The sequence below is a fragment of the Schistocerca gregaria genome, chromosome 3, assembly GCF_023897955.1.
Source record: "Schistocerca gregaria isolate iqSchGreg1 chromosome 3, iqSchGreg1.2, whole genome shotgun sequence".
Lineage (NCBI taxonomy): Eukaryota > Metazoa > Arthropoda > Insecta > Orthoptera > Acrididae > Schistocerca > Schistocerca gregaria.
The window spans coordinates 949,969,709-950,041,797 of record NC_064922.1 but is presented as its reverse complement, the minus strand read 5'-3'; positions in this window follow the sequence as shown (position 1 = coordinate 950,041,797).

Here is a 72,089-nt window from a genome sequence, read left to right as displayed (position 1 = left end):
TAGAGATTTTTACTCAACAGAACGTTATTCAACATGATCAAAGACATGATGTACTATTATTATTCATAAGTGCGAAAATTGTTTATGAACAAAAGATGCATGTTTTATACAAACTCTATGAAGTATTGAAGCGGTATCTGACACTTTTTTCATTGCTTTCATTTTCTATTCTATTTTTACTGATTTGTTTTCTAGAAAATTGCAATTTCTAACACTATACGATACATCCACATTGTTTTTTTCTTGAGTTTAAATATTTATTATTTCAGTTTGGCAATAAATACTGTTCATTTTTAAGTTTACACAAGAGGGTTACTATGTAGAGCAAAAATTTTCTGAAAGGCTGTGTGTCCATTTAAATATCCTCATTTATTTTCGTAAGTAGGCTGTCTTGGTTCTTATATTGGTAACGCCACCGCCACGTAGCGCTCTGTATGAAAATCAATGGCTGTGGTGTGTGCAGTCTGTGGTTAGTTTGCATTGTTGTTGGCTATTCTAGTGTTGGGCAGCTGGATGTGAACAGCACGTAGCGTTGCACAGTTGGAGGTGAGCCGCCATCAGTGGTCGATGTGGGGAGAGAGATGGCGGAGGTTTGAGAGCGAATGATCTGGACGTATGTCCATCAGAGAGAGTAGATGTGTAAGGCTGGATGTCATGAACTGACATATATATTATGAATTTTGAACGCTATTAAGGTAAATACATTGTATGTTCTCTCACAAAATCTTTCATTTGCTGACTATGCCTATCAGTAGTTAGTGCCTTCAGTAGTTTGAATCTTTTATTTAGCTGGCAGTAGTGGCGCTCGCTGTATTGCAGTAGTTCGAGTAATGGAGATTTTTGTGAGGTAAGTGATTTGTGCAACGTATAGGTTAATGATAGTCAGGGCCATTCTTTTGTAGTGATTATTGAAAGTCAGATTGCGTTGCGCTGATAATATTGTGTTTCAGTTTAGTGTTGATCAGAATAGGTAAAGAGCGAAATGTCTGAGTACGTTCAGTTCTGCTCAGCTGTTTGAAAATCAAATAATGTAAGAGCTTTATCTGCACAGTAATTCAATAATTTTTCTAAGGGGACGTTTCAGTTTATAGACGGTTCACCGCTGCCGGTTTCTAGGGGAATCTAGTAAGGTGGTGATATTATACGCAAGCAAAGCGATCGAAATGAGGTAACGCCCGATAATATGCAACACGCCTAACGTACATGTAATGTGGTTAAATCACAACTGACCAAAGTTAATAGTAATTTACAGTAGCCTACGCTTTTTTGTTAGCTTTAGCAAAACATTCTGAACATGTGTCCTTTTTTTACCTAAGAAATTATTTTAGAATGCCATCCGATCAGGGTATCGTAAAAATATTCAATAGTACAGGATCCTTACATTGCGCAGCGGGGAGAAATGGTGGCCTGAAGGATGTAAGATTACAATTACTTCTCTAAGTTTCATAACCTGATCGAGTCAACGTATAATTGTTCTTCCTCGCAGGTGGTCCAACTACTATGAGGATGTAAGCCCGAGTCCCAGAACCTTACACCTGTCCAGCCAAGAACATGAAGCATAATAATTAGTTCGAATGTAATGACTTAGCAGTGACGACGAAGATCAGACCTCTACACGTGTATTTTCCACCCTCTACTACGGTGTTGAAACGTGGACTCTACAGAATCGCTGGGTAAGCGGCTGGAGGCTCTTGAGGTGTGGCTGTACAGGAGAATGTTAAGAATACCGTGGACAGCGGACGCCACAGACGTCGAGGTTCTACGAAGTACGAAGAAAGAGAAAGAAGTACTGGTCACTGAGAAAGCAAGAAACATCCAGCACCTGGGACACTTCATGCGCAACAGATGCCATCTCCTGCAGACCTGCTGCAGGGGAAAATGCCAGGGAAGACAAGCGTTGGCCGGAGAAGAATATCCTGGCTTCAGAATATCAGAAAGTGGACCTGTATAACATCTACGGAGCTATTTAGAGCTGCAACTGACAGGAAAAGCACTGCCAAGATGGTTGCCAACATCCGGAACGGATAGGAACCAGCAGAAGGAGAAGAGTGTAGCATTATCGCAGACATATACTATGTGGTCAAAAGCATCCGCACCCCCAAAAAATGTTTTTCATATTAGGTGCATTGTGCTGCGACCTACTGCCATATCAGCGACCTTAGTAGTCATTAGACATCGTGAGGGAGCAGAATAGGGCGCTCCGCAGAACTCACGGACTTCGAGAGCGCTCAGGTGATAGGGCGTCACTTGTGTCATACGTCTATACGCCAGATTTCCACACTGCTAAACATCCCTAGATCCAACCGTTCCGACGTGACAGTGAAGTGGAAACGTCAAGGGACACGTACAGCACAAAAGCGTACCGGCTGACTTCGTCTGTTGAGTGATAGAGACCGCCGACAGTTGAAGAGCGAGACATCTATACAGACCATCGCACAGGAATTCCAAACTGCATCAGAATCCACTGTAAGTAATATGACAGTTAGGCGGGAGGGGAGAGAACTTGGATTTCATTTTTGAGCGGCTGCTCATAATCCACGCAGCACGCCGGTAAATATCAAACGACGCCTCGCTTGATGTAAGGATCGTAAACAATGGATGATTGAACAGTGGAAAAACATGTGTGGAGTGACGAATGACGGTACACAATGTGGCGATCCGATGGCAGGGTGTCGCTATTGCGTATGCCCGGTGTACATCATCTGCCAGCGTGTGTAGTGCCAATTCGGGGTCAGCGGTGTTATGGTGTGGTCGTGTTTTTCATGGAGGGGGCTTGCAACGCTTCTTGTTTTGTGTGACATTATCACACCACAGGCCTACATTGATGTTTTAAGCACCTTCTTGCTTCCCACTGTTGATGAGCAATTCGGGGATGGCCATTGCATCTTTCAACACTAACGAGCACCTGTTTATGATGTACGACCTGTGGCGGAGTGGTTACACGGCAGTAACATCCCAGGCCTGCACAGAGTCCTGACCTGAATCTTATAGAACATCTTTGGGATGTTGTGGAATGCCGACTTCGTGCCAGGCCTCACCGACCGACATCGATACCTCTCCTCGGTGCAGCACTCCGCGAAGAATGGGCTGCCATTTCCCAAGAAACCTTCCAGCACCTGATGGAATGCATGCCTGCGAGAGTGGAATCTGTCATCAAGTATAAGGGTGGGCTGAGACCATACTGAATTCCAACATTACCGATGGACGGCGCCACGAACTTGTAAGCCATTTTCAGCCAGCTGTCTGGATATTTTTGATCACATAGTGTACCTTTTGATTTGTAAAGGGATGCAGATCATAGACAAACGTTTCTTGTGACTGTAGTTTAATTTCGCATTGATGTATACTTCTGCTGAAGGCAGTTTACCCAATTAATTTGGAATTCAAATTAAATACAGATTCTAAAGCGAATATGTAAGCACATGTGTAGTTGTGGCATTAGATTTCATAACTAACTGGAAAAGGAAAATAACTCGTACATATTTTATTAAATTCCTGAGCACTGAGAATTAATTTAGAAGTAGTAACAAATGAAAGGCCAAACTTGTCCTGTCATGAACCACGTGGTACACAGGGCCACCGTATGTGAAAAAAAAGAACAAAGAAACCTTCTAGATACAGCAGCAACCGGAAATGTGACGTAGCCAGTATACATACCATGCGAATGAAATAGTGAAAAACTGATACTGCACCACATGCATGGACCACGAACTACAAAAGCCGCAATATATATATATATATATATATATATATATATATATATATATATATATATATATATATATATATATACCCAGCTGCTAGCGCAAGCCGCAGCCTCGCCGTAATTCTCGTACATCACTGCGTCAGTATGGGCATCAGGAAGTAATCTCAGTGCAAATACCTATCACCCACGAGCAAGCTGTCATATCAGTCGTGCATAGTAAGCGGTAACTGTGAGACAAGCAAAGAGCGAAAAAGATGAAGTTTTGTCCACCATTCGACGGGATTCAGAAACACGCCTGCTTTTACTTATTGCTTCTGAGCGACTCTTTCATCACAATAAAAACTAAACATAGACAGTGTCACAAGAAATCATTAAACAGTAATTTAGTTTCTGCTGTTCGGTAGAACGGTTTGGCTGCTTGCCCCTGTTTATCATGGCGGCTGTGACTTTTCGCGTCGCGGCTTGGCTTGGCGGCTCAGCTCACTGGGACTGGCTGACACGAGTTCGCTCGACTTGCCAAAGACTGTAACAACTTCGTACAGAATGTCTTCGCAACGAACTTCCGAGTCAGAACCCGCGTAAGAACGAATAACTTGAATGTTGACATTCTAGCGAACGAGTTTGAAGTTGTGCACGCGCGAGCAACTCAACATCAATTACATAAGTAACGCTGTCCATCCCCCAGAAATCTTCGCTGTAGTCCCCTGCAGCATTTCGCCGCTGACGCTTTCAAGTTGACCGTAGGAGGTGCACGTCTCAAAACTCCTGGTCTTCAGTACAAAGCAATATTTCCTTACAGGACGCACAAAATTGTCATAGATATCGCAGACGTCTTCTTCTTTCTTGAGTGCCGTATCCTTATAGGAGATTGGCGATCAACATTGGGTATTATTCCTAATTCTCAGCTTATTAAGGTGTCATCTTCCGAGACGTTGAGCCACTCTCAAACATTCCGTGACCACCGACCCATCTCCGACCACGCCCTCGTTTCCTTTCTACATCTACATCTACTTCCATACTTTGGATTCCATTGTGAAGTGAATGGCAGAGGGTACTGACCATTGTAGCACGTGATATCGCTTCCTCCCATTCCATCTGCCTACGGATGGTGGACAGATTGATCGTCTACATACTTTTGTGCGAGCTGCAGTCGGTCCAAACATCACAATGAATTTTTCACTCTAGCGGGCGAGAGCTCTACCGTGGAAACTCTTTGACGTCGGTTCGTGAGTCATGCTCCTGGAGCTCAGGCGGCAGTGCTCTTGCACGCGAAAGGCAAAGATCCTGAGCTCGATTTTCGCTCCAGCAAATAGTCTAAGTTTACCAGTCGGAATAAATATGTAGGTATTTGCAGTATATTCCTGGATTCACCACTTGATAACTTCTGCAGGATGTGAGACTTCTGTCACATATGGCCAAACAAACCCGTGACGATTCGCGCTGCCCTTCTTAAAACAAGTTGCATATCCCCTCTTAGACCTGTTTGGACCCGGAAACCACACTCTTGAGCACTATTCTAGAATGGATCGCACAAGTGTTTTGTAAACAACCTATGTACGCTGATTACATGTTCCCAGTAACCTACCAATAGCCAACGGCCTTGCCGCTGTGGTAAAACCGGTTCCCGTCAGATCAACGAAGTTAAGAGCTGCCGAGCTGGGCTAGCACTTGGATGTGTGACCATCCGGTCTGCCGAGCGCTGTTGGTAAGCAGGGTGCACTCAGCGCTTGTGAGGCAAACTGAGGAGCTACTTGATTGAGAAGTAGCTGCTCCGCTCTCGGAAACTGACACACGGTCGGGAGAGCGGTGTGCTGACCGCATACCCATCCATATCCGCATCCAGTGACGCCTGTGGGCTGAGGATGACACGGCGGCCGGTCGGTACGGTTCGGCCTTCATGGCTTGTTCGGGAGGAGCTTAGCTTTAGTTTTGCTGACCTACCAATGACCTGCATTCTACCACCTGCTTTAACTACGATTAATCTTATGTAATCATTTCATAACACTACAAAGTGTTAAGCTACACACAAGAATTTGTACGATTTCCATGTTTCCAGATGTGGCTCATTAACACTGTAGTTACAGGATACTGCGTACTTTCCGTTTAATCCACTGCAAAATTCTACATTTCTGAACGTTTGGAGATAGTTTCCGATCTTGGCAGCACTTTCCTATCTCATGAAGATCTGACTGAACCAGCGCAGTCACTTTAAGAAAGTAGTTTATTATGCAAGGGGCGTTCAGTAAGTAATTTTTACCCGGAAAGCAAGTTGGCTTTATTCTTCATTTCAATACACCGTATTATTTGCCGCTCTTTTAGCTACAAAAACCTGTTTTCCTACATAATCTCCGTTCAACGCCACCCTCTTGGTGCACCTTCCTGTGAGAGCCTGTACGCCCCCATTGTATCACTCTACTGGTCGACTTCGGGGCCAGCGTCTCGCTGCATCAACAGCCTGCCCGTCAGTCAAGCACCACATCTTCCGGAATGCACCCTTCATTGGGTAAAACAGATGGAAGTCGGAAGGTGCGAGATCCGGGCTGTAGGGTGGATGAGGAAGACGCCATTTTGAGAGCTACGTAAAGCGCCGCCATCTAGCGAAACATGATGAAACTACAGGCACTGAAGCGGGAATATTTCTCGGTGTCCCACAAAAAAGTTCCGCCTTATCCGGGAAAAGAATGTGTTACGCTACTTGTGGAGTGCCCCTCCTAGTTGAGGCACAGGCGATATTTACGCGCACCCCTTTCAACGCTGCTGTACTCCTCAGTCCGAAGCATCGCTCGTGTCAGCTCTCCACGCGGGGCTGTCCTGTGCAAGCCTCCTCTTCGCAGGGCTGATGCTATATCGCCACTGCATAGACTGCCGTTTTTCTCCGGTTCGGAATGATGATCGCATTTTTCATCGCCTCTGACGATGGTCGACAACAAATTGTAACTCTAAGCCTCGTAACGCGCAAGTAGTTTTGCACAGATAGTCCTTAATGGTCTCCTGTTAGGTGGTGAGCAACACAGTGGCAAACACTTTTGAGTATCATAAATGGTGGATGAGCACAACCAGCAGAGACGTCCAGCTGGGCATCGAGTTGTCTGATTGTGATCTGTCGATCACCTCGTATGAGAATGTCCGCACGTTCTAGCATTGTAACAGTCACAGCTGTGTGTGGCCGGCAGGCAAGCGGGAGAGCAGCCAGTCAATAACAGACGCCTCGCCCAACGACTCAACATGCATTTGTTCACTGCAACATCTCCGTAGACACTGTGCAGGCCCCTGTCAGTATCCGAGACGCTTTGGTTTTCCGCCGAAAGAACTCTCTCCTTGGAACGCACCATCGTTACAGATGCCATTTTGAAGGGTACGTATGGCACGAACACCTATCGGAACTTCATGGAACTTTAAGTATTGAAGCGGGAATGTTCTACGACGTCCCACAACAAATACCGCATTTTTTCATTGAAATCTGGCTGAGAAAAAGAAATGTGTTCCATTACTCATTAAACGGCCCCGTAGATATCTGCATTGGTCTGCAAAAAATATGAGGTTACTGTTATCTGCTTGGTCAGTAACGTACTACGTGCAGAGCTAGGTTGTCAGTATGCTTCCTTCGGTAACCACCGTAGTTCCTTCTCCCACCGGACGAGGAGTCTCGATCCAAGATACGACGATGTGTCCTGTCTAGCAACAAACCCTGAATCCAGTAACAAATTTCACATTACACTCCTACAGTCCTAATTTCAGTTCTGGTGCAGTATACACTTTTAATATGCCTGGGAGTTTCAAAAACGTTTCTGACAGCTGAGCCAGCCGTTGTGGCCGAGCGGTTCAAGGCGCTTCAGTCCGGAACCGCGCGGCCGCTACGGTCGCAGGTTCGAATCCTGCGTCGGGCATGGATGTGTGTGATGTCCTTAGATTAGTTAGATTTAAGTTGTTCTAAATCAACAGGGCTGATGATCTCAGATGTTAAATCCCATAGTGCTTAGAGCCATTTGAACCATTTTTTGTGACAGCTGAAATACACTCAAAGGCAAAAGAAACGACGGACCACGTCAAATCATTCGTATGTGATCCATATCGGTAGATGTGTTGTACTTGTACAGACAAAGAAATGATTACAATTTCAGAGAATTTGGATTATTTATTCGAGGAAAAGGGCCTCATAAATTGAGCACGTCAATAACACTGTAAGTAGGCTGTTTAGGTTTTCTTATTGTTAACGCCGTTTAGCGCTCGGTATGAAAAATCACTGGCTGTGCTGTGCGCAGTCTGTGTTTAGTTTGCATTGTTGTCTGCCATTGTAGTGTTGAGCAGCGGCAGCTGGATGCTAACAGCGCGTAGCGTTGGACAGTTGGAGGTGAGCCGCCAGTAATGGTGGACGTGGGGAGAGAGATGGCGGAGTTTTGAAATTTGTAAGAATTGGTCTCATGAACTGATGTATATATATATTATGACTATAAAGTTAGCTGGCAGTAGTGGCGCTCGCTGTATTGCAGTAGTTCGAGTAACGAAGATTTTTGTGAGGTAAGTGATTTGTGAAACGTATAGGTTAATTTAGTTAGGGCCATTCTCTGTTTAGGTTTTCTTATTGGTAACGCCGCTTAGCGCTCGGTATGAAAAATCACTGGCTGTGCTGTGCGCAGTCTGTGTTTAGTTTGCATTGTTGTCTGCAATTGTAGTGTTGAGCAGCGGCAGCTGGATGCTAACAGCGCGTAGCGTTGCGCAGTTGGAGGTGAGCCGCCAGCAGTGGTGGACGTGGGTAGAGAGATGGCGGAGTTTTGAAATTTGTAAGAATTGGTGTCATGAACTGATATATATATATATATATATATATATATATATATATATATATATATATATATATATATATATATATATATTATTACTATTAAGGTAAATACATTGTTTGTACTCTATTAAAATCTTTCATTCGCTAACTATGCCTATCAGTAGTTAGTGCCTTCAGTAGTTTGAATCTTTTATTTAGCTGGCAGTAGTGGTGCTCGCTGTTTTGCAGTAGTTCGAGTAACGAAGATTTTTTTTGTGAGGTAAGTGATTTGTGAAAGGTATAGGTTATTGTTAGTCAGATTGCGTTGCGCTAAAAATATTGTGTGTCAGTTTAAACACAGTCTTGTACAATTTTTCCAAGGGGACGTTTCAACACGTTGGTCCACCTCTGGGCCTTAAGCGAGCAGTTATTCGGCTTGCCACTCGTTGATACAATTTTTGGATGTTCTCCTGAGAGATATCGTATAAAAAACCTGTCCAGTTGGCGCCTTGCATCATCAAACTCCCGATATGGTTGGAGAGCCCTGTCCATAATACTTCAAACTCGTCAACTGAGGAGACAAGCAGTCGAAACTCTCACTGTGTGCATGGAGCATTGTCTTGCTGAAATGAAGGCCCAAGATGCCTTGCAGTGCTGGGCAACATAACGGGGTGCAGAATATCTTCGACGTGCTGCCGAGCTGTAAGGATGCAGTGGATGACAATCAAAGGTGGCCTTCTACGAAAAAAATGGCATCCCAGATGATCACTCGTGGTTGTTGAGCGGTATGGCGGGCGACAGTTAGGTTGGTAACCCACCGTAGTCTGGGACGCCACCAGACACTTCTCGGCTGCTTATCGAGGGTCATTTCACAACGGCACTCATCAGCGAAGACAATACTACTTCACTAAACGATATTCCAGGCCGAAGACGCGTCTGGAGATGCCTCGAATAGTCGAGAGATACAAGCGCAACTGATGTTCTCCATACAGCACAACCGCCAGGAGTGATGGTGTGGGGTACCATTACATTTCATAGCGGTATCCCTTTCGTTGCCATACGCGGACGCTTACAGCACAGCTGTAAGACGTCAAAATTTCTATTGTCTTTTATCAAACCACAGTTTATGAAAGATGTTTATATTTTATTAATAGGATTAAGTAGGAATGATTAATATTTGTCTTATTGGAAATAATTGTGGTTGCAGGGAATGTCTGCACCAAAGTATTGTTGGCAGGAGAGACCGCACTTTAGCGTAAGAGCATATGGACTATCAGACCAATTGTGTGATTGGATTGAAGAGTTCCTAGATAACAGAACGCACCATGTCATTCTCAATGGAGAGAAGTCTTCCGAAGTAAGACTGATTTCAATTGTGCCGCAGAGGGAAGTGTCATAGGACAGTTCCTATTCACAATATACATAAATGGCCAGGTGGATGACATCGGAACTTCACTGAGGCTTTTTGCAGATGATGCTGTGGTGTATCGAGAGGTTGTAACAATGGAAACTTGTACTGAAATGCAGGAGCATCTGCAGCGAATCGACGCATGGTGCATGGAATGGCAATTGAATCTGAATGTAGACACGTGTAATGTGCTGCGAATACATAGAAAGATAGTTCCCTTATCATTTAGCTACAAAATAGCAGGTCAGCAACTGGAAGCAGTTAATTCCATAAATTATTTGGGAGTACGCATTAGGAGTGATTTAAAATGGAATTCTCATATAAAATTAATCGTCGGTAAAACAGATCCCAGACTGAGATTCATTGGAAGAATCCTAAGGAAATGCAATCCGAAAACAAAGGAAAGAGGTTACAGTACGCTTGTTTGCCACTGCTTGAATACTGCGCTACAGAGTGGGATCCCTACCAGATAGTGTTGATAGAAGAGATAGAGAAGATCCAACGGAGAGCAGCGCGCTTCGTTATAGGATCATTTAGTAATCGCGAAAGCGTTACGGAGATGTGGAAGACTCTGCAGCAGAGACGCTCCGTAGCTCGGTACGGGCATTTGTTAAAGTTTCGAGAACATACCTTCACCGAAGAGTCAAGCAGTATAATGCCCCCTCCTACGTATATGTCGCGAAGAGACCATCAGGATAAAATCAGAGAGATTGGAGCCCACACAGAAGCATACCGACAATCCTTCTTTCCACAAACAATACGAGACAGGAATAGAAGGGAGAACCGATAGAGGTACCCTCCGCCACACACCGTCAGGTGGCTTGCGGAGAATGGATGTAGTAGTAGGAAGTCAGTAGTAATCGTGATGTGAAGCGAGTCGGTAGCAGGTCTGAAGCGAGAGGTTGAGAGGAGCGGTGTGCCTGCCAGCCACCAGCTATGATTTACAAGAGATTTTAAACGGATGTACAGAGACATCAGCTAACTAGTACCATAAGAGGAACTAATATTATTGAATAAATTTTTTTGAGAAACTCAAGACTACTGGAGCTATGTTTGCGCAATGCCAGTTGTAAGATCATCGTAAAAAGTAAGTCCCATTTGAACGTTTGTAAAATCATTTCATTACCAGCAGTAAATATTTGAAGAAATGTTTTCAGAATATAATTGATTTTAGCAAAAATTTTATTGTTCTCAAGAAAAAGTGTAACTATGAATTACCTAACTTCAGTCAAATTAATTAAAGAATAACGTCAGCTTTGATATTAAAGAATAACGCCAGCTTTAGTAATAAATATAACCACTTATTATGACAGCGCACCAGCAGTTAACAGACTATAGTAAACCAGAGTAAGTATATTCATGTCGCAGTTCGATGTAGCAGTCAGATGGCGATCCAGTAACAGTAAAAAAGGTAAGGAACAGTTTCGGGTTATTGCACGTAACGACTGAGGGCCGCGACGACGACACATTCTATGTTTCGTCGAAATAATCAGAAAATCACTTTTAAAAAGCAGCAATTAAATTTGTATGCGATGATTGAGAAAAAGAAAACATTTCAAAGGGAATATTTCATTTGTTATTATTAAGCAAGAGATAGAAATCCTAAAGAAAGGTTTGATAGGTTATTGTAGAAAATGGTTCAAATGGCTCTGAGCACTATGGGACTTGACATCTATGGTCAGCAGTCCCCTAGAACTTAGAACTACTTGTACCTAACTAACCTAAGGACAGCACACAACATCCAGTCATCACGAGGCAGAGAAAAACCCTGACCCGGGCGGGAATCGAACCCGGGAACCCGGGCGCGAGAAGCGAGAACGCTACCGAACGACCACGAGCTGCGGACGTTATTGTAGAAGGGAAGGTTGAATAACGAAAGAGATATAGAGAAGAGAGTTAATGAGTAACAAAAGAGATATAGAGGAGACGGGAAGGTTTCACAGTGGTACGTCGACGATATTCTACGTCCTGTTTGTTGACCTTCATGGTCAGCCCTCCTGAGTACACATTTCAGCAAGATAATGCCCGTCCGCACTCGGCGAGAGTTTCTACTGGTTTTCTTCGTGCTTTCCGAACCTCACCTTGGCCAGCAAGGTCGTTCGGAACATTAGGGGCAGGGCGATCCAAGTATCTCGGAATTTCGACACCCCCACTGGACAGAATTGGCGTATCTCTCAGGAGAACATGCAACAACTCCATCAATGAAGAGCCAAATAACTGCTTGCATAAACACAAGAGTTGGACCAACCCAATACTGACTTTATCAATCTGTGAATGTCTTTCTCTTGAATAAATAATCCAGTATTTTTGCAGTTTTAATCATTTGTCCGTCTGTTCACGTAAATCACATCTCCATTCTCATTCCTTAGAGCGTATTATTTACGACGCTGTTAGATGATGGTGCGCTACGGTCATTAGCGAACGAATCAGTGCTGAGATTGCTTCAGGAAATGAGAAGGCTGGCGCCAGCACTGCATCAGAATGAGTGTTTCTGCCTCCCGAGAAACGAGCTGCGAGATGCGCGGGCTGCATCCCCCCCCTGGCTCCTTAGCCGCCGGCGTGAGTTAACGACTGACAACCCGCGGCCCTGCTTTGCTTTGATGTCTGCGGCTGATACACGACGCCCTGCAACAAACGGGGGCCGGCGTCCGTCCTTTTAACCCGTATACGGGCAGCCGGCTGGCGGTCTCTTCCCCTCTGAACAAGTGTCAGCACACGCACATCGCCAGCTGGGAAACGCTGCTCCATTCAGTCCACTTTCCACATTAATAACACGCCTGTCCGGATTTTCGGAGAAGAAGTAACTGAAAGCGTCTGAAAGTGGCGCTGTCGAAGAATATTAAAAATGAAATGTTTAAAATGTCATTCCCCAGGACTTTTGGCCTTCAGAAATAGCACCAACATCCCTCACTGAACTTAAGGGAATTACACTACTGGCCATTAAAATTGCTACACACGAAGATGACGTGCTACAAACTTCAAATTTAACCGACAGGAAGAAGATGCTACGATATGCAAATGATTAGCTTTTCAGAGCATTCACACAAGGTTGGCGCCGGTGGCGAGACCTAGAACGTGCTGACATGAGGAAAGTTTCCAACCGATTTCTCATACACAAACAGCTGTTGACCGGCGTTGCCTGGTGAAAGGTTGTTGTGATGCCTCGTGTAAGGAGGAGAAATGCGTACCATCACGCTTCCAACTTTGATGAAGGTCGGATTGCAGCCTATCGCGATTGCGGTTTATCGTATCGCGACATTGCTGCTCGCGTTGGTCGAGGTCCAATGACTGTTAGCAGTATATGGAATCGGTGGGTTCAGGAGGGTAATACGGAACGCCGTGCTGGATCCCAACGGCCTCGTATCTCTATCAGTAGAGATGACAGGCGTCTTATCCGCATGGCTATAACGGATCGTGCAGCCACGTCTCGATCCCTGAGTTAACAAATGGGGACGTTTCCAAGACAACAAACATCTGCACGAACAGTTCGACGACGTTTGCAGCAGCACGGACTATCATATCAGCTCGCAACCACGGCTGCGATTACCCTTGACGCCTCATCACAGACAGGAGCGCCTGCGATGGTGTACTCGACGACGAACCAGGGTGCACGAATGGCAAAACGTAATTTTTTCGGATGAATCCAGGTTCTGTTTACAGCGTCACGATGGTCACATCCGTGTTTGGCGACATCACGGTGAACGCACATTGGAAGCGTGTATTCGTCATCGCCATACTGGCGTATCACCCGGCGTGACGGTATGGGGTGCCATTGGTTACAAGACTCAGTCACCTCTTGTTTGCATTGACGGCACTCTGAACAGTGGACGTTACATTTCAGATGTGTTACGACCCGTGGCTCTAACCCTGCGAAACCCTACATTTCGGCACGATAATGCACTACTGCATGTTGTATGTCCTGTACTGACCTTTCTGGATACAGAAAATGTTGGACTGCTGCCCTGGCCAGCACATTCTCGACATCTCTCACCAACTGGAAACGTCCGGTCAATGGTAGCCGAGCAACTGGGTCGTCACAATACGCCAGCCACCTCTTGATGAACTGTGGTATCGTGTTGAAGCTGCATGGGCAGCTGTACCTGTCCACGTCATCCGAGCTCTGATTGACTCAATGCCCAGACGTATCAAGGCCGTTATTGCGACCAGAGGTGGTTCTTCTGATTTCTCAGGATCTATGCACCCAAATTGTGTCAAAATGTAATCACATGTCAGTTCTAGTGTAATATATTTGTCCAATGAATACCTGTTTATCATCTGCATGTATTCTTGGTGTAGCAATTTTAATGGCCAGTAGTGTATAAATATACTGAAAAAAATGGAGTCTGTAACAGAATTTTGAAGTGTTGTTCTAATTTAGTAAGTGGAGTTCTTAGCGATATATGTAATGCTTCGCTGGCACAGGAATTTTTCCAGGCAGATTGAAATAAGCAATTGTCAAACCTCTTCATAAGAAAAGGGACAAGAGTGACTTAAATAATTATAGACCAATCTCATTGCTGATGTTTTCTAAAATATTCGCAAAAGTTATATATTCAAGAGTAGTCTCACATTTAAGTGAAAATAATTTACTCAGCATGTCACAGTTTGGATTCCAGAAGGGTTTAGGCTATCTACACATTCACCCCTCAAATAGTACAACCCCTGAATAACAAATTATCGCCAGCTGGTATGTTTTTGTGATCTCTCCAAGGCATTTAACTGTGTGGATCATGTCACACTGTTAGAAAAACTCAGGGTTCATGGGATTCAAGGCTATACACAGAGAGGGTTTGAATCATACTTGTTGAACAGAAAGCAAATCGTTATGCTGAATAGCACAAATAATGTTGGGAGGGTGGTACGTTCTAGTGAATGGGGAGTTATCACAAAGGGAGTCCCACAGGGTTCCATTTTAGGTCCTCTGCTATTCCTTATTCCTTATTCATGTGAATGACCTCCCACTTAACGTTAAGCAAGCGGAACTGGCACTTTTTGCAGACGACACGAGTATTATAATAATTCCCATTCCAGAAAAAGCAGCTGAAGATATTGTTAAGGGTGTCTTTCAAAGATTTATTAAGTGGTCCTCAGAAAACGGACTCTCCCTCAATTTTTAAAAAACTCACTACATCCAGTTCTGTACACCGAATGGAGTCATACCGACAACTGAAGTAGCGTATGTGTAGGGCTCAGTTAACAGGGTAGATTTCTCCAAATTTTCACTCAATAATGTAGTATGTAATAGTTTTCTGGGGTAACTCACAACCTAAGACATAAAGTATTGTTTGCACAAAAGAGAGCAGTGAGAATAATTTGACGTGTTCACCCAAGGACGTCATATAGGCACCTTTTCAAGGAGTTAGGTATTTCAATTGCTCCATCAGAGTACATTTATTCACTAATGAAATTCGTTACAAATAATCCATCTCAATTTGCGAAGAACAGTGATGTTCATATGTACAACACTAGAGGCAAAAATGACCTTCCCTAACCGTTATTGAAGCTGTCAGTTGCTCAAAAAGGAGTACATTATTCAGCAACAAAAATCTTTGATTTCTATTCCATGGACGAGTTTCTGTTTCAGAACTCGTACCAAAAATTGTACCTCTAAATGTAGTTGCATGTGTAGAAGTGAAAATTTCAGTAATATTAATATTAGCACTATATATATATATATATATATATATATATATATATATATATATATATATATAGGGTGATTCAAAAAGAATACCACAACTTTAAAAATGTGTATTTAATGAAAGAAACATAATATAACCTTCTGTTACACATCATTACAAAGAGTATTTAAAAAGTTTTTTTTTCACTCAAAAACAAGTTCAGAGATGTTCAATATGGCCCCCTCCAGACACTCGAGCAATATCAACCCGATACTCCAACTCGTTGCACACTCTCTGTAGCATATCAGGCGTAACAGTTTGGATAGCTGCTGTTATTTCTCGTTTCAAATCATCAATGGTGGCTGGGAGAGGTGGCCGAAACACCATATCCTTAACATACCCCCATAAGAAAAAATCGCAGGGGGTAAGATCAGGGCTTCTTGGAGGCCAGTGATGAAGTGCTCTGTCACGGGCTGCCTGGCGGCCGATCCATCGCCTCGGGTAGTTGACGTTCAGGTAGTTATGGACAGATAAGTGCCAATGTGGTGGCGCTCCATCCTGCTGAAATATGAATTGTTGTGCTTCTTGTTCGAGCTGAGGGAACAGCCAATTCTCTAACATCTCCAGATACTGTAGTCCACTTACAGTAGCACCTGCGAAGAAAAAGGGACCAAAAACTTTATTGGCTGAAATGACACAGAAAACGTTCACTTTAGGCGAGTCACGTTCATACTGAGTTGTTTCCCGCGGATTCTCAGGGCCCCATATACAGACATTGTGACGGTTGACTTTCCCATTAGTGTGGAAAGTTGCTTCATCACTAAACACAATCTTTGAAACGAAAAATTCATCTGTTTCCATTTGAGCAAGGATAAAACCACAGAAATAGATTCTTTTAATCTTATCAGCTGCATACAGTGCTTGAACCAATTTCAGACGATAAGGTTTCATAACTAACCTTTTTCGTAGGACTCTGCATACAGTTGATTGTGGAATTTGCAGCTCTCTGCTAGCTCTGCGAGTCGATTTTCCTGGGCTGCGAACAAATGCTTGCTGGATGCGTGCTACATTTTCATCACTCGTTCTCGGCCGTCCAGAACTTTTCCCTTTGCACAAACACCCATTCTCTGTAAACTGTTTATACCAACGTTTAATACACCACCTATCAGGAGGTTTAACACCACACTTCGTTCGAAATGCACGCTGAACAACTGTCGTCGATTCACTTCTGCCGTACTCAATAACACAAAAAGCTTTCTGTTGAGCGGTCGCCATCTTAGCATCAACTGACGCTCACGCCTAGTCAACAGCGCCTCAAGCGAACAAATGTACAACTAAATGAAACTTTATAGCTCCCTTAATTCGCCGACAGATAGTGCTTAGCTCTGCATTTTGTCGTTGCAGAGTTTTAAATTCCTAAAGTTGTGGTATTCTGTTTTAATCACCCTGTATATATATATATATATATATATATATATATATATATATATTGTATTCTGACTTTTTCCACATCATATCGATAGAATAACCGGGAAAATGATCTACAGAACATGACACAACTAAAACTAAAACTAAATTAAACTAAACAGATGACATACGAAGTGAAGCAGTACTAACAAGATTTTTTTAATTTACTGGCTTTCCGAACGTACCCACACAGCCATGACAATGAACTAACAAAAGTCAGGGGATAGCGATACGCACATACATAGATGGCGGTACACCGGGTACACAAGGTGTGAAAGGGCAGCGCATCGGCGGAATTATCATTTGAAGACCAGTGATTCATGTGGGAAGGTGACCGACGTCATTATGGCCACACGACAGGAATTAAAAGACTTTAAACACGGAATGGTAGTTGGAGCTACACGCATGGGACATTCCATTTCAGAAATTTTTAGGGAATTCAATACTCTGAGACCTACAGTGTGACGAGAACACCAAATTTCAGGCATTATCTCTCAACATGGACAACGCAGTGGCCGACGGCCTTCACTTAACCTACGGAAGCTCCGACGTTTCCGTAGAGTTGTCAGTGCTAACAGACAAGCAACACTGCGTTAAATAATAGCGGAAATCAACGTGGGACGTACGACGAACGCGGCAAAATGGGCCTTAATGGACTATGGATGCAGACGATCGGCGTGAGTTCCTTTGCTAACACCACCACATCGCCCTCAACACCTCTCCTCGGCTCTTGACCATTTCAGGTGAAACCTAGACGACTGGAAAACCGTGGCCTGGTCAGATGAGACCCGATTAAAGTCGGTGACAACTGATGTTAAGGTTCGAGTGTGGTGCAGACTGCACGAAGTCGTGGACCCTGGTTGTCAACAAGGCACTATGTAAGGTGTCATGGCTCCATAAGTGTGGGCTGTGTTTGCACGGAATCGACTGCGTACTCTGATCCAACTGAAACGACACTTGACTGTAAATTGTTATGTTCGGTTACCTGGAGATCATTTACCGCCATTCATCCAAACAACGACGGAATCTTTATGGATGACAGTGCGACATGTGAGTGGGTACAGTTGTTGGAGATTGGTTTGAAGAACATTCAGAGCAATTGGAGCGAACGATTTGGCCACCCATATCGAGTCACATGAATTCCATCCGAATATTATGGAACATAATGGACAGGTTAGTTCTAGTACAAAATCGTGCACTTGCAACTCTTTCGCAATCATGGGACGGCTATAAGGGCACGTGAGTTAATGAGCATTGCCCTCTCGGTTAAATATGTGGCCGAAAGAGACAGACTAGAGGAATTATGAAACGAACCCTGTCGTCCGGGACCGTGTGCTAGACAAAGGGCGCAGATTACCACGAGGATGGGAAACTCACACGCGTCTACTGCCTACTGAGGCCTAAGTGCTGCAGTATGCGAGTGAGACAGAGAAGAACCTACGTCATAGGGAAACCCAGCTGAAGGCGTTTGTGGCCAGGGATATGTAGCAGTGTGAAATATGGCGGACCTAAGATCGGGGCATAAAGGGAAAAAATTACGAAAACTATTTAATTCTGTAGTAACGCACCGAATGAAGCCACAGTATTTTTAATCTCCCATCTTCCACACGTTTTCATGGTGATCCCAATAAAACTAGCATATTGAACTCGAATATCATATCTATAATAGTTAAGAATTTACTGTCAAAGTGAAATTAACAGGTTTTGTAACAAAGACCACAACGCTAAAACCTGAACTCTTTGGTCGATCTTAAAGATCCACATGTCATACATAAGCCAATCATTAAAATGACAAACGTTGTGAATATCAACTCTGTAACTTTGTTCGTTTAAAAGATAAAGTAAATTTAAATTATCAGTATTTTCAGTTAAGCATCAGATCATCATTTCCTTCACACAAAACACATTGAACGACGAGAGCAACGCCTTATTGAATCATTAGGTAACAGAATATTTGTTGTTAGGTTTAGTGCATAATAGTTGTTCCTTATTTATTTATCAGAAAGCACATTGGTGCAAGGCTACTGGCGGTGGCATTCAAAGTTAAGAAAGAAACTGTACTGGTTTTATGTAAAAGAATTTAACGTATATGATATAATGGATATAATTGTTTCTTTATTTAGAAAGTGAAAGTGGTCAGGCTTTGATTATTTAAATATGTTAATATGTAAAATAATGTAGAATAAGCTGTAGCCAATCAGATGGACAGCTTCAGGGAAGGTAACTCCACTAATCAGTCGAGCGAATATGTTCGGCGCGCGGGAAACGCAGCCGGGGACGGGCACAGAGAACACTTCGGACTGGGACGCGAAAGCGGACGGTCGGTTTTTAGGTAGCTAGGAAGTAAAACGACGTAGAAAATTTCGCGTTCTGTGGTATCGCAGGGCTTCGTCTCTGAGCGGTGAGAGGCCGCACGCCTCGTGTGAACTCTAACTTTTCGCGAAGATTAGATGGGTAGATCACATAAATAATGAGGTATTGAATAGACTTGGGGAGAAGAGGAGTTTGTGGCACAACTTGACTACAGGAAGGGATCGGTTGGTAGGACATGTTCTGAGGCATCAAGGGACCACCAATTTAGTACTGGAGGGTAAAAATCGTAGAGAAGGACCAAGAGATGAATTCACTAAGCAGATTCAGAAGGATATAGGCTGCAGCAGCTATTGGGAGATGAAGAAGCTTGCACACGATAGATTAGCATGGAGGGCTGCATCAAACCAGTCTCAGGACTGAAGACCACAACATCTTGCATTTCGCGATGAGACTGTTAATGATCGAACTGTGTCAAATGGATATGTGCTCGAGTGTAACAGTAACTGGAAATATGACAACTTTCGCTATTAGTTTGCTTTCTCAATAAACATTATTCTAACCAAATCGCAACTGTGTGACCCACATCATTTACGGATCGTCAATTTAGTTCCCGATATTATTCAAAAATGGTTCAAATGGCTCTGAACACTATGGGACTCAACATCTATGGTCGTAAGTCCACTAGAACTTAGAACTACTTAAACCTAACTAACCTAAGGACATCACACAACACCCAGTCATCACGAGACAGAGAAAAGCCGTTACCCCGCCGGGAATCGAACCCGGGAATCCGGAAGTGGGAAGCGAGAACGCTACCGCACGACCACGAGCTGCGGACCCCGATATTATTATCACTGTTCTTACATGTTATGTTAATTTTTTATTTCGTTAACATGCCGTCAACCAGACAATTCAATCAAAGGGTCACAAGTGACTAATTTAGGACGTTTAATGAGACGCGTGCGGTTCAACCCCTAGACGAGTTTGAGTCAAGTCATTTCGGCGAAGGGAAACCGCATGTGAGCCGGAACATCTATGGGATATTATCTCGCAGGCAGCATGGATCAATACTTCTGCAAGGAGCTTCCAACGACTTGTTGAGTCCATGCTACGTCGAGTTGATATACTACGCCGGACACAAGGAAGCCCGACGCTATATTAGAAGGTGTCCCCTGACTTCGGTCATCTCAGAGGATACTACAGTTTACAGTTTGTTTTCACAGTTCAGAGTTGACACACGCTTATGTCATATCTTGCTACGAATTTACACGGACCTAACAAAGGTCTGATTCTGACATAAAACAGGTTTTACAACCATAGTATACTGAAACGAGTATACTAGACGAAAATATAACACAGGATACACAGAGGTACTATGCTGTAAAAATCCTACTGATAATATAAAAGGAAATTGCTATACATTAGGGAACTCACAAGAATAGGTGATGGTAATCTATGGAAAATACTTGCTATAAGAATGGGCGGATTATTTGGTGTCTGTGAATATCTAACCTGGCGCTGGATGCAGCAGTAGAGGCAAATCAAGACTAGAATATGAGATGTAGTTGGTACGTACAGACAGGAAGATTAGCACGAGAATGGAAACGATGGAGGTCAGCGGCAGTTCAGTCGAGAGACTGACGAGGCGAAAAAGATGTCCGTTAAGGACGGAAGGTGAAGTAATGAATCAAAATTTCTGCTAAGGCTGGGGCGTGAACCCTGGCCTCCTCCAACGCACCCCTGATGGCGACTTCAATGCACACCTCAGCATATCTTGAAATCTCTGCAGATTTTTTAGAGAGAATGCCAAATGCTATATTTGATAGCACTCCTCCCTAGTAAGCACGAGACCCGGGTACGAATTTTAATTCTTTACCTCAGTCTCTATCCTTACCGAAGATAAGCTGACACTCAACATATCTCCAGAGAAGCGTAATTCCATCAGATCAATGGAAATAAAGCGTAGCACACTATTTAAATTTCAGAACTCAGGCTCAAAGGAAGTGTATTAATAAAACTTATGAACTGACAGGTACTGGAGTCGCCCAACAAAGCTTTAGTACTGCAATATTTGGAAGTTGGAACAGATATGTGCCGTATTCAGCTCCTGCACGAGGGTAACTCAAATGCAAACCTTAAGTTTGTAAAAACAAATCGAAATTTCGCGCCGTTATCCTGTAAGTTGGTAAGCGTGCTACAGACAGCGTGCAGAACGGCCTGTAGGTGGCAGCATAGTGCAGATACACACATACCGTCGCAGTATCGGTATAAAGATGGCCGCCCCACTTGCTACTTGCAACAGGGAAGAACAGCGTTCTGTTATTCTGTTTTTGCGTAGTGAAGGTGTAAAACCTATTGAAATTCAATTCAACGAATGAAGGTTCAGTACGGTGATGCATGTTTGCCAAAGTAGCAAGTCTACGAATGGAGTAGGAAGTTCGCAAATGGTATGACTTCAGTGGAAAACGCTCCTCGTCCAGGTCAGGCACAGCGAGTTCTGACTCCACAGAACATTGCAGCAGTTGATGCCATAGTGAAGGAAAACCGCCGAGTGACACTGAATGACACTGCAGCATGTTTACAGATTGGTCATGGGTCAGCACACCACATACTGCATGATGTGCTCCAGTTCACAAAGTGTCTGCAAGATGGGTCCACGGCAGCTGACTCCTGAAATGAGAGAACGACGTGTTGATGCTTGTGAAGAACTTCTTCGGCGCTTTGAATGAGAAGGTAATGACTTCCTCGCAAGAATCTTTACTAGGTACCAAACCTGGGTTCACTTCCACCAACCGGAAGCGAAGAGAGTGAGCGAGGAATGGCGCCACTCGTCATCGTCAAAACCAGAGAAGTTTCGAACAGAACCATCGGCAGCGAAGGGTATGCTGACAGTCGTTTGGGACGAAAAAGTCATTTTGGAGCATTACATGTCTAGAGCGGCCACAGTCACCATTGCATCATACACAGATCTGCTAAAACATCATCTGCGGCCTGCAATCATATCAAAGCGACGTGGATTGCTATCAATCACAGACCTGCATTTTGAGTGTCTTCCTCATTCACCATACTCACCAGACCTTGCCCCAAGTGATTTCCATATGATTGGACCACTCAGAGACGCAATGGGAGGAAAGAAGTTCCGTTCTGATGAAGAGGTACGCTACGCGGTGCATGAGTGGTTGCGCGGACTACCAAAAGAATTTTTTTCTAAAGGCATTTATGCACTTTGTAAGCGCTGGAGGACTTGCATTGTGCGTGTGGGAGATTATGTACAAAAGTGACACGGCTTTGTACCACTTCTGCACAATAAATAATGTTTTAAAAATATTTAAGGTTTTCATTTGACTCACCCTCGTAATTATGTTCGATTGTTTCGCATCAGCAATACTACCGAGAGACAAAAGTTACAAAACAACAATACCTAGCCTATAGTTTTGAGAAGCTGAACAGACAGTACTATTTTATTTTCAGCCAATAAGGACTTCTGTGGCCTCAGAGCGTAGACAAAGAATGATGGCACGAGGCATTGAGTTTTACTTAGATCTTCGTTCATCCATAGATCTTTTACAAAATCGTATCAAACATGACATCTTAACTGGAGAAAGAAAGCAAGAAAGGACCGGCCATTAGGGTTTAACGTCCCGTCGACAACATGTTAATTAGAGGCGGTGCGCAATCCCGGATTAGGGAAGGAGAAGGCAGGAAATCAGCAGTGCCCTTTCAAAGCAATCATCCCGGCATTTACGTTTGTAAATAGGCTGTTTAGGATTTTTTATTGGTAACGCCGCCGCCACGTAGCGCTCTGTATGAAAATCACTGGCTGTGCCGTGTGCAGTCTGTGGCTGGTTTGCATTGTTGTCTGCCATTGTAGTGTTGGGCAGCGGCAGCTGGATGTTAACAGCGCGTAGCGTTGCGCAGTTGGAGGTGAGCCGCCAGCAGTGGTGGACGTGGGGAGAGAGATGGCGGAGTTTTGTAATTGGGAAGACTGGATGTCATGAACTACCATATATATTATGACTATTAAGGTAAATACAGTGTTTGTTCTGTATTAAAATCTTTCATTTCCTAACTATACCTATCAGTAGTTAATGCCTTCCGTAGTTTGAATCTTTTATTTAGCTGGCAGTAGTGGCGCTCGCTGTATTGCAGTAGTTCGAGTAACGAAGATTTTTGTGAGGTAAGTGATTTGTGAAAGGTATAGGTTAATGTTAGTCAGGGCCATTCTTTCGTAGGGATTTTTGAAAGTCAGATAGCGTTGCGTTAAATATACTGTGTGTCAGTTTAAGCACAGTCCTGTACAATTGTTCTAAGGGGGCGTTTCACCTTAAGCGATTGAGGAAAATCACGTTGAACCTGACTTCACTCCATAAGTTTGGAAACACTGTGCCCCGTGTTACAGCGGAGCAAGATGTGACGGATCTACGTCAGTTTTTCCCTAGAATCCGGAATAGTGTACTCGAATAACGATTAAAAATTACACTTTTACAGATAACTATTGTACAAACACATACATAAAATAACATACACAGTTTTATATAGACAGACTTGATTTGTCAAAGCGGCACTGATGTGTAGAGGTAAGTTGTTCGCTACTGTGTTCAGTTGTACTTCCGTTTGCGTGAAGGTAGGACACGCCACGAAAGAAGGTAGTATATGCATCGAAAGGAATTGAAAGTGGGCCCAGAGTGCCATATTCCTTATGATTCACGGTTAATCTTAATCATTTTGCACCAAGACGGCAACAGTGTCCGACTAATATCAAGAAAATTGAAGATACCCATCAGCGCAGTTGTGAAGACCATACACCGGCATCGAGGTACACGATCATACGATGATCAATCAGGAGCACCAGCAAAGTATCAGAACGCCAGCCAAAGTATATGCTAGTGACCAGTAGACGCTTAGATTCGAAAGTGTCCTAGAATCGCTTGCTGAACTGAACACAGGTAGGAAGAATACAGTTGCAAGTAAGGCAACGGTAAGAAGGCGCCTGGCAGAAAACTATCTTCTTGGTTATGCACCAGCAAGGAAAACGAGGTCGCGCCCCGTTCACAACAAGAAAAGGCTTCAGTGGGCTGCGACACACGAACAATGGACAGCAGGTGACTGGGAAAGATCTCAGTCACTGGTGAATCCACGTTCGAAATATCTGACAGTAAACGCCCTCGATTCCCTCCACGTTTACGCCAGGAACTCTTAAACTCTCAGGGTGCAATTGCAACTGTCAAGCATGAATGGGGTTCTGTGACAGTACGGGAAGATTCTGAGGGAATGGAATCGGAAATTTCGTTGAAGTAGATGAAAAAGTGAACCAAAAGAGTGTTATCACGGCATTCTCCTGCGACATACCGAAACATCTGGTTTGTGTCTCACTGGGAAAGGGTTTGTCTCGCAGCAAGACAACGACCCAAAACGTACGTACCGCTTGTGTCAGAACTATGCGAAATTGCTACCAAATTGCCATTCTGTGGGTATATAAGAGGGAACCTTACCAGTTTGCGACAGTCAGTTTCAGTCCCTGACGAAGATGATGGAGAATACCATCTAAAGCTTGAAATACTATCCCAATTTGACGCGGCAAGTGAAACGAGAAATTTGTAAGCAAGAACTATGCGAAATCATTAAAGGTTCAGAAAATTATGGAAAACACGGAATCTCCCCAGTCCTCTGATTGTAATGCAATCGAGCTACTGTGGGACGAGTTGGGCAGGAGGATCCGAAAACGGGGATCATCAAAAAGTTCGTCGAACAACTTCGAAGAACCCTACGGTACCGACCAACCGCCGTGTGATCCTCACCGGATGCGGATATGGAGGGACGTGTGGTAGCACACTGCTCTCCCGGCCGTTGTCGGTTTTTTCACTCAGGCTGCTGCTCAAATGGTCTCACAAGGGCTGAGGGCCAACAGCACTTGCCAGACCCAGATGCTCACCCATCCAAGTGCTATTCAAACCCGATGGTGCTTAACTTCGGTAATCTGACGGCAACAGGTGTTACCTCTGCGCCGGCCGCGGTGGCCGTGCGGTTCTAGGCGCTGCAGTCCGGAACCGCGCGTTTGCTACGGTAGCAGGTTCGAATCCTGCCTCGGGCATGGATGTGTGTGATATCCTTAGGTTAGTTAGGTTTAAGTAGTTCTAATTTCTTGGGGACTGATGACCTAAGATATTCAGTCCCATAGCGCTCAGAGCCATTTGAACCATTTGTTACCTCTGCGGCAAGGCCGCTGGCGTTCTTGCAGCGAAACGGAGACTAATTTCAACCGAAATCGTGCGAAATAGACACATCGCGTACCGAGAATATGAAAGACAGTGATAAAAGCAAAGTTGGTTATTCTGAGGAATCTAAACTTTAATAGTCGCTTCTACTCATGTATTGTTTGACCTTAATAAACATTTAGATACAAATAAAATGCTACTTTATAATGTATTTCCTCTCCATTGTCCATAATCACTTGTTTTTTCCATACTTGTGAAGGCCAGATGGGGATATGAACCTTTGTCCTCCCAAATGTGAGTCCAATGCGCTAACCACTGCACCAGCTCGCTCGGCGCATCTTAACTGAACAAGCAAACAATTTCTTAATTAATTAATTCATGTATACAGTAATGTTATATCTTGTTCGTTTATATTAACATGCTATGTTGTTAATTTTGATTTCTAATACATATCTGCAAACAAGTTTAAAATTAATCTAAAAATCTGGTACATCATTTATTTGTATCTCAGCACATCCAATTTCCCACACTATACAGTGCACTGCACTGCAGGCACACACACACACACAAACACACACACACACACACACACACACACACACTCACATACACACACACACACACACACACACACACACACACACACACACACACACACACACATGAAGTAGCATATCATCACAGTCAATGATATGTTGAGCTCAGGATAATGGAAAGCAGTTAGAATCATCCATCACAGATCCTGAATGTGCCATCTTACAGTAAGATTAGCTAAACTATCACAATATACTGTAGAATAACAGTTGTTTATTATCAAACAATATCAAGTTTTTACCGTTCCCTACTCCATGTTATCTATATCATCATTGACTTCATAGTATCTGCTTTTTATGATCTGTATTTTAACTGACGTTTTAAATATCTGATGTTCAGTTGCCTTCTTCATCTTCTTACATAGTTTATTGTGTAACTTTATTCCGATGTAGAAAATACTGTTTATACGTTTTGTTTGTTTACACTTGGTAATATAACTGTAGTCTAGCTCTTGTTCAGATTTGCTTTTTGTGTGGTAATTACTGACGTTCTTCTCCACGTGCATGCCTAACAGATTGGTAGATGTAATCAGATGCTGCAGCTAGAATCAACAGCCGTTTAAACAGATCTTTACAACTAGATCGGTTAGTATATTCTAGTGGCTCCTTTCTCCAGTTTGAAGACAGTGTCCATGTTTTGAGTATGTGACTCCCTACAAAAGATTCCATTGCTAAATATGGAGTGCATAAAGGACTAGCAGGTAATTATAAGGCATTGCTGGTTACAAACTATAACAGTTCGTACACTGAGGACATCGTTTTTGGTAGTACATTTGCGAGTTGATCCCACTTCATGTAACAGTCAATAGCAATTCCTCAAAAAAATTGTGCTTATTGTACAATCTATGAAATTTTCATCCATGTTTAAATTTAAAGCATTATATTCCCTCTGTGATCAGAAATTCATACCTCTCGTTTTCTTCATGTAAGTATATTGCTTGATGACCAAGTGTAAATATACTTTAGGGCTTCCTTCGCTTTCATACCAGGAGTTCTTACTGTAGATATGACAGCTATGTTGATGTCATCAGAAAAAATAATTTTTGTAACATTTACTTATCAGTGTCTTGAATAAGTACGTGTGTTCTGTTTTGAAAACCAACTCAAGAAGTTTCAGAGACGCAAAATTAAAGAAGAATCCAATAAATAGTGTTGAGTTTCTCCGTTTATAATTCCGAAGGGCATATGGACAGCAATTCTTCCGAGGCTTCATCAATAAATCCAAGTAGAAGTATGTAATATACGGTACATTTGCGAGTAGGTCCCTCGAAGAAAATGCAGTCAACAATAAATTACAGATACAGCTACACAAAGTAGCAAAGCGATTAGTGCATTCGATGAAACTTCTTTTAATCTGCGGGAAAAATACTTCCAACAGTACTTTGCCTTCTGTACTGAGCGAAACGAACTCATATTTTGTGACGATGTTGATACTTAATATTTAGGAGCACCTTCCCACTCGTTCAGAATTGTATCGACTAATTAGGGCACTCTGGTTCGGAAGAACAGGCCAGGAAAGCAAGCCACCTATTTTCGTGGCTCTATAAATGAGAGATAATGTACTTAGATAGAAGTAATTTATCAGTCACGCCATCCCCCCCCCCTCACCTTAAGAGGGAGTACGTGTTCTCGGCCCACATTCTTGGTCGATACTCATTCCTGTTCCTCTTTCCAGCACCGCCGCTTTTAGGAAGCGTCTAGCATTTTTAGTTTAAGTACCTACTGTTAAATTGTTCATTACTTGTTGAGCACAAAAGTCATATTTCTGATAAGAAGCATTTGGCACTCACTAAAAGTGCTTGGAAGCTATTTGAACAAGAGATACAAGAAAGCTCTTGAGAGCTCTTGCTTGATAAGTTCCAAAATAACAACACGATTGCTGAAATAAAGAACTGCTTCTGCGAGTAAACATGGAGAATATGTTAATACGATATTGTAACAATTTACTCGTATGTTAGGTAAATGTTCGCAATTTGCAGTGTGCAAAGAACGTTCTCGTACTTTTTTCAGAGACTGTTTACTTTAAAACGAATGGAGATGGAGACGTAAACCGGTTCTACTTAACTTCGCTAAGACAGAAAATAAGGAAACCCTCTTGTCTGAATCACGTTCTACATATCGCTTATCGCTTAAAAAGTCTTCCACTGATTACTACTAAGTGTTACTAGAGCCCTCTAAGATGAGAAATTTAATGTTACAAGAATCCTCTAAGTTGGGAGATTTTAGGCCTTTAAGAAGAGTCTGATGAAGATGTGCACTTACTTTGGCAAGAAATTTATACAGCGTCCAATAGTTTACGTTAAACGTCGGTTCACAGCTTAAACTTACACTTTGTCAGTATACAACGCGACTGTACTTCCGGTTAATTAGCATTTTTAAATGACACGAGCATCTATTATTCCCTGTTGTTTGGAAAAGGCATCTGTTCCGAAGAATAAATAACCGAATAAGTGCAGTATAACCGAATCGACATCGCACGACTATTTTCTCACAATAACGATCGAAAGAAATTTTGATAAAAAATGTAAAAATAAGAAATATTTTGTGAAATATGGAACAAATCAACTGAATCTGCTGTAATTTTTGGTTGCAAAGTAGTTAAGAAAGGTAGTCAGACCGCTGTGTGAGCAAAATTTACTGAAAGATGATCGTTTATAGACTGTAATTACGAGCTAACCATTGAACGTTAATCAGGCGAAAACGGAACCAAAACCACCGAGTCGAGATCTGTTATAAAAACACAGTTAATACTGCGAAGTAAAGCCAGTCAGACCACCTGCAGAATAATTTGTGCAGAACAAATGCTCGTTAAAGGTAATTGTTTACAAGACAATTGTCTTAATGAATAGTTTTGCGTTACTCACTATAACGCTGCTAACTGTTGCTAATTTTAGAAATGCAGATGTTTTTGTTTGCTAATACAGTCAGCTGTTTGTGAAAAGTTTGTAATCCTTCATTTAGCGTACACTAAGTCATTTTACACTATACTGTTAAGTAATTTGCAAATGTGAGCAGAGCTTGCAATGCACACAAAACCATGAAATGTTTTATTCTGAATGAATGTAGTGTCAATATTCATTTAAACTATGCTTTTACTCTTCTACTGTTAGGCGTTATTCCTTAACTAGTTGTTCTACCAAGCAACAAAGTTCACTGCTGGTAAATGGGTTTTGGACAGCTCTCAATTTGTAAACTGCACTTTTTTACCTTCGTTACCAGAATTAAATAATCTCAGCACTTTCAATATTTTGCTATTCTTTCGCTGGTGGTATTCTCAGAATCAGTAATGTTGATAGAATACGACCCTCTTAGGTAAATAACTAAGGTAAAGTTCATTTACACTACAAAAGTTGCACCACTGAACGCTTATTCAACTACGAAATACCACTACGCTGGTTGGCGTTGTACAATCTAAGGATAAAACTGGTTGGCTCTTTCTTTGATGGGTCGCTGCTGCGATGTAAGGCATTGTTCGTTGACAGTGTATGGCAGCAGGCTCTACTATATTGTCGCTCCGCATAACAAGTTTTCTTCTTGAATATTACGTCCTCTTGATGACACTGTGCTGTGCCCATTTACAACCAATTAATGTACTAGCCATACATTACAAATCTTGCAGTTTATTCTTTACATTCCTGGGCACCCTGTGTGCGCTTAAGCACCTGTCGCTAACAACTCTTCGCCGAGTACGCGAATACGCGCCCAGCGACAATAGTCCCTCCGTCAAACGTGTTCTTTGGCTGTATACAATAGCGGACCTTCCTGACTAGGCCAGCGTTTTACTATATCATAATTGCAACTCTCTTTTTTGAAAATAATTCTTAGAGACTTGATTATATGACAACTTTAATAAAATAATAAAAGCTACATATTACAAAATTACATCGCTATTACATTATGGTTACAGAATTAATTACGCGAAAACATTATCAGGCTTTGTGTTGTTGTGTTACAAGTAGAACGGCAACTAACCATAAACATGGATTTTACAAGATAATATAGGTACACCTAAGAATAAATGACAATAGTAACAGCAAACCTGTCGATTCTCACAGCCCATGAAACTAACAGATGCGGAAAACTCTTGGCTCACTTATCCCAGAGGCATTCGCACTTCTCTGGAGCTAACATGCTGGTTATGAGCATCAGCAGCCAGAACATATATTTCTTTCTTGCCGTCCACTTGAGGCTTTCTCCTTACGATGTAAATAGTTTTAAATGCCCTTCCAGTAACAGTTTTTTGCACATTCCCTGAACTGTCATTCTCGATGGACACTGCCACAACAATGTCTGTGCATACGTGCGCTCAACTGTTCCTTTCGCTTTTCTTATGAGTTTTATAAGAATAATATACAGAAGAATGGAAAAGAAAATTGAGAATGCGCTAGGTGACGATCAGTTCAGCTTTTGGAAAAGTAAAAGCACGAGAGAGGCAATTCTGACGTTACGGCTAATAATGGAAGCAAGGCTAAAGAAAAATCAAAACACGTTCATAGGATTTGTCGACCTGGAAAAAGCGTTCGACAATATAAAATGGTGCAAGCTGTTCAAGATTCTGAAAAAAGTTGGGGTAACCTATAGGGAGAGACGGGTCATATACAATATGTACAACAACCTAGAGGGAATAATAAGAGTGGACGATCAAGAACGAAGTGCTCGTATGAAGAAGGGTGTAAGACAAGGCTCTAGCCTTTCGCCCCTACTCTTCAATCTGTACATCGAGGAAGCAATGATGGAAATAAAAGAAAGGTTCAGGAGTGGAATTAAAATACAAGGGGAAAGGATATCAATGATTCGATTCGCTGATGACATTGCTATCCGGAGTGAAAGTGAAGAAGAATTAAATGATCTGCTGAACGGAATCAACAGTCTAATGAGTACACAGTATGGTTTGAGAGTAAATCGGAAAAAGACGAAGGTAATGAGAAGTAGTAGAAATGAGAACAGCGAGAAACTTAACATCAGGATTGATGGTCACGAAGTCAATGAAGTTAAGGAATTCTGCTACTTAGGCAGTAAAATAACCAATGACGGACGGAGCAAGGAGGACATCAAAAGCAGACTCGCTATGGCAAAAAGGCATTCCTGGCCAAGAGAAGTCTACTAATATCAAATACCGGCCTTAATCTGAGGAAGAAATTTCTGAGGATGTACATCTGGAGTACAGCATTGTATGGTAGTGAAACATGGACTGTGTGAATACTGGAACAAAAGAGAATCGAAGCAATTGAGATGTGGTGCTATAGACGAATGTTGAAAATTTGGTGGACTGATAAGGTAAGGAATGAGGAGGTTCTACGCAGAATCGGAGAGAAAAGGAATATGTGGAAAACACTGATAAGGAGAAGAGACAGGATGATAGGACATCTGCTAAGACATGAGGGAATGACTTCCATGGTACTAGAGGGAGCTGTAGAGGGCAAAAACTGTAGAGGAAGATAGAGATTGGAATACGTCAAGCAAATAATTGAGGACGTAGGTTGCAAGTGCTACTCTGAGATGAAGAGGTTAGCACAGGAAAGGAATTCGTGGCGGGCCGCATCAAACCAGTCAGTAGACTGATGACAAAAATAAATAAATAAGTAAATAAATAAATAAAATGAATTTTCCGTAAGGAAGTATCATGTCTAATGTATGTCGCTTTCTGACATAAATTTGTTTTTCAAACTGAATAGTACTTGACACCCGTAAACGACACAGAAAAGATCAGAGTTACGTTTACCTCTGCGGAACTTTTAAGCCGGTATAGTGGGCCGAAATACATTGTTTTCTCCTTTTGCGACGTGACGCTTCTCAAAAATGGTGTCAATGGCTCTGAACACTATGGGACTTAACTTCTGAGGTCATCAGTCGCCTAGAACTTAGAACTACTTAAACCTAACTAACCTAAGGACATCATACACATCCATGCCCGAGGCAGGATTCGAAACTGCGACCGTAGCGGACGTGCGGTTCCAGACTGAAGCGCCTAAAACCGCTCGGCCACAGCGGCCGGCTCACGCTTCTCCTCACTTGGGTATCAAATCACAAAATTCCCCATAAGACAGCAATCAGTTTCTTGTTCAAAATCCCCTTTGAAGGAGCCAAGTTGAACCGGTATCTCTATAGTTAAACTAGCAATGACAAGAGACTATACGTTTAGTGAGGACTTTTCGACAATTTATTTGAGTGAAAACAGAGTTAAGATTGTAACATTCTTTTAATAATATGTATTTTCTGATCATGTCGAATTGATACAAAACTCTGATTATCATGTAGCGTGTGGTAACTGCAAGTGGTGTATTTGTATTGTATTGTATTGTATTGTATTGTAAGTTATCCGGAGGCCTACAAACGACGGAGAGGCTCCGTCCCGGCCGCAGCCGCAGTGACCCACAACCCCACGACGACTACCGCAGTCCACTTCACCCCTCCGAACCACTCTTCCAAGTGGTGTACTTACTCTGTGTTATTGTTGGCAAAACTTTATACGAATCGACTGGGCAGTGCAACTCCCAATACCAATAAAGAAATAGAGTCACTGCAAAATACATTCAGCACCTTAGGCACCGAATCCTATGGCCCTGTTCAATATTAATAACTTTGGCCTCCGTGCACGTAACAAATAAATTAAAGTGTCTTACCTCCAAAGCAGCAACAATGGAACACGATATATCCTGGTCTGTCATAAAAAATACAAATATGTTAGCTACAACCTCAGCGGTATGCAATGCTGGCTGTAATACTTTGAAATGCACGTGAAATTCTTTTGGCTCATAAACGAGAACATTTAAGAAACATCCAGCTTCTTTGAAAAAAATATATGAGCTGGATCGGGAGGCGGTACTGATTATGGTAAATTACTAACATTGAGTTCTTTTTAGCAAAGTTGTATTGCAATTTAAGTTAGGGTTTTCGAAAACATCTTTAAGTGAAGTTATATTACTTACAACTGATTCACAAAAATGAGATTTAAATAACAAGTATTAGCTAACCTCACTAACCCAACATAAATGCAAGTCATGAAATTACACAAAGCTCTGTTAAGAAATCATAAAACATTACAAAAGTGAACCAAATTATCAGCCAACTCATCTATACTAACGTGCTGGGAAAAACAAAAATCATAATTATTTGACATCTTTACTTTGCTTGCAGGAAGACTTCTCCTTCCAAGTTCAACAATATTGACATACCTACATTAATCTAAGACTTGGTGGCTTCACACAGCACACCACAGAAACTGCGTACTCCGTCGTCTTCCCCTCACAGACAGCTACCTACAGCTCAGACCAGAAGCAGTAAATTTTGGAAATTTGTGGTAAGGTCTTATGGGATCAAACTGCTGAAGTCATCGGCTCTCCGACAGCGGCATCCGCGGGGAGGGCGGGGGGAAAACAGGTATCTCTGGGTCTGCAGTCTTACACAGTCAGCGATTTGAAGCCTATCGAAGATATTCATCGTTTATAAAATCATATTCGGGTTCCACAAACAAATGTGCCCCAGTAAACTCCTCTCAAAATATCTTACAAATATTTGAAACATGTTGTCTTGTAGGGCGGGCAACAACAGCAAAACTTCAACATTTTTTCGAAGAAAATTCCGCACTCCTGATTTAATAATAATAAAAATCATTCATACAACCAGTGCGGAATTTTCTTTGAAAAAATATTTTAAACTCACTGTTTAGATAATGGCCAATTATACATTTGTATTTGACCATGAACGGCACCTGTGCGATGTCCTCAATACGTTGCTAGTGTCACATGTGATCAGGAGAGTATTCTGTGTAGTTGTGTGCGCATTAAGCTGGAGCTAAGTTAATTCGAACATGGGCAAATTGTTGGTACTCGTATATTGGATGTTTCCGTAACGGAAATGGAAAAAAGAACACATTGACACCGGTGTGTCAGACCCACCATACTTGCTCCGGACACTGCGAGAGGGCTGTACAAGCAATGATCACACGCACGGCACAGCGGACACACCAGGAACCGCGGTGTTGGTCGTCGAATGGCGCTAGCTGCGCAGCATTTGTGCACCGCCGCCGTCAGTGTCAGCCAGTTTGCCGTGGCATACGGAGCTCCATCGCAGTCTTTAACACTGGTAGCATGCCGCGACAGCGTGGACGTAAACCGTATGTGCAGTTGACGGACTTTGAGCAAGGGCGTATAGTGGGCATGCGGGAGGCCGGGTGGACGTACCGCCGAAATGCTCAACACGTGGGGCGTGAGGTCTCCACAGTACATCGATGTTGTCGCCAGTGGTCGGCGGAAGGTGCACGTGCCCGTCGACCTGGGACCGGACCGCAGCGACGCACGGATGCACGCCAAGACCGTAGGATCCTACGCAGAGCTGTAGGGGACCGCATCGCCACTTCCCAGCAAATTAGGGACACTGTTGCTCCTGGGGTATCGGCGAGGACCATTCGCAACCGTCTCCTTGAAGCTGGGCTACGGTCCCGCACACGGTTAGGCCGTCTTCCGCTCACGCCCCAACATCGTGCAGCCCGCCTCCAGTGGTGTCGCGACAGGCGTGAATGGAAGGACGAATGGAGACGTGTCGTCTTCAGCGATGATAGTCGCTGCTGCCTTGGTGCCGATGATGGTCGTATGCGTGTTTGGCGCCGTGCAGGTGAGCGCCACAATCAGGACTGCATACGACCGAGGCACAAAGGGCCAACACCCGGCATCATGGTGTGGGGAGCGATCTCCTACACAGGCCGTACACCTCTGGTGATCGTCGAGGGGACACTGAATAGTGCACTGTACATCCAAACCGTCATCGAACCCATCGTTCTACCATTCCTAGACCGGCAAGGGAACTTGCTGTTCCAACAGGACAATGCACGTCCGCATGTATCCGGTGCCACCCAACGTGCTCTAGAAGGTGTAAGTCAACTACCCTGGCCAGCAAGATCTCCGGATCTGTCCCCCATTGAGCATGTTTGGGACTGGATGAAGCGTCGTCTCACGCGGTCTGCACGTCCAGCACGAACGCTGGTCCAACTGAGGCGCCAGGTGGAAATGGCATGGCAAGCCGTTCCACAGGACTACATCCTGCATCTCTACGATCGTCTCCATGGGAGAATAGCAGCCTGCATTACTGCGAAAGATGGATATACACTGTACTAGTGGCGACATTGTGCATGCTCTGTTGCCTGTGTCTATGTGCCTGTGGTTCTGTCAGTGTGATCATATGCTGTATCTGACCCCAGGAATGTGTCAATAAAGTTTCCCCTTCCTGGGACAATGAATTCACGGTGTTCTTATTTCAATTTCCAGGAGTGTATATATATATATCGGCGGTATTGGTCGACAGGTATATCGATATATCGATATCAAATGGACAATATCGAGTACTGATATTTTTATTTTATATTATATTTTTTCGCAATTTTTGATAAAAATTTGATGTTCTTTTGAAATTGTAGTACAATATAATTTTACTTCCACTGTGGGAAGGAGCTTCCCTAGTTCTTGCGCTTTCATACGTCCAGCCTGTCTCTTTGAGTGTGTGAAGCAAGTACAGATGGTAGAAAAGAAGAGGACGGATTGCTCTGAAATGTGAAGAAACAGCACTCCAGTAGAGTTAAAATATATTTTAACTCAACTCGTGTGCTGTTTTCTGACTGCGTAAGTCTTGTTATTCCATTCACACCGGAATTCTTGAAAAACAGTTGCTCAAAATGATTAACAAAAATCTAAATGTAGAGACTGGTCTTTGCGGTGGACTGAGACGTTTGAGGGGAAATGCTGACGTAAATGCAGCTGCAACGTTTAGCGTCACCACGCCATTTTGACACTACAGCTGCTATGTCGCTGGCGTTGGCAGAAATGAAAACATAGGAAAGTCGAGATGAAGTGTTCCGGAGGAATAAGATATGTCACGAAACAGACTGACCATCAGATATCTTTTATTTTTCCACTTACATGCAGTTGCCATTGTTAGCAAAGGCTATTTAAGTAGTAACTTATTAACAATATGCAGCCCTGAAACTGGCAGTATATTTACAATGTGCAGCTCATATTTTTATAGGCCGGTACGTCGATATTTTTTCCTACGGTATATTGATATCTCTACAACATACCGAGAGCCGATAAACATCTTTGTAAATATCGATTTATCGGATTCCCAATTTTTTTTACAAAATGTCAACAGCCCTAGTTTCAAGAGTCAAGATTCATGCCGCATACAGTGAAAGCGGAGAAACATCATGCGCTAAGAACGCGGACGAAAGTGTGTGTTGAGTGATCGCAATGGACGGTCATTGAAGACGATTTTGATCAACAATACGAATGAAGTTCCATAACTAGGGAACTGCAGGGCGAGATAGAATTTCAAGACAGTTCATCACTTATGCAAATACCACTAAAAAGGAAAAGTTATTCAGAAGCCACAGAAACTGGACTATAGAGTTATGGAAGATTGGCATTTGGTCGGATGAGTCTTGCTTGTTTCATGCTGGTTCCAACGTCTAACCCAGTTTACGTCGCAAGAGTGAGGTGCCGGGTGGATGTCGGTGATGATTTGGGCAGCCACGTCGTGGTATTCCTCGTACCTTACGGGCACTCTGCAAGGTCGGGCTACTGCCAAAGATTACGTGACCGTTTTAGCTGCTCAGGTCCATCCCATGGTACAATGTTTGTTTACGACACGGACCCAGGCGGCCCGCATCGTCCAGTTTTGCTGTTGTGAGCACCAGGATGAACTGTCGCATCTCCCCCAGCCTGTAACGTCACCAGATATCAGTATCATTGAGACTCGGTGGTCTACATTGGGGAGAAGTGTACGTGATCGCTAACCACCTCCATCATCTTTACCTGAATTTGGCGCCATTTTGCAAAAAAATGTGTGTGAAACCTTACGGGACTTAACTGCTAAGGTCATCAGTCCCTAAGCTTACTCACTACTGAACCTAAATTATCCTAAGGACAAACACACACACCCATGCCCGAGGGAGGACTCGAACCTCCGCCGGGACCAGCAGCACAGTCCATGGCTGCAGCGCCTTAGACCACTCGGCGGTATTTTGCAGGAAAAATAGTATAGTACTCTCTTGAAAACCATACAGGAGCTTTATTTATCCATTCTGTGATGACTGGAAGCTGATTTGAATGCCAACGGTTTTCCTACATCTACATCGTACTCCGTAAGCGACGTAATGGTATGTGGCGGACGGCCTTTCTGTACCAATAACTGAGAGATCCAATCTTGTTCCACTCCGAATAAAGCGTGGGAAGAATGATTGCCGGTAAGCCTCGGTATTGGCTTTAATTCCTAGGATTTTCTCCCCATGGTCATTAAGCGAAACGCATATGGCCAAGAGGTTCTAAGCGCTACAGTCTGTAACCGCGCGACCGCTACGGTCAGACGTTAAGTCCCATAGAGCTCAAAGCCAAACGCATGTTGCCCGACTCTTCGCGGAAAGCGCTCCCACGAAATTTTAATAGCAAATCTTCCCATGATGCACATCGCCTGTCTTGTAACGTCTGCCAGTGGAGTTTGTTGATCATCTCCCTAACCCTCTCGTGCCCACCATACGATTATCTCTTTGGTCAGTCCTGTCTAATAGGATTGACAGATACATGAACGAAACTCAAGAATCGGCCGAAGAAACTGTTCAAAAAGGTACTTCGTTCGTGGGTGAGATACATTGTCTTCAGTTTCTTCCTATGAGTCTGAGTCTGGTATGTGCTTTTTCCAATATTCGATTTATGTGGTCATTCCACTTAAGGTAGCTCTGGATAGTTAAGAGAAATTTGTTCACATCGAGTATAGATTTAAGTGTAAGCAAGACGTTTCTGAAAGTATTTCATTGGAGTGTCGCCATGTATGGAAGTGAAACATGCACGATAAATAGTTTGGACAAGAAGAGAATAGAAGCTTTCGAAATGCGGAGCTACAGAAGAATGCTGAAGGTTAGATAGGTAGACCACATAACTAATGAGGTGGTATTGAATAGAAATGGGGAGAAGAGAAATTTGTGGCACAACTTGAGCAGAAGAAGGGTTCGGTTGGTAGGGCATGTTCTGAGGCATCAACGGATCACCGACTTAGTACTCGAGGGCAGCGTGGAGGGTAAAAATGGTAGAGCGAGACCAAGAGATGAATACACTAAACAGATTCAGCAGGATGTAGGTTGCGGTAGGTAATGGGAGATGAAGAAGCTTGCACAGGATAGAGTAGCATGGAGAGCTGCATCAAACCAGTCTCAGGACTGAAGACCACAACAACAACTACAACAACTGTTTCCAGCGATTTGTCATCAACGGTGAAACAATTATGTTGCATTTATTTACGTTCGGTGTCAACTGCCACACCCTGCACCGTTCATCAATTCTCTGGAGGTCATTATGCAAATCATTACCAAATTGTGGCGTTCCTGCTTTGTTGCAGACAACTGCATCAATTGCAAGCAGCTTTAGAGAGGGTCCGACACTTTCTACTAGATCACTTATATGTAAAATTGAAACAAATGAGCCCTCTGTCATCATAATTTTTTAGTCTTATCACCAGGTTTCAACACTTCTAAGAGTGCCTTCATCAGAATTAAAACAATTAACATAGCCTATAACATAGTCACAAATTTATAGGAAAATACGTTTTTTACATGAAAAGTGTAAGTACTGACTAACAATAGAAGACAGAGGCAATACTTTCATGTCACACACAAAATAATTAACAAACCAGAAGGGCTTTAGTCACAAAATATATCGCTGTCAGTCCGTTGCAACCTGTGGTTGTACAGGTACGAGCAATCCTTAGTGGCTCGCCTTCACGCATTGCTTTTTTTTTTAATATATATTTTGTGACTAAAACCCATCTGGCCTGTTAACTATTTTAAATGTGATATGCAAGTGCTGCCTCTTTCTTTTATTGTTAGTCAGTACTTACGCTTATACAAAAAATTTCTTTTCCTATAAATTTGCAAGTATGTTATATGCCCTTTGAATTGTTTTAATTCTGGTGAAGGCACTCTTAGAAATGTTGAAACCTGGTCAATAAGACTAAATATAATGGTGACCGAAGGATCATTTGTTTGAATTTTAATTTAGAAATGTTCATTGAACCAAGCAGCCATGTTTAAAACTTTGTCATTTATATTTATTGTAAATAGTAACGGTCCTATCACACTTCCTCTGTGTACTCCAGAACTACCTTTACATCTGTCGATTTTGTTGCGTTAAGAGCAACTTGTTGAGCTCTATTTGCAAGGTAGTCTTGAATCCAATCCCAAATCTGCTCCGATAATCGATTAACTCTTTTTTTTCACTAAACGGCGTCAAGTGCCTTCCCGAAGTCAAGTAGCGGTATCAAACTGATCGCCACTGTTCACGGCGCTGTGGATGTCATGGAGGAACAGAGCGACCAGAGTTGCGCAGGATCTCTGTCTGTGGAATCCATTAACAACGTTAATTGTTGTGTTTGAGCTGTTTCTATATTTTTGTACAACCAGTGGTGGTGATGGTGCTGGAACAAGAGCTAAGTACCCTGTAAGGCGATATGGGGCAGACACTGCGCGCATTACAAGAAAGGCGAGCCACCGAGCGAGGTAGAAGCTCCTCCCATCTCGCGGATGTTCGCTCCTTCGTTCGAATAGGGAGCTGAGAACATGCATTTGACCAACATCGGACGTGAAGATTGTGACTTAATAGTAACTGCAGGCGTAAAGGCACGCCTCGTTGGTGCGCTGTGGCGGGTACTCGTGCAGTCTCTAATGTCTTATACACGACGTGCTGTAACCAGAAAAAGTACGGAAGACGACTGATGCCGTATAAGGTGCAGTTCAAAACCCGTTTTCTGCTTGTCGGAAACGTCGAGATTCGCGGAAGACGACGTTTGTGAGGATCCCATAAGTGGCTATAAAGGAAACCTCTAATTGGCTGTGCCGTCTCTCGGTCCTCAAAGCGTAGGGAAGCCACAGTTACGTTTGTGAGGGAGGACACGTTTCCCAGAGTTCTTGTAGGAAGGATTTTTTTTTCATCGTCCTTATAGGAAAGAAACTTGTTCCAACGTTCTCTTAAGGAACAGTCTTGTTGCTTGTCGGTGATAATTTTAATTCAGTATCGTTCAGGCTGTGATGTTACACAAGCTAATCACTTTCTCTTTCCAAGTATTGAGAAACTGTACCTAATTAAGAATTGACGTGACCTGGGTTGTGGCATAATCAAAAATAGTTGCACGTCACGTCACGTGATATTCTCGCTTACTGCACTTGATACCCGTCACGTAAGCGTAATGACACATCCTTTCTTATTCATTCCGGGCGTGTGGCATCCCGTGGTTCCCCTAAGACTGATAAAAGTTTTCCTGCTCCGGACTTCTCCGTTATCCCACTGGCAATCGGCACGAAAGGCGCTTCACTAAAAAAACTATATGTCACAGATCTGAATGTTATCAGTTCACTGCACAAAAAACTGCTAGAGGAGCATTCAACTAAAACGAACCGAACAGCCGCCAGTAGCACTCGAGTACTGTGGGCTCCGCACAAACTTAATTCTGTATATAGACAGTTCATCTATAGGTTGTGATGAATGAATTTGCCAGAATCAAAATATGTAACATAAATGGCCGTACCGCTTGAGTGCACTGACTTAGAAGCTTAAATTTTTTTGCACTGTCAAAGTACTATAGACGTTACTATTCGACGTAAATTTCAGCTTGATATTTCGAACCATTCCTGACAATGGAAAGTCCTCATTGCATCCCCTCCACCACCCCGAGATTTAGTGTCCAGAGGACCCAGTGCATAGCCCGTCAAAAACTGAACACAGATCAAGCATGAAAACAGGAAAAAGGTGTATTTAAGTGTGGGAAAAAAGCAAAATAGCCACACTGAACGGTCCAAGCACAACAAGTGCTGCATGGAGCAGTCTGGAAAACCCACGGCGTGGCAGGGAAGTGGTCAAGGTGTTAGGCAGCAATGCAGACGACCCGTGTACGAAGCTCCCTCGTGCCAATTTTTTTTTTTTCGCTCTTCGCTGCATGCAGATTTGTGTCTCTGTCGTGGTGTAACGTCCGTTTGCAACAGTGAGGTGTAAGGAATGGACCTACAATGAATGTTGATTCTGCACAACTACTCTATTAGCAGCCGAAGGGAAGTGGGTTTCGAATGGCAACCGCAAACCTTGATGACAAGGCAACAAGTCAACCAAATCCTCCACTGAAAAACACGCCTGGTGTCTTATACACTACATTAGCGACAGAACGTGTGTCGTCTGATAGGAATCTCTTATCGACGCACCTAATTTGTACGCCTGGTGAGTGAGATACGTCGTCTTGGCCGATTTAGGTGTTCGTATGAATGTCAATGTGATAACTCGCAAGGAAATGATGAAAACATAATGCTTTGTCGCATTATCTACAACAACTGAACGCAGTAGTTTCGAAATCGCACAGTTTCTATGTGCTCCGTCAAAACATATGTGCCGGCCGCGGTGGCCGTGCGGTTCTAGGCGCTGCAGTCCGGAACCGCGGGACTGCTTCGGTTGCAGGTTCGAATCCTACCTCGGGCATGGATGTGTGTGATGTCCTTAAGTTAGGTAGGTTTAAGTAGTTCTAAGTTGTAGGGGACTGATGACCTAAGATGTTAAGTCCCATAACGCTGAGAGCCATTTTTTGAAAACATGTGTTTTGTAACGTTTTTGACGTTTCTTTCCGTTTTGGAAGATTTACTCTTGAATTTCTTTGTTGTAACATAGTTCACACCCGTTTATTTGTTGTTTTCATTTCTCTGAGACGTCTATGTGGTATCTCGCCTACTTCTCACTATTCATCACATTTACTTGCAACGGTAATGTATTCTTACCATCCTACCACATATTCTATAACCAATATGTACTATGACAACTGACAGCCGCCAAGAGTACAGAAAAAGTATAAACATTTCTGTGACTGGAGAAAAAAAAAAAAAAACAACCGAGGAGCTCGTCCCCTTAGCAGAACAAAACACAATGACCACTTAACCGGACGCCGTCGATGTTGCACTTGTTAAGCTTGGACCGTTCACTCTATTTTGCCCTCTTTCCACAGTTCAGTACACCTTCTTCCTGTTTTCAAGTGAGATCTGTGTTCAGTCTGTGACGCGCTGTTCAGTGGGCCATGTTACCAATAAATATAGGAGTGTCGGCGGGGAGTTTCCCTTGTGAGACACAGGGGTCTTAACTGGTGGTTATACAGACAGAAGGCCAACAGTGTGATTCCTTTTTTACAGGTTGAGGAACGGAACCCTAAAACGAAATCGGCGCGCCCACAGTCAGCGAAAAGCTGTGTATTAAGTGTCGGGTACTTTGTAACTTGATGGTTAGGTACACATTGCATCCCCAGATTGCTCAAGGGGTGCTGTTAGAAGTGATACGAACAGCGGTACAGATCCCAGTCGCTCTCATTTCCGTCTACTCATCTACAGAGGGCGATCAAAAGTTTTGCACAGTCGTCTTCTAATTTTTTAAATTTTTTGCAGGAGGAGACTGAAATTTTTTGTGAACATACTGGGAACATTTAGCTATAAGTTGGTATATAAAAGTATTTTCTTTTATTAACATGTGAGCTATAACGGACCGTGAAATAGATGTCAAGTTGCGACAACGGTTGGCGATGGAGTTCCTCTTCAAGACCGGCGATGACTCTGCCACATCGATTCACAGGAAGTTGCTCCCTGTTTATGAGAAGGACACAGTGGATCGCAGCAGTATCCATCGGTGGTTGCAGAGGTTTTAAGAAGGTGATTTCTCTCTACTGGACAATCCACAAGTGGTAGACCATCGACGGCAGTAAGTGATGTTAATCATCCAAAATGACAGACGTGTGACGACACGACAACTTGCTGAAATGACTGCTTTGTAATTGGGTAGTGTGGCGTCACTGGTACAGTCACGAGGGTACAGCAAAATCTGTGCATGTTTGGTGCCTAGATTATTGACAAGAGAAATGAGGAAGAATGTATGCGAGGGTCTCATGAAGACCTTTACTGAACAGTGGAAACAGTGTTTTGACAGCGTTATTACCCAGGATGAAACATGGTTGTTTTTGTCGGAACCTGAGAGCAAACTCCAATCCGTGGAGTGGCATCATCCGGGTTCCCCTCAGAAGAAGAAACCAAGACTTTCACAGACAACAGGACCAAAGGTGACGGCCTCCTTCTTCTGGGATCAGTGTGGTGTCATTCTCATTGACTTTTTGGAACCTGCCTCCACAATTAACCGGGACCGTTACTGTTTGTCACTGGACAAGCTGCGACGTGCCATCAAGACCCACAGACCACAGCTTCAGGGTCAGCTCATCAGACTACACCATGACAATGCCAAACTCCATGCAGCCCTTATGACGCAGGAGAAAATCAAGAAAATGGGTTGGAAAATTGTTCCTCATCCTCCCTACAGTCTGGACGTGACTCCGTCTGATTTTCACGTCTTTGCTCTTGTGAAGGCCCACCTGCGCGGTAAAACATTTGATAGTGAGAAAGACCTTATTTCCTCTGTCAAGCGATGGTGTAAAAGTCAATCTCCAGAATTTTACCGAAGTGCATTTACATCATGGAAAGAACGTTGAGCCAGATGCCTCACAGCTGATGGAGGCTCCATTGAGTAGGCTCAATGTATAGCTAAATGTTCCAAGTATGTTGACAAAAAAATTTCATTTTTCTCCTCAAAAAAATTTAAAATATTTGAGACGATTGTGGTAAAGTTTTTGAACGCCCTTTGTAGATCCGGCGGTTATTGGACGGTGTACCCCATTGTAGCTTTCGTAAAAAAATTTACACCCAGGCTTACATTTTAAATTTCGCGTTTAAGAAATCATGCATACAGAAGGATTGTTCAAACATACCGTCGTTTGACAATCGCACAGACTGTCGTATGGAGAACAAAGTAATAGCCGACTTGTGTGGCCGAGCGGTTCTAGGCGCTTCAGTCTGGAATCGGGCGAGCGCTAAGGTCGCAGGTTCGAATCGTGCCTCGGGCATGGATGTGTGTGATGTCCTTAGGTTAGTTAGGTTTAAGTAGTTCTAAGCTCTAGAGGACTGATGACCTCAGATGTTGTCGCATAGTGCTCAGAGCCATTAGAGCTATTTGAACAAAGTAATAAACATGTCTGGCGCAAAGAAGGAACTGGAACTCTTGAAACCAAATAAGTTGCCATGTCCAGATAGAATACCAGTTCAGTTTTACAGGAAGTATTCTACGGCACTGACCCCTCACTTAGCTTGCATTTCTCGCGAATCTCTCGTCTCGCACAAATTCCGAAGAGACTGGATAAAAGCACTGTCGACTCCTGCGAATCGGAAGGGTAAAAGAACGATCCTGCAAAATTACAGCCCATATCCTTAATATCGGTTTTCTACAGAATTCTTGAGCATATTCTCAGACCGAACGATGTGGCGCAGTGGTTAGCACACTGGACTCACTTACGGGAGGGCGACGGTTCAATCCTGCGTCCGGCCATCTTGATGTAGGTTTTCCGTTATTTCCCTAAATCGCTCCAGGCAAATGCCGCGATGGATCCTTCGAAAGGGCACTGCCGAATTCCTTCCCCGACCTTCCCTTATTCGATGAAATCGATGACCTTGCTGTTTGGTCTCTTCTCCCAAACAACCCATATTCTCAGTTAGAATACTATTAATTTCCATGAAAGAGAATAGCTTCTTTCCACGAATCAGCATGGTTTTCGAAACGATCACGCGTGGGAAACTCAGCTTGTCCTTTCCTCACGTAGTATCCTGATAACTTTGAATTAAGAGCAACGGGCATTCCATACATCTAGATTTCCAAAAAGCGTTTGACACGGTGCCACAGTGTGTATTGTTAATTAAGGTACCAGGATACGAGTTAGGTTCCCAGGTATGCCAGTGGTTGGAATACTTCTTAAGTAACAGAAGTCAGTACATGGTCCTCGACGGCTGGTGTTCATCAGAGACTAGGGTTTCATCAGGAGTGCCCCAGGGAAGCTTGATGGGAACTCTTTTATTCTCTTTATATACAAATGATCTGGCGGACAGGTTGAGCAGCAATCTGCCGTTGTTTGCTGAAGACGGTGTGGTATACGGGAAGTGTCAACGCTGAGTGACTGCAGGACGGTACAAGATGGCGTAGACAGAAGTTTAAATTCGTTTGATGAATGTCAGCTTGTATAATATTAAAAACAGTCGTAGGTTGCACAGTGTTGTTTATTAAGCGAGAATGAATCAAATGTTCAAATGTGTGTGAAATCTTATGGGACGTAACTGCTAAGGTCATCAGTCCCTAAGCTTACACACTACTTAACCTAAATTATCCTAAGGACAAACACACACACACCCATGCCCGAGGGAGGACTCGAACCTCCGCCGCGACCGAGAGAGAATACCGTAACTCCCAAACCCACCAAAAATAAACGAAAAGTATATGTATTCAGACAAGCAAGTAAAATTGACTTGACGCATTCCTAAGGGACAATCTCCACTAGTTCCAAATTAACATTATAAGTGCAGACCAGATGTGTCTTGAAGCCAAAGAGATAGTATTCACAGAAATTGAGAGATTAATACGAAATAAATTAACAAATGACGGAGCTGATTTGCTATGGCACACAAAACAGTTCAGAACACTGTTACAGAAACTATGAAAAAAGTCTGACAAAAGCAAAATCCTCGAGACTGGCGATATTTTAGAGAAGCTTGAAATTTAGCGCAGACTTCAGTTCGAGGTGGTTATAATATTTTCCGCAACGAAACTGTGTCTCGAATCCTGGCACAAAATCCATAAGAGATTGTGGTGGTATGTAAAGTATGCTAACGGCGGGTCACAATCAGTGACTGAGTGAGTTGGGGCAGCAGTTAGCACACTGGACTCACATTCTTGGAGGACGACGGTTCAAATCTGCGTCAGGCCATCCTGATTTAGGTTTTCCCTAAATCAACTCCAGGCAAATGCCGGCACGGTTTCTTTGAAAAGGCACGGTCGACTTTCTTCCTCACCCTTTCCTAATCCGGTGGGATCGACGATCTCGCTGTTTGGTCTCCTGCCCCAAACAAACCACCCAATGCAATCGGTGCCTTCTCTGCACGGTAGCTGTGGAAGTATGACAGTCCTACTAAAACACAGTTACTAAACACAGCCTTTCGAAATTCCTTCACCAAAGAAGACGAATAAAAATTCCAGAATTCCAATCAAGAACAGCGGCCACTGCCAAGAAGAGTAACTTAGGAGCGGATACCCTCGGAGTAGTGATGCAACATAAATCGCTTAATGGAAGCAAGTATTCCGATACAGAGTCTCTACCAATTAGGTTCCTTTCGCGGTATGCTGATGCATTAGCTCCATACTTAAGAATCATATACAAACGTTCACTCGACGATAGATCCTTAACCAAAAACTGGAAATTTGCACATTTGACACAAGATTCAAGAAAGGCAGTACGAGTAATCCAATAAATACAGGCCCATATCATTAAGTAGCGGTGCAGCAGGACTTTGGAACATATATTCGGTTCGAACACTACGAATTAAGTAGGAGAGAACCGTCTGTTGACATACAGTCAACGATTTAGAAAACATGGTTCTTGTGAAACATAATTATCTCTTTACTCACACCAGGTGTTGAGTGCTATTGAGAAGGGGTTTGAAATTCATTTCGTATTTCTAGTTTTCAGAAGTCTTTTGTTGCTGCACCCCGTAAGTGGCTTGTAATCAGATTGCGAGCTTATGGAACATCGTCAAATTTATGCTACTGAATTCGCGGTTTCCTCTCGGATAGGTCACAGTTCGTAGTAATTGACGGAAAGTCATTGAGTAAAACGGAAGTGATTTCTGGCGTTCCCAAGGTAGTGTTATAGGCTCTCTGCTGATTCGTAGCTGTATGAACGATTCAGCGGACAACCTGAGAAGCTGTATGAGGCTTTTTACAGATGATGCTGTCGTTCATCGCCTAGTAAAGTCAACAGAAGATCAAAACCAATTGCAAAACGATTTAGATAAGATATCTGCATGTTGAGATAGTTGGTGATTGATCGTAAATATTTAAAAGCGTGAGATCATCGACATAAGTGCTAGAAGGAATCCGTTAAACTTCAGCTAAATAACTAATAATTACAAATACGAACAATTTAAATTAGAAAAACAAGTGTTGCGGGGAAGACGAACCAAAGGCTGCGTTTTATTTGGCTGAACACTTAGAAGATGCAACAGGTCTCCTAAAAAAGGATTGCCTACACCACGCTTGGCCGTCGTTATTTGGAGTACTGCTGCGCGGTATGGAATCCTCACCAGATGGGGTTAATAGAGCACATGGAGAAAGTTTTAAAAAATGGCAACACGTTTTGTATTTTGGAGAAAATGGGAAAGAGTGTCACGGACGTGATACACGATTTGAGGTGGACATCACTAAAACATGGGCGTTTCTCGTTGCTTCAGGATCTTCTCACGAATTTCTAATCACCAACTTTCTCCTCCGAATGCAAACATATTTTGTTAACGCCGACCTACGTAGGGAGGAACGATAATCATAGTAAAATAAGGGAAATCAGAGCTTGCACAGAGGGATATAGGTGTTTGTTTCTTCCTCGCGCTGTTCGAGAGTGGAATAACAGATAGTATGAACGTGATTCGATGAACCCTTTTTTTGTGATTTAGTGTGATTTGCAAAGTAGCAATGTAGATGTAGCTGTAGATGAAGGACGATGCGTTTAGCACTGGTAGGGAGGTAGCTGCATCACCAAACAACGATGGAATGGAATAATTTTTATCACGACAGCTTGCTCTATATGTTGAGAAGTGTAAGTCAATACAGATGAGGAGCAAAAATACTGCAGTAAGCAGCGGTAGCAGTGTCCTGCTTGGCACAGCCTCGTAGATTAAATAACGCTGCAGAAGGATGTCAAATGTAACGACTACATAAGGACGGTAGCAAGGGAGGCGAATGGTCGATTTCGGTTAATTGGGAGAATTTTAGCAAGTGGAGCTCATCCACAAAGTGTCAGGAAACTCATCACACTTGCCCGCATTACAACAGTTTATTTATTTGCTGCTGGTTTTGGTCAATGACCTTCATCTGGCACCTCAGTCCACTTTAAAAAACAGAAATGACAACAAAACCTCAATGCTATAAAAGTCATTGAGACACCAAAATACAGAATGTAACTTTCGAAAAATTGGCTAATACGAATCACATGTCAATCACATTAAACCGTGAAATCGCATTAGCTGCCCAACTCATGAATAGTAACACACAATAAGAGTAACTTTCCAACACCAGCAGCCTTGGTTACGCACACACAACAGGAATGTGGACATATGTTGTTTGCACATACCATGCATTAGCATAGTACTCGTAGATTCAAAGATAACATCTCAAAGATGTCCACTCGATGTAAACCGTGACACACAATGATATTTTAACATAAAAACAATCATAATTACATCTAGCACAGTAAAGTTGTAAGTAACATTTGTATAAAAGAGGATAATGATATGACCACTTAACCACAGGCATCGCTTGTTAAAAATATTTACATTTTTTAATACAGAATTAATTTTATATGCACATCACCATGTACCATCTGTCTAATATGCATTATGTGACAATAACATAAATAATATGACTTGTGACAAAATCTTTTGAAATATAATTTAAATGAAATTGAAAATAGTATACATTATACTTAATTTTTAGTACAATATGCGATTTCGTGTATCATATGTTCAAAACAAGTGATTAAGATTGAAGTTCATAGATATCACTGCTACATTCATCATGTACGTAAGAAGAAAACTAACCAGAGTCAAACAATAAAGAGTACCTTAATGATATTATGCAGAAATATATCAATAAAAGAATTATTTCATATCAATATGTGGAGCTAAAGCAATGTGAAAAATGACAGCTTACAATGAAATAGGAATTATATGGAATATATTTCCCAAGAAGGACCAGTAAACTATGTCAAAATATGTTACATCATTATGGAGCATCAGACAAACAACAAACGAACTTATAATAGTTAAACAAGAACATGAGAGAATCAGGGTCATCTGGTTGAGGCAGTTGTGCATTTTGTAGAACGGGACAAAGCATGTGACCACCGAATGGATAAGTTAAGGAATAGAATTTTTTGAAGTGGTTATAGTTTAAAAAAAATATAAAATCAATTTTCAATCATTACAGCTCACTGACACTTAAATAATTGATAGACCATGTTGTGTAATTATGATGGGAGACATCATCATAGCAGAGACCAAAATACCTCTCTTCAATACGTCATAGAGCCATCACAAATCAATCCTATTAGATACTATAATATAATATCTCATGTTTTACAGGAGGAACTAGAAGGGATAATATAGCTTATCAGTGTGAAGCACACATACTCATATCAGAATAAAATATAACAATAAAATTACCAAGAAATACATAAAGGGAGGTGTAATAAATGATAACAGACAAGACTGAATAATGGGAAGGAGATCCTATTAAATAGCATGATGCAGAATCTCATATTTTATCAGGGGGACCAGAAGGGGTAATATAACTTATGAATATGAACCATATATAACAATACCGGAGCAGAATGTAACAGTAAAATTACCAAAAAATATGTAAAGGGTAGTACATATATATGGAAATGGAGCAGCCTGAATAACTATCACAACTGCCAAGCAGTGATCTATCATAATGATATAAGGTCCCAATATCTTAACAGAAAGACCATAAAGTAAACCAACATAAAGAAACAAAGGTAAAAATGACAAAGGGAATAAACCTGAAAACATGTAAAAATCTACATTTTAAGTAAACTGAAGTAAGAAGGCTGAGACATGATCAAAACCTCTTTTTTAGGGTGGGGGGGGGAGGAGGTGAAAATGTTCTGGAGTGAGGAGGTATAAGAGCTGGAGAGTGGGGGGTTGAGGATGGTGGTGAAAAGTGGATAGTTCTATAATGAATATGCTACACAGAAAGAAAATAGATTTTGATGAGCCAGAATTTAAAACACAGTTATTATAAAAGACAAGTCAGTACATTCAAGTTCTGGTGTGAGTAAAACCTTTTTTTTATAATGACTTAATCATCCATAGTCTCCTATGAGAGTCTAATCATTCATCAGCAATAGTGTGTGATGTACTTAAAAGCCATTGACAAGAAGAGTAAGTGTCATTACATTTCTACAATTTCGATAAACTTATTCAAGTAATTCTTATTCTTCATATCACTATGTTTATTTAAGATCATAGCTGCGTGAGTGACGATGTTAAAAATATTTCAGTCTCTTCTAGTACATTCATCCTTATTCCCTTCTTAGATTTGTGAAACATTTCCATCTGATCATTAATATTGCCCAGAAAGCGTTTGTGGGTTTTTAAATGTACCTCTGGAGCAGATGTACAACTTCCATAGGAATACTATTTAAATTTTGCCCTAAGGTTTCTTCCAGTCTTCCTTAGTAAAATTTTTCACACTGCAAGCATTTAGTTATGTATATGCCTGACTGGTCATATATGGAGTATCTCTCTAAACTGTGATGTAATTTCACGCCAGTCTTATCACTAGTCTGGAAAGAGGCCATTACATTATACTTTCTAAACAGTTGTTCAATTTTCTCTGAAATATTCCCATAATATGGAAGAACCATATGCCTAACTTCCTTCCTACTATATATTTGAAACAAAGTGTCTGGCCATTTGTTTTTCTTTGACTGTAATTTACTAGTCCTACAACATGTCTACAATGAGTGGTATTTAACCATTCGGCATTGCTATTCCCTATAATGTACCATATTAATTTCAGCATCATTTTATCACTTGACAAAGACAATCTATCTATTCTATCCAATAGCGAATTTAATACAAGGGTGATAATTGTTAAATCTGGTGTACACTATGTAAGGCCTTTAAGCTTCAATTTAAAAGACTCAATGTATTGTCAACATATATTTCGTAATATGTGATTTTACTGACAATTTCAGAATTTTAATTTGAGTCTCATGGTCAATATTATCCACAAATACATTGGCCAGTGTGTCAGTGAAACACCATCCTATTGCTAATCCACAGGGTTGTTTATAAAAGTTACTACTAAAAGAAAAACGTCTGGGGCAAAACAAACGTAAGTTATCTAACTCCAGAGTTTAAGGAATATTCATTCTTCTGTGCTGTAATAGAGATTTTTTCTAAAAATCTCGATAGATTCTAAGACATGAAAATTAGCATAAGGCTTCACAAAGTACAGGATACGTTGTGATATGAATGTCGTTGACATAAGAGATTAGTTCATCACAATTTTAAATCACATGCTTGCTGTAAAAAACATAGTTCTTTGTGATAAAGGAACTTAGTTTTTGGCGCACTAGGTAGCCTGTATTACCTGCATAGTTCACAGTAGGTTGAACAGGAATATTTTATTTATGAATCTTTGGCTGGGATCTAAGTTTTTGAAACTTTGGATTCATAAACACACAATCCTTCTTTTCGAAATCACTAAGCAAAAACTAGGATCTAAATATCTGCATCTTACAGTCCTTCTGGAACACTTCTGTTGGATCATTCTGTAACTTCAAAATGTTATTGGACTGAAAACATTTTATGATCTTTCTTAAGATATTCATGTTTATTCATAAGAACAACAGAATATTATTTGTCTGCCTTTAATCCAATAGCTTGCTCTTTATAAGTTTCTCATACCTACTAATCTTATGTGACACGTTTGCCTTTTGAAGATGATGTTTCACTAACCTAGCTAATTTACAACATGCTAAGCTTTTTTCTGCAGCGGACCATTTCAGTTTGTCAATACCTATTTTAGTAATACCAATTTACCCGTTTTAAATTTGTATTATTTATTTTTGTTTACATATTGTATTTTGAACCTTTTTTCTAATACTTTAATTTCGTGATCAGAAAAACTAATGTCAGTTAGGTGCACAACTTTATCATAGAAATGAAACTGGGATGTTCCACTATAAGTCTGAGGACACTCTCCATAAAGTAAACCAGTTATAGAACACTGGTGTGACCCATTCTTGAGTAATACTCGTGAATTTGGGATACGCATCAGGTAGTTGTGCCGCTCCTCCATAGCAGTCAATGAACCTACACACGAGGTCCATATCAGTCAACTCTTTATCGGTAAACCTATATTCCACTGCCATGTATCATTGTCCGCCAGGAATCAAAACCCTAGAGAGAATCGAACAGTAGTGAATGTAAACTTGAGAGCAAAGAGTTAAAGAGATACCGTTGTGAACAGCAAGCAGCGTGAGAGGAGGGAAACGTGAGGCATAGTGCATACCATCGAAATTTGCATTGTTGTGAACTGTAGGGTCGTCCGATTTGACACGGGTTTATTTCTGAAACTAATAAACATACCCAATGAATCTTATTTTTGATTAACGGGAAACTCAGTTATTTTTCGTTCATTTTCATATGTGTCATATGCCCCCGTTGAGATGCACGGCATTTTTCAATGCGGTATTCAAATTATTCCTTTACTGCAGCGAGCATGTCTTGAGTTACAGCCTCCACAGCTGCTGTTATGCGATCTCTCAGTTCATTCATTGTTTTTGGTAAAGGGGGTACATTACCAGAGTCTTTTAAAAACCCCCATAGGAAATAATGACATACAGTCAGGTCCGTTGACCTTGGAGGCCAGTAATGTAAGGCTGAATCATTTGGTCCAGTGCGACCGATCCATCGTTCAGTAATCGTTTGGTTTTAATACTGCCGCACTTCAAGACACTAGTGTGGCGGTGCCCCATCCTGTTGCTAAATTAAGGCGTTCGAATCGCTCTCCAACTGCGGGAAAAGAAAGTTCTCAAGCATATCGAGGTGTGTGCTTCCTGTAACAGTGTTTTCGGCAAAGAAAAACGGAACAAATACCTTTTCCCACGAAACTGCACAAAACACATTAAATTTTGGAGAATCGATCTCATGATGTAGAACTTCACGTGGTTGTTCCCTACCCCATATTCTCACATTATGACGGTCCATCTTTCCATTTAAATAGAATGTTGAGTTGTCACTAAACACTAAGCGTGGAAGGAAACTGTAATCCTCCACCGTGAGTAGAATGAAATTACAGAACTCCACACGTTGTTGTTCGTCACCTTGACGAAGAGCTTGCAGCAGTGGGATTTTGCATGTTTTCATGTGTAAACATCGACGCACCCTCCGACAGACGGACATCGGAGGCATGTTGAGCTGTCGAGCTGCACGGCGAACGGATTTCTACGAACTCCTTGTGAAACTATGGCGGCTGCGTTCGATGGCTGTGTCAGACACTCGGGGACGGCCCGGGCGATTTAGCTTCACAGAAACAACCTTTCCCTCAGAATTGTTCGTGCCATCGTCTAATGCTCTGTGCTTAGGAGGATTCAAACCATACCTAGTACGAAATGTCACTGACCTGCGCTGCGCGAAACGTAGAACACAGAATGCTTACTGTTGTCCTTACATTTCTACTAGAAATGAAGTGGGCACACACGGTTGCTACCTGCGGGAACATGCAACACTCTAGAGTTTACACCTTCGAACAGTGCGTTCTTCACGTACATATCGCAAATAACTTAATAGTTATGATTATTTGAAATCGGATGATTCTGTTTTATGCACTGAGTATTTTCGGTACAATACAGATACGATGCTAATTGGGGCAAGAAACCAAACGAAATACAATAAATTTGTAATGACCTGCCAGAAATCGTGGGTCTTTTATACCAAAGTAACGTGATGAGATTCCTGAACGCCGTCTGGCAGTTTGTCAGAGTTCTGGTTGACTGTGTATTGCGCAAATCGTCAATACCGATGTCAGACGGTAAACGTTACTGCGTAATCGTTGCATCGAGGAAGTCCTGTAACAGATAGATCTGAAAAGGCTGCGCGTAAATCGTGGTTTCTGGGGGTCTTGGTGTTCGAGTCCTATTTGAGCTAGGAATGCAGGGTACGAAGTGTTTGGTGTAGCCCGGACCCGCGGCCATTTGTATAGCAATTTGAATATCTGTCTTGTTGTAACTCTGTTAACAGAATATCAAGCAAGGTTTGAAAGACGACACCGCTGGCTCGCAAGAAAATTGTGCAAATCGATTAATTGCTTTTGCAAAAGATTTTAACTGGGCTGAAGTTAATGATCAGCTAATGACACCACGTGCAAAAACAGTCACAGTCCTTCGCATACTACCTGCAAAAATAGTCACCATCTTCCGAATTTTACGTGCAAAAACAGTCTCCATTGTTCGGATTGTAAGTGCAAAGACGTTCAGCCTTAACCGACTCCATCCAATAAGCTCTTTGCGTCAGCGAGGCACGATGGTTTAACGGTTTTCTGGGAGGTTTTTGAAGCGAGCCGCTTCTATGCTTCAAACTTGTACGTATCGGTTCAAATGTTGTACGAAATTGAAACAGTAGAAACGAATTTCTTCCATTAAACTTCATCCGTTGTAGTGGCACGATATTTTTAAGTGGAGCTAAATGTAACACGTAAAACTCGTTCTTACGGTAACTGAATGCGCAGGAACGGTTTAAAGTGAATTAAATAAATGTGTTCTTACGATAAAATTGAAAACTCTCTTTCAACAATCTAGCTTCGTTCGGATTGTACGTGGAGAAAAGTCTTTTTTTTAACGTGCGCCACTGCCATGTTTCAGATTTTTGCGAGCCGGTTCACATTTTGTAAAATGATAGACGAACATATATAATTAACGATCGTCCTTCTGTTTCGTTTATCCGTTGCCACGTTATAAGCAACATGGTTCGAAAGACTATAAAAAAAATATAGGCTACAATATCAGCCGTCGCCTGAGTCAGCAAAAATCTTAATCGATTGACAAGCTATGGCGGTCTAATGTCAAAATTATTGTAAAGTTGGGAGCCACAATGAAAGATCGTAGCACAAAAAAGGTGAATATGTCATGGGCAGAGATTGCTATGTACAGCAAAGAAACCAGCTTTTCAACTAATCGGGCAATTTCAAAGACATTTAAATCAAAACACCTTCCCATATTCGCTCTTTTTTACGTGTTAATCCTACTTCTGCAGCGCAGTGAGCTGTCTTAGGCCCACCACTGGTACAAGAATGGTGAGGGGCGTAAGAAAAAACAGACAAGAGTTTATGTGCTTCTAGAGACTGGTATGGATCTGCAGTGCGGTGTGTCCGAGAGTGGTGGTGCATCTGCAGTAAGAAGTACCCCAGTGTGGGGATACAAGCATCTTAACTTGTCGTGTAATATTCCAGGACAGACAAATGAAATCTTGGATGACGTGATAGCATATGTCATGTTATACGAGACGACATTGTAGCTTCCCCATCATGTTTTCTTTCTGTACGAAAGGTCGCCCCAATTTACCTCCCACTTTATAAAATTATACGTATTACCAAAACTGTCTCCCCACAGGCTGTTATCCAACTTAAACTCGTAGGCTAACCTTTGACTAAATAGAATCTAATTTGAAACGAACTGTAACTGATCTGAACGCAACTTGCCTTCGTGTTAAACGCGCAACTGAAGTAAAACAGTTATGTGGACTTATCAAAATTTCCACTTAACTCCCGTCTTGACAAAATTGTTGGAGATTTCTCGAAAGCACAACAGCAAACAACAAGCAGGTAGCGGCTAAGATAAATTTCTGTTTCTAAATAAGATTTTCTACTGTTTCGTGCCACATGTGGTAATGTGTAATGATAAACAGTGAGGTCGGGAAACTATTCCTATAAAATGATATTCCAAGACGAGGATTTTAGGATGAAGTATATATTCAAAAAGACAAAGTAAAGCTTCGCCTGGCCTTCACATATAATATTGGTCTCAATCTGTGTAACAAAGTGAACAATGATTTAAAAAGGGGCAAAATTAACAGAGAATTTCTACAAAAACGAAACAGCTTAATCAATTGATACCTTAATTCGTGATTTATGGAGGTGAGGTGGTCCTTCTCTCAGCTCTTAGTAAGCGAACGAAGTTAACTAGTTGCCAATAATCATGTCTGCAAATTAAGTGCCCAGTGCTGTAGTCTTACCTCAGACTTCCTCTCTTTAAAAAAAAAGGAAAAAACTTTATTCAAAATGTATATTCCTTTCACCTTCTAATACATATATCATATTCATCCTTGCTGTCCTTTACACCAAATTTTTCTTCATGTAACAGATACTATCAGAACTCAAAAAATGTTCAAATGTATGTGAAATCTTATGGGACTTAACTGCTAAGGTCATCAGTCCCTAAGCTTACAAACTACTTAACCTGAATTATCCTAAGGACAAACACACACACCCATGCCCGAGGGAGAACTCGAACCTCCCCCGGGTTCAGCCGCACAGTCCAGGACTGCAGCGCCATAGACCGATCGGCTAATTCCGCTCGGCAATCAAAAGTCAACACAGCATTACTGAATACGTCCATCATCTTCCACATTTGGACTAAGAATGCATAAGATCGCGCAGAGGCAAATACTGTGGCATAACAAGACCAAAAATTGTTTAACAGTAACATAACGTGCAGTCTGTCGACATACGCCTCGGTAACATACAAAAATCAAAATTACACGCCCACCTTACAACACGACGTATCGTGTTACTTTACTTGACACCATGCTTTATATTACATGACATGGATACTAACAATAACAAGTAAAAAAGCACGAATATGTCAAGATAATTTAGTTTAAGTGTCTTTAATACTGCCAGATAAGCTAAAAACCAGTGCCCTTCTTTTACATCCCGAACTCTGCCAAGGACAGATTCGCCTTTTTTAATGCGACGATAGGAGCATTTTTCATTCTGGCTCTCAGCACTGCGTCATAAGTGTTCATCGTGTGAGGAACCCCTTTACGCAACTCACTGTGTGAATGCTGTAGACATGGCACGGATAAAATTCGACAAATAACAGGTCGCGCAGAGATTTACAACCATTTTTTTTTAAATGAAGGGAGAGACATAAATCTCAATACGTGGCAGCACAAAAAGTACGCTCAGCCACCCACTTCGCAGCGATTCCCGAAGTAAGTACGTCGCCATAGATCGTAGATACACGGCGCTAATGCGCTCCCTGACCCTCCAGTGTGAAATTTTACTCCTCCTTCGCTGACTCACCGCGGTCGGGACACCAAATACTGAAAAAAGAAACAGTAGAACAAGAGCGGGTTGACGAAAGCTTGGGAGACCGCCCGCGCCAAGCAGGTAAAACGAGCGCGGCACACACGTGACCGGGTCACGCTTTCCTCTTAACGACCCACTCTGTCCGTCCCTGCAACGCGCGAACGCCCTCTTCATCGCTGACAACACCTCTTTGTCGCCCGCGCTTCGTTCGTAAATCCGACGATGTCGCCCGGCGTGTAGAGACCGGACCCCTTCCCCCGCAAATCTATTTACGAGGCGCAGCGGAGCCCTCGGAGAACACGCGGTCTCACGCGGAACGGAGATACTGTATCTCGCAGCCATTACTCATCCGGAAAATCCAATTACTTTCGCTCGTGGGCAAACACGCGGCGGCTGCGCTCTTGTGTTGTTTTTGGTGGGACGCTAGGCAGGCAGCCCGCTCCACACCGCGGCTGCTGGCTCTTTACGTCACGGGCGATGACGCGAGTCGCAAGGACGCCGGCCGGTGTCTGTCCCGCGGTCTCCCATTCAGCTCGGAGCGCGCCAGAGCGTAAGCGAAGCGCGAGCGAGCCAGACCCGCGCCGCTGGATTACCGGCCGAGATGGCTGCTTCACGAGGGCCCCACGCCCGCCGCATTAGCATAACTGGAACGCCTAGTTAAAACCGCAAATGAAAGATTACTCGCAGCTCCCTGTGGGAAGAGCCTTAAAAGCGGGCGGGAGTGAATCACAGAAATTAATTTCTCAGGCGCAGAGACAAATGACTTGTGGAACCACAGGCGCAAATATTAACAATCTCTGAGCAGATTAAAGCCGTAAGTCCGCATTTCTCACAGATAATAGCAAGCTAACGAAACACCATTCAGTGTTTTCCGAAAAAAAAGAATTGCTGAGACTACTAAACGCAATTTTCTTTTCTGAGACTCCATCACAATTCATTCAACATCACATCTGACAAATAAAATTATTGTACTAATGACAGCGCTTCGACAGGTAGATACAAAACGAAGCACACTGATCCTTCCGAGCGAAGCAGTTCTTTTTCTGGTTAATACAGCTCTTTAATACAATGGCGCAGATACATGAAACAGACAGAAGTTACTCATCTACATCTACAGAATTACTCTGGAATTCACAATAAATGCCCCGGCAGAGAGTTCATCAAATCAAATGGTCCAAATGGCTCTGAGCACTATGGGGCTTAACATCTGAGGTCATCAGTCCCCTAGAGCTTACAACTACTTAAACCTAACTAACCTAAGAACGTGACACACATCCATGAACGAGGGAGGATTCGAACCTCCGACCGTAGCGGTCGCGCGATTCCTGACCGAAGCGCCTACAATCGCTCGGCCACACCGGCCGGCTTCATCAAATCATCTTCAAGCTACTTTTATACCGTTCCACTCTCGAACAGCGCACGGCAAAGACGAACGTTGAAATATTTCCGAGCTCTGATTTCTAATTTTACATTACGATGCTCATTTCTCCCTTTGTAGGTGGGCATCAACAAAATATTTTCACGATCTCAGGGTAAAACTGACGACTGAAATGTCATGAAAGGCCTTGCCACAGCAAAAAAGACTTTGTTTTAATGACTGCCACTCCAATTCCAGTATTATAGCCATGGCACACTTTCCCCTCTTTCCTGGCAATACATAAAGAGATGGCCTGCTTTGCACTTTTTCGATGCCCTTCCTCAATCGTAACTGATACTCGGCATCTACATCTATACTCCGCAAGCCACCCAACGGCACTTTACGTGCCACTGTCATTACCTCCCTTTTCTGTTGCAGTCGCGCATGGTTCGCGGGAAGAACGACTGTCTGAATGCCTCCGTGCGCGGTCGAATCTCTCTAATTTTACATTCTCCTCGGGAGGTATAAGTAGGGGGAAGCAATATATCCGATACCTCATCCAGAAACGCATCCTCTCGAAACCTGGCGAGCAAGCTACACAGCGATGCAGAGCACCTCTCTTGCAGAGTCTGTCTCTTGAGTTTGCTAAACATCTCCGTAACGCTATCACGCTTACCAAATAACCCTGTGAAGAGGGCGGATTGGATTGGATTGTGTGGGGGAAGGAGACCAGACAGCGAGGTCATCGGTCTCATCGGATTGGGGAAGGACGGGGAAGGAAGACGGCCGTGCCCTTTCAAAGAAACCATCCCGGCATTTGGCTGGAGGGATTCAGGGAAATCACGGAAAACCTAAATCAGGATGGCCGGACGCGAGATTGAACCGCCGTCCTCCCGAATGCGAGTCCAGTGTGCTGGCCACTGCGCCACCTCGCTCGGTGAAGAGGGCGGACAAGCGCAGTGTGAGCCATCGCTTCAGCACACCCGTTGCATTTTCTAAGTGTTCTGCCAATAAATCGCAGTCTTTGTTTTGAATTTCCACAACATGTCTACGTGATCGTTCCATTTTAAGTTATTCGTTACTATAATCCCTAAGTATTTACTTGAACTGACAGCCTTCAGATTTGTGTAACTTATCGTGCAACCGAAATTTAGTGGATTCCAGTTAGTACTCATGGGGATGAGCTCAACCTTTTGCTATTTAGAGTCAATTGCCACTTTTCGCACCATCCAGATAACTTGTCTAAATCATTTTGCAATTGGTTTTGATCGTCTGATGACTTTACAAGACGGTAAATAATAGCATAATCTGCAAGCAGTGTAACTGGGCTTCTCAGTTTGTCTCCTAAATCGTTTACATAGATCAGGAACAGCAAAGGATCTATTAACACTTCCTTGAGGAATGCCAGATATTACTTATGCTTTACTCGATGACTTTCCGTCAGTTCTGACTATCTGTGACCTGTCCGAAAGAGACTCGCGAATCCAGTCACACAATTGAGACGACACTCCATAGGCAAGCAATTTAACGAGAAGGTCGTTTGTGAGGATCGGTGTCAAAAGCCTTCTGAAAATCTAAAAATGAGGACCGAATTTGACATGCCTTGTCGATAGCACTCATTTCTTCGCGAGAATAAAGAACCAATTGTGTTTTACAAGAACGGTATTTTTTGAATCGATATTGGCTATTTGTCAATAAATAGTTCTCTTCGAGGCGACTCATAATTTTCGAGCACAGTGCAAGTTCCAGAATCATTCTGAAAATCGACGTTAGCTACATGGGCGAATTACTACTATTTCGTTTCTTGGACATTGGTGAGACTTTTGGATCTTTACATTCTTTTGACACGGATCTTTCGACGAGCGAGCGACTGTCTATGATTGCTAAATTGACATAAACAGAAAATAACAAATGGTTGAAATGGCTCTGAGCACTATGGGACTTAACATCTGAGGTCATCAGTCCCCTAGAACGTAGAACTACTTAAACCTAACTAACCTAAGGACATCACACACATCCATGCCCGAGGCAAGATTCGAACCTGTGACCGTAGCGGTCTAGCGGTTCCAAACTGTAGGGCCTAGAACCGCTCGGCCACTCTGGCCGGCCAGAAAATAACGGCTTTGGCGCTGTGTATATCCGTTTTGTTTTTAGTCAGTACCTTAAAACAACATTGTCTAACCAATCGCCATACAAAGCGATTATTAGCTAATGTGATAGTATTTTCGCCGTCCGCTGTAACCGAGCGGTTCGAGTCATTTCACTCCGGAACCGCGATGCTGTGGTCGCATGTTCGAATCCTGCCTCGGGTATGGATGTGTGTGTTGTCCTTAGGTTAGTTAGGTTTAAGTAGTTCTAACTCTAGGGGACTGATGACCTCAGATGTTCTCAGAGCCATGTGAACCATTTTGATAGTATTTTCAGTGAGTTTGTCTACTGCCTTAACGTGGTACTGTTGGACTAAATTTTGTATACGGTTTCACACCCGTCTACGTCTCGAAAATCATGATATTAACATTGTACAAGTAGATTGCGTACTATACAACAGATGTCAGTATTCTTTAATTCTTCATAAAACACTGGACTTACGACCCATGTTTACACAACACATTGTTTTTAAATTTATGCACGTGCTTGTATGAGCGGCCTTCGTCCTCGTAACATAACTGTTGACAGATCCTGATTCCGAGGAGTGGATGACCTGTAAGAGAGTCTTCGTAGGTTCTGTGGTGATCTGTGCTCCCACTTCATGGACTTACTCACACTGGACTCGCATTCGGGAGGACGGCGGTTCAACCCCGCGTCCGGCCATCCTGATTCATGTTTTCCGTCATTTCCCTAAATCGCCCCAGGCAAATGCTGGGTTGGTTCATTTCAAGGGGCACGGCCGACTTCCTTCCCCATCCTTCCCTAATCCGATGAGACCGATGACCTCGCTGTTTGCTCTCCCCCCCCCCCCCCCCCCCAAACAACCCCAACATGTATTTACTCCACAGGGTTGAGAAATTGTCCCCCTAAATTGCGACTGTTGCACGTGCGTTGCAAGCGAGGGTATTTTGCTTACGCAACTGTCCCTCGAGTCCAGATAACGAAAACTGTTGAGGACCACGAGGTATTACTATAAGAGTGAAAGAAATAGGGCCCACATATGCAACGCTTAAAACTCTAGCGATCAACTGTCGAAGCATTCACAACAGAGTTCCAAGCAGTCCCAAAAAGTAACGGAGTTCATACAACGTTTGGTACAGAAGGCTAGCAGAAACAAGAAAGGGCGAGATTATCGGCGTAAATTTAAGTGTATACCGACAGTATAAACTAACGGGAAATGGACGAGGTGTATTTGCTGCAGCAGACAAGGTACTCAAATCAAGTGAGACAGAAATTAAAGCTGTCTGATAGTTTTGTAAGGAAGACTCAGAATCAGATCTAATGACAACAAATAGACCTAGCCACTTTGAGTAACACTATATTGAAACTGACATAGTGGCCATGAGGAAGTTGTTCAAAATGGTTCAAATGGCTCTGAGCACTATGGGACTCAACTGCTGTGGTCATTAGTCCCCTAGAACTTAGAACTACTTAAACATAACTAACCTAAGGACATCACACACATCCATGCCCGAGGCAGGATTCGAACCTGTGACCATAGCAGTCGCACGGTTCCGGACTGCGCACCTAGAACCGCGAGACCACCGCGGCCGGAGGAAGTTGTAGCAACAATGGTTACTACAGTACAAAGGGCAGTTGGCAGAAGTAGGAAGATTCACATACAAATGAAACAGTTTCTGCGTCACTCACTTGTTTATTTTGACACTACGTGTTTCGAAGGTTGGTTGGTTGATGTGGGGAAGGAGACCAAGCAGTGACATCGTTGGTCCCATCGGAATAGGGAAGGATGGGGATGGAAGTGTGTTGTGCCCTTTCAAAGGAACTATCCCGGCATTTGCCTGAAGCGATTTAGAGAAATCGCTGAAAACCTAAATCAGGATTGTCGGATGCGGGTTTGAGCCGCCGTCTTCCCGAATGTGAGTCCAGTGTGCTAACGTTTCGATGGTTCACACCGTTATCTTCAGGTGGAGAATTGTTTATTTAGAAGGCTGGTGTTGGTAAAGAGTACAGGTGTCCTTTCACAGTCGCAGACCAAGGGCAGTGTAGGTTCTTTTGCGCCTGTTGCTAATGATAAAAATTGTTAATTTACAAAAGGCACATAGAGGTTAAAAAACGTGAATTTCTGATAGTGAATTGTACTTACAGGGACGGTAGAGTTCGTCCTCACTACTGTACGTTAAATTTACTCTGTCGTTTCAAAGAAGTTGTACGTGTTGCAGATATGTTTGTTTGTATTGGATACAGAGATACAAGATTATAAGCTTTCTACTAAAATATGTTTTTCTTTTTTATACATATTTATATACTTGTGTCCCAGGATGTCCAAAAAACAAGTACCCGCATTTTTTCAACCGAAATTGGCAGAGAAAAAATGCATTACATCACTTATTGAGCGTCCCTCGAAAATGTCGTTCAATTATGTAATTAGGGTGGGAAAGGATAAAATATTCAGTTGTTTCCTCGGGGTATGGAACAGTGGTTGAAGGTCCAAGGAACATAAGCACAACTGTTGCATTTGCTAACAGTATCCTAACCGAGGCGACACTGAACTTTTACGTAAATTGGTTTGGTGATAGAGAAATCCACATTTTTAGCAATTGTAGCTTTATAAAATATGTTGTCTTGGCTGCAATACTTTCGTTGATAGTCAGAAGCTACTAGTTATAAAATGTAGGGAGCGAAATGTTGCTTGGAACTTTTGTAAGAGCAAGACTTCACTTTCGAGATTCGAAGGACTTTGAAGAGTGATGGCAGATAAAAAGGAAATAGTTAATCCGGTAATTGAGGATGTGTGCTGTGAGAGGGTGAGGGTATAGGACCGAAAGAAATGGGTATAAATAACAAGGCTTGTAAACATTCAGCAGCTTCCAGAGGATGCAGATTGCAGCAGCTATCCAGGGATGAAGAGGCTCGCTCGGTATACACTACCGTGTAGAGCTGTGTCCATCCAGTCTTCGGGCTAATGGCTACAAGAAAACCTGAAGTTATACACGTGACGGGAGATAGTTCAAGGCTCAGTGCGTCTTTCTGTTGGTATGGGTAATCAGAGAAGAACAATTGCAAAACGAAGAAAGAAAGATTAGTTGTTCATGCCTTGTGAAAATCCAAGTTATTAGAGACCCTGCACTAATTTATCTTGACAAAGATGGTGGAAAATATACACAGTGGCCACGTTGAATGAATCATCTCGGCGTTCGTCTGAACTGAAACTAGAGGAAACGAACCTAACATTATCGGCCAGTAAATTTAGCGAGAATGTCAGTGAAGTGTCCTAACTACCAAACCACTGCACTTTCTTAGCTAATACAGACAAATAGTTATTTATACAATAACAGCTGAGTAGTCGGCGTTGCCTGGGTATGTATCTATCCCAGTCTCCTACTAGTACATCTCCTGCTTCTCTCTCTCTGTCCAATTCCTCCTCCCCCCCCCCCCCCTCTCTGTCTATCTCCACCACCACCTTTCTCTGTCCACTTCCTCAACCACCAGTTCCATCTTCTTCTCCACTTCCTCTTTCCAGGTCCTTCTTCCCCTTCCTCTGCCTGCTCCCTCCCCTCTACCCTTTGGTTCCTTCCCCTTCTGATCACCCTATCCTCCACTCTATCTTTGTCCATCACCTGCATTATCTCTGTCCATCTGCTCCTGCCCCAGTCCTATCCATTTCCTGCCTCGCCCCAACCATCTTCCCCACCCCCTCTCTCTGTTCACCTCTTACACCCCCACTCCTTATACACCTCCTCCTGCCCCTTCCTCTGCCAATCTCCTCGTGCCCCAGTGTTCACCTGCTCCTCCCCCTGTGTCCATCTGCTCCTTTGTCCTCTGTGTACATGTGCCTCCTCTAAATCCATCTCCACCTCCCCTGTCTCTTTGTCCATTTCCTACTCCCCCTCTCTCTGTTAATCTCCTCCTCACCCTCTCTCTCCATCACCTCTTTCCCCTCTATCTCCCCCTGTTCTCTGTCCATTTTCTCCTCAGTCTCTCCCTGGCTATTTCATCATCTTTCCTTTTTCTTTCCATCTCCTCCTCTGCCCCCTCTCTCTCCTTTTCTGTCAATTTCTTTCTCCTCTTGTTATACCATAGCTCTACTGCTCTACTGATTTATTTTGCCTTTTGTTCTATTTAATGTTATATCGTTGAGTTTCTGTAAATGTTGTTGGATTGAATCCATACCATGAGAGTGTTTATTCTTTTCTCTGTTAAAATCTTTGATGTCTTTTAGAATCTGGGAAATGTGACCTATGTGATATTTACGATATGAGCAAATGATATGTTTGTCTTTCTCACTTAATGTCTTTGGTTATCTTTGAGATTGAATAATTTTGTTTAAATAATTTTTTGTTGAAATACCAATATGTGCAAATGTTCCATTTTAATCAATATGTTTGGCTGTTGTTATGTAATTGCTGATCCTCACTTTGGGTTCTTAGTTAGTTTTTATGTGAAAAGTGTTGTGGTTCCCCTCAGGAACGGAAGCATGCAGCGCGCACAAATTGTGGTTGGCATAGGTAGAAAAGGTGGAATTGAGAGTCAGCCAGGGATGAGCTACCAAACTGTCAACTGCTCATGTAAAAATTGTGTATTGTGCTGGTTCCGAGAGGCTTTTCTTGACGCTTTCCAATGCCTCAGATGGACAGACAAATAGCTGGAACTACTCTGGAACTGGTATCTATAATCGCCAGCAAGAAATGACGGAGTCCAGCAATCCTACCAGCAAATCCACGTACGAACATGCAATTGTCACCACATTGCGCAATCACTGTAATGGAACACTACAGTAATGTACAGTGAAGGATCAACTCATAGGATGTTACAGTGAACACAAATATAAGGTACAATTTGACTGAATTCTTGAACCTACCGTGATTTATCCTCAGTCACATATCCACTTAGGGTCCCTCCCAAGCTGAAGTATTTACCGAGTGCCCTTTATTGAAGGCATATTAAATTTAATATAGCATTAGAGTGTGCTGAAACTAATATTGTTTGTTGAAACGATCTTACAAATATCTCAAATTTATGTTCCACTGCAGTAAAAGTTCTTAAGGGCAACTGTTGAGAGTTATATGTTCATGCTTGCTAAGTACTTGTTTCTCTAGTGTATTGAAAGTGTGTTTAGTTTGCTCTGCTACAGTGGTCAAGACTAAGGGCCCCACTCCATTGAAAGTAGTTCAAATGCACAAAGTTACTTAATTATAGCAAGTTTCAATTACTCTTGCTATTAAAGTGAAATTCTATACAATATTGGGCTCCTCTTGTGTATTAAAAGTGCATATTAATGGCGTAACAGGACCAACACTTTGTCTATTGTGCTCATGCAAGATAACGATTAATAGAAAGACCACTATTTATGGAAACAATAATTTATTTATTCAAAAGTCAGTGAGAAGTAACCTGTTAGTGAATTTCATTTAATTTTCATTCTAAATAGAAAAGTATTTAGCTGAGAGAGACTTAACCTGTAACTAGTTCATAATTTTGCAGTGAACTGCATTTACAATTTTATGTCAGCTAGGAAAATGTTTGAAAAGTAATACTGCACCTATGTCCAATTTATGATTCTACAGTGATTATTAATAGTAATGTTATAAAGACCATTCAATTTGAATAAGCCTTGAAAGCAATACTGTGTAATACTATATTACACAAATAGTTTGTTCTGATCTGTTAGCTCCACCCTTAACGTGAACATACTGTATTCAGGTGCCAGAGTTCATTGCACTTGCGTGTGACAAAGTATAGGTTTCGTTTGCCCATTAAAGTTACTCATACTTATTTTCTTGAACAAGAATGTTAATCATTCTCTTACCTAATTCGGCTGGCGACCGTTGTCTTTATTCTTTGAACAGTGTAGATAGGTAAAATATTGTTTATTATTGTTTAAATATTTACGAAATTTTGACTTTCACTTCCGATAAGCCACCTCTGTTAGGTACAACACGGTCAACATAACAAAACTCCTCTCAGAGTGTAACACTGCTCTGCTTCTTAATATTATAATTGCTTGAATAAAAATTATTAATTATACGAACTGCCTCCAGTTCTGAGGTTATGGCAGCAGTCGGACAGAAGTGTTATACCCTCTCTCTCTCTATACCCTCCTTCGCCATTTCTCTCTGTCCATCTCCTCCGCCCCACTTCTCTCTTCAAGTTATCGCCTCCACCACAATAGGAAGTTCTTGGTTCTTAGCCTCACAGTGTTTCTTTCCAGATAGTAAGCGATATATGTACCTAGTATGGTTGAAATCGGTTGTGAGGTTTAGGAGGAGAAGTGGACCATATATATACACACGTACATCCATTCGTTTTTCTAATACGTATGGATAATATTTTTTACAGTGAAGCATTAATTTGTGTTTCACTGCACCTGAGTAGTGAACTCGACAGCATCTTTTCAAGCGATGCTGTGGTCCCAGTCTTTTTGTAGTTTAACATGACATCCACAGTAAGGATATCAGTACCTCATATCGATTAGGATTTGAGGAAAAGTAATAAAGAAAGTCTAGCTGCATGGACTCTGAAATGGATCTGACTCCTTTCATGTTCTTCACTTTACTGGTGTTTTTCGATTTTCAGTATCGGTTATTCTAAAACCGCCCTGAATGTAGAGACATTCCTGAGTTCATAAAACATCTATTTGTTTCACCTATTGAATTCGTGGACATAGACATCTGGAATGTTTACAGAACATCAGAAAGAGGTAAAGTAACTGAACATAAAAGAAAGTAATCGCAGTGAATTAAAACAGTTTCAGCTTCGAGGCAAATGATAGCTTTCAGTGCAGTGTCAAGAAAATATAAGTTATATAAACTGAATGTAAGTTCATTTGTGAATAAGAGTACCCCGAAGGTTCAGTGTTAGAATAGCCTCTTTAATTTTCTGGGTGGTTAAGTATCAGTTAAAACAAGAGTTAATAGTCTTGGAACCTGAATAACGATACATCCCTAAGGCAGTCTAGTGAAACGCTAGTATATGAATGAGCAGTAAAGTAAGTGCAGCCATGGAATCACTTACCAACGTCACACCATGGTCCTGACGCTTTGGCATACATTTCAAAGCCTTAACACCTTCGTTTGTAATACAGTAACGTAATTGAGTGTATTAAATTAAATCAAGTAATGATGAAGGAATTATATTAGGAAATAAGATACTAAAAGTAATAGATGGTTTTGCTGTTTAGGCAACAAAATATCTGATGTTGGCCGAAGTAGAGTGGATACATAATGCAGACTTCCACGAAACACTTTAACAGAATCAGTCTTCTACTACTTTTCATCTCAGAGTGGCAACTGCAAGCTACGTCCTCAATTATTTGCTGGATGTTTTCCAATCTCTTTCTTCTTCTATAGCTTTTATCCACTTTCGCTCCCTCTAGTACGGTAGAAGTTCTTCTCTGACGTATTAACGAATGTCCTATCATCCTGTCCTTTCTTTTTGTGAGTGTATTCATATATTCCATCCCTCGCCGACTCTATGGAAACCTCCTCATTTCTTACCTTATCAGTCACCTAATTTCTTCTGTAGCACCAGATCTCAAAGTCTTTCATTCTCTTTAGTTCTCTTCCATTCAGGTTTTTCCACAGTCCATGTTCCTTTAACATCCAATGCTGTGTGCCAAACATACATTCTCAGAAATTTCCTCCTCGAATTAAGGCCTGTGTTTGATACTAGTAGACTTTCCTTGTTGAGTAATACCCTTTTTGCCCCTGCTAGTATTTTTTTCATGTCCTCCATGCTCCGTCCACCTTCGGTTTTCTGTTGCCTAGTTAGCAGAATTCTTTGGCATCGTCTACTTCGTGTTGCCCAATCCTGATCTTAGTTTTTTCGCTGTTCTCATTTCTGCTACTTGTCTGTACTTTCATCTTTCGTCGATTTGCTGTCAGTCCATATTCTGTACTCATTAGACTGTACATTCCATTCACCAGAACATTTAATTCTTCTCCGCTTTCACTCAGGTTAGCAATGTCATCAGCGAATCTTCTCTCGGACATATTTTCACCCTGAATTTTAATCTCTCTCTTAAACTTTCTTTTATTTTCCTCATTACTCGTTCAGTGTATAGACTAAACAGTAGGGGTGAAAGATTGAATCCCTGTCTTGTACCCTTTTTAATACGAGCACTTTGTTCGTGGACGTCCACTCTTATTGTTCCCTCTTCGATCCTGTACCTCTTGAATATTACTCTCGTTCCCTATAGCTTATCCCTACTTTTCGTAGAATTTCGAACATTTTGCACTATTTTACATCGTCGAACGCTTTTTCCAGCCTGGCACATCGTATGAATGCGTCTTGCTTTCACCATCAACCGCAACATTAGAACTGCCTCTCTTGGCTTTAAAGTCTTCCTAAATTCTAACTGAAATTCATTTAACAGAAAAACATTAATGAAACAGAAATTTGTTAACGTTAAATGTAAAACAAAATGCTAATAAGCCATGTAGTGGCGAACGTATCTGCTTTACTTCAGCACGCTTTACACATCTTGGGGTCCATGCACATCTGCTTTACTTCAGCATTCTTTGAAAACCTCGGGGACTATGTAGTGATGAACATATCTCCTTCACTTCAGCATTCTTTGCATACTTCGGCGGACTTTGTAGTGACGAACACATCTGCCTTACTTCAGCATGCTTTGCATACCTTGGGGAGCTACTTTGAAGAAAATCATCCCCTACTTAATACAGAAAAAACGGAAGTATGCGCATTCCACCTGCATCATATGGAAGCCTCAAGACAGTTGTAAATAGAATGGAGAGGGGTTAGACTACAGTACTGCACCAAAGTAAGTACATAGTCGTAGCTGTTGTTTAAAAAGCCCTGGAATCGTATAAATGGAAAAATTATGTGCTACAAATAATATTATACTTAAATTGACTCGTTCAATATGGGGATCGAAACCTGAAGTTCGTCGATCATCTGCAAGGGGCCTTTTTTTTTCAGCCACAGAACGTGTGGCACTAATGTGGTAGGCGTCTAACCACTCCAGAGAAGTAGACGTCACTTTAAAAGATACTGTTCGTATTGTCACCACTGAATATCAGACGCAAAGCAGCTTTCGCAATAGAGAGAAAAAAAGCAGGAAATCCACCCATGGTACCTAATGCACTATTACCTACTTTAAGGGAGCCTTACAGTCACGCACGAACATTGGACTATTACATCAACAGTCAAATTCAAGAGCGAAAAACCGTGACCTAGATAAACAGTAAAAATTCTAAATGGATTCGTTTAGTACCAGATGATCGAACTCTTTAGTTTGTCGGTCTCGAGATCTCTCCAGCTGAAGTGGCCACTAGCTAAACAACACCGTTGCTTGACCATGTGCCGTTCCGTTCCATAGTGAGAAATTCCATACTGATCGTAGTGAACATACCATAGCGAAACTTAATGTCTTTAGAGGGGAAGGATCGGCACAAATCTAACCACGACTAACATAGAATGTTTAGACAAACGTATAACAAACATTACAACATACTAGGTTTCCTTCTAAAAGGCCGCAGCTTATTTTCAACGGCAGCTTCGTTTAACTTGATTTCTGCACTCCACCTTTGATGAGCTCGTCGTCATAGGGCTCCCATCTTCCTCTCATACTAACATGAAAACACCAAACACTGGTTATGGCGAATGGTTTTTGGGGAAGCCGGATTTATAGCACTTGTAAAATATGTTTACGGTTAGTTGTACGTCATACTGCCAGAGAATTTGTGTATGAAACACCTAGTTCGCTATGCAATGACTTCCATATTTGCCTTTTATTTTTACGATTACTTGTATTTACTTATTATTATTATTATCATTACTATAAATGATGTTATAAATATTGCCTTCAACTAAAAGTGCATGGTGACTTACAGCTAAGCTCAATCATTTCTGCCGTATTCCAAACACACGAGTTATCATCTAGAAACAGTTCAGTAATGGTCGCAAGTAGCATTAACGAACGAGGGGTGTTCGATAATTAATGCAATACGTTTTCTGGAAGCAATCTGGTTTTATTCAAGATTCCAATACACCAGATTATCCCCCACTCTTTGTCTATAAAAAAATAGTTCTCAACATTATCTCCGTTCAATGCGACGGCCTTACGCCACCTTAGTGGGAGAAAGTGTTTGTCTGCATGGTAGAACCCTTGCCTCGTCAATGTCTGAGCCAACGTCTTACTGCATCAGTAACCTCTCCATCATCCAAATACTGCTTCCCACGGAGTGGGAATTCATCGGGACAGACAGATGGAAGTCGGAAGATGCGAGATCCGGACTGTACGGTGCATGACAACAACCATCTGCACGAACAGTTCGACGACGCTGGCAGCAGCGTGGACTATCAGCTCGGAGACCGTGGCTGCGGTTACCCTTGACGCTGCATCACAAACAGGAGCGCCTGCGATGGTGTACTCAACGACGAACCTATGTCCACGAATGGCAAAACGTCATTTTTTCGGATGAATCCAAGTTCTGTTTACAGCATCATGATGGTCGCATCCGTGTTTGGCACCATCGCCATTGGAAGCGTGCATTCGTCATCGCCGTACTGGTGTATCACCAGGAGTGATGGTATGGGGTGCCATTGGCTACACGTCTCGGTCACCTCTTGTTCGCGTTGACGGCACTTTGAACAGTGGACGTTACATTTCAGACGTGTCATGACCATTGGGTCTACCCTTCATTCGATCCCTGCGAAACCCTACTTTTCAGCAGGATAATGCACGACCGCATGTTGCAGGTTCCCTGCGGGCCTTTCTGGATACAGAAAATGTTCGACTGCTGCCCTGCGCATTCACCAGATCTCTCACCAATTGAAAACGTGTGCTCAATGGTGGCCGAGCAACTGGCTCGTCACAATACGCCAGTCACTACTCGTGATGAACTGTGGTATCGTGTTGGAGCTGCATGGGCAGCTGTACCTGTACACCCCGTCCAAGCTCTGTTTGACTCAATGCACAGGCGTGTCAAGGCCGTTATTACGGCCAGAGGTGGTTGTTCTGGGTACTGATTTCTCAGGATCTATGCACCCAAATTGCGTGAAAATGTAATCACGAGTCAGTTCTAGTATAATATATTTGTCCAATGAATACCCGTTTAACATCTGCATTGCTTCTTGGTGCAGCAATTTTTATGGCCAGTAGTGTATTATTGTGAAGTTGTTGCGTATCTCCTTATGGATGTACCAACTTGCATAGGAAGTGGTGCAACAATATTCTGGCCACCAGGATCGCCTGACTTCTGTGTTGGGGTTCCTCCGTTTCCAGAAAACATCGACGAGCAGCTACGTAGGATAACAAATCGTTGCTGCTATACATCGGATTTAGGAGGAAACTGATTACAAATGGGATATTTGTCGTGTTACAAGAGGTAGCCACATTGAACGTTTGTAAATGAAACATGAGGATATACTGGATTCAGTGCTGTATCAGACATTTCTGTAAGCTGTGTACCTTTTCCGCCATTATAGAGTACTTTCGTGTAACGAATTTACAAGCGATTTGTTCGCGTGGACTAGGTGCCACATGG